Source organism: Phyllobates terribilis, unplaced genomic scaffold, assembly GCF_046119375.1.
Source record: "Phyllobates terribilis strain yellow unplaced genomic scaffold, ASM4611937v1 Scaffold_2947__1_contigs__length_97535, whole genome shotgun sequence".
NCBI lineage: Eukaryota > Metazoa > Chordata > Amphibia > Anura > Dendrobatidae > Phyllobates > Phyllobates terribilis.
This window is the reverse complement of record NW_027365701.1, coordinates 35559-97536: the sequence shown is the minus strand read 5'-3', so window position 1 is coordinate 97536 and position 61978 is coordinate 35559. Positions and strand designations below refer to the sequence as shown.

General features: G+C 37.6%; 1 pseudogene; it reads right to left on the bottom strand.

Annotated features, from left to right (window-relative positions):
• Nucleotides 1–18691: 18691 nt before the first annotated feature.
• On the bottom strand, nucleotides 18692–29765 carry LOC141247367 (uncharacterized; annotated as a pseudogene).
• Nucleotides 29766–61978: the final 32213 nt, after the last annotated feature.

Here is a 61978-nt window from a genome sequence, read left to right as displayed (position 1 = left end):
AAATTTGTCATGAGTTCAAAAAAACATAAACGTAATTTCAAATTCACTCCCCAACACAGCCTAAGATGATACTTCAACTATTTTTAAGAAATGGATGTATCTGCTTTTACCAAGCTGTGAAGTTTAAAAAAGGGATAAATTACTCCTCCGTTGTTGAGAAACAAATTTAAAAGGCAAAGCTTACATAGGTAGCTTTCTAATTGCTAACGCACACATATTCTCGAGCACCAGGTTACTGCCAATACCCCGTTATGGCAGTGAAGAGCAATAGTATTGCCAAATTGCAAAAGAAGAGCCATGAGAATATGAAGCTTGATGCAGTTTGATTGAATTTGTCTACACAAATCAACTAGCTATAAAGACAATTTGTCTCGCACTAAGGATAACGGCGTCACTTAATCGCGCAATGAAATAAAAACTACCAACACTATCAAATTTCTTGTGAAAAATATCAAAAATAAAATTGCCAAAAGAGATAAAACTCATATGTCTAAAAACTATAATAAAGCAAATTATAATAAAGTGTTAGAAATAATATGGTTGTGTCCGATTCACGGATCCATGCCCAAGAACTATTAAGCGAATAGAATGAAAAGGAGAAATGATAAGGTCAAGCATTCTTATTGGCCTAAAATGAAAATATGCGGGACCACTAAACGCCACTATAAATAAAGAATGAAAAGAGTGTATGAGACTTTTGACTTTTCACATTTCTTTTACAGTAATGAACCTTGTGCATTTTTCAGTATTGTGTCAGACGATTTATTCCTCTTTGGGATAAATCAAGGTTCGTCAGTCATTCCTCTTCCTCTTGAAAAAAGACTCATTTTCTCCCTCATTTCCCCATATTTAAAATTTTACCCCTTAGACTGGTCATTTGCCTGACTTGAGTGTCGGAGTGCCAAATCCAGAGGACGAACTCCTCTAGACTTGGTTGCGCATGTACGCAAAATTCGAAGACATCATGAGGAACGAACCTACCTCAGCTCATCATAATTTTCATACACGTTCATTGTGATAATTAGAAGAAGAACATTCCATTCAATCTAGAGAATCCTGAAGAGTCAAGTCAAGTCTTTCGCAAGGAGTGTTGCTTCGTGTCGAGTTATGATAGGAGCTTATTATATGGTGTTAACTAGCGACTATTAGCTTAGGATTAGTGGTGTTTAGGTGCTTATTGAGTGGTATTAGCGGAATCAGGTATGATGTTCACTTATGGATTTGCGGGATGCTCATAAGCTTTGTTTGTGGTTTTATTATGGCGATCCTGTTTGTACTCACCTTTAGTGCAATTGGGACGGAGCTAGAGAGAAGACTACCACACCTACACCCATGGAGAAGCTGAGAGGCGAAGCCGAGCTGCCTCGGAAGCTTATAGAAGACCGAAGACCGAAGACCAGTCCGAGAGGAGGTGTCACGACGAGAAAGAGCCACGAAGAAGATGTCTCGACCGAGACCCAGATGTCCCGATCGAGATTCAGCCTCGACATGAAAGTCTCGACCGAGACCTAAATGTCTCGATCGAGGTTTGGCTTCGACATAAAAGTCTCGACCGCGACTTGGTGGTAGCGATGGAGAGCTGCGCCGATTCTGAGTGACTGGGACAAAGTCTCGACCGAGACCACGCTGACGGACCCGGCCCAATTGCAGATCCAGTCCGATTTTCTATCAGTTTTTCCCTATTTTATCTTTTATTTCCAGTTATTTTATTTCTTAGAGGATAGATACTATATAAACCTTTAGTTTTTAGGTTAGAATTATCTTTTGCCACTTTCACAAATTAGTTCTTAGAGATTCAGCAGCCAAGAAGAAAGCTCCCACCTTTGTGCCATCTTCTACCTTCATCCTTGGTTAGTTCATCCATTATTATGTATTGCTTTCTCTTGGCTATGTCTGGCTAAGTTCTTATTAGTTCACTCTTAGGTTGAGGCCATTATTCTAGGAATTGTTTGTGATAATTCTATTGTTTATGTTCTAATTATAATTTCAGCATTGTGTTATATTCTCTTGTGTTTATTGTCATTGATTGATATTGATTTTATCTAGGTTGAAAACTAGGTTGATTATTATTCATTCATATCGCTAGGCTTGATAATTTGATTTGAAAAGTCTTGTCCTTTAGGTAGCAATCAGAATTAGCATAAACTATTTGCGAGTGCTTATTTTGTAGATATTATAAACATGTGTCGAGTATCGGCGATTTGCCAATGGTATTGCATAGGCCTACTTATCTTTGATCTTTATGCTGTTGCGCTTTTGAACCTTAGGATTACTTTGGTTATTGCTTACAACAAGGGTTTCTAGGACTATTTGGACTAGTTGCTATTTATGAACAAAGAGTAGGACAACTAGATTATTTATTTAAAGAACATGACTTTTATAGAATTTGATGATCAACTTTCCATAAGAATAATGCGCTGACGCTAAAAGAGTGAGCTTTCCATCGTTATAGTTTACAAAATCCAACATTCTACGTTTTATTATTTGCTAGTTAGTTTTACAATCATAAACCCCCCTAGTTACTACTTGTTAACACAATTGAAATAAGCTATCGTTGTGGATCCCTTGGGATTCGACTCCGACTTACCACTTCACTAGTGGATTATTTAGTTGGATTATCTTTGATAGGACCAACGACCGTTTAACGTCTGTCAAATTTTGGCGCCGTTGCCGGGGAGCCAATTGTTATAGTTTGTTTCTCTTTGTGTTATCTTGGTGTGGACCTATCTTATGGTCCACACCCGCGCTACTAATTCAGATTTACTTGATTTTATTCCAGAGATAGAGCGGACGCACTTGCGGAATCTGCGACAATCCCTGCAGAATCTAGTAATTGAATCAATGGTGGCCAGAACATTGCGAGAGCTTACAGACCCTGATATCACGCAACAACATCTAGGAGTGACGCTGCCTGCCCTGAATGCCGGCGTCACGTTCGAACTAAAGACCGGATTCATCAATTTGCTACTGAAATTTCATGGCTTGGTTGGGAGGACCCGATCATGCATCTTAGTGAGTTCCACGACATCTGCAGCTGCAGCAAGCCGAGTAACGTCACTGATGAGCAAATCAAGATGAGAGCTTTTGGTCTCACGCTGAAAGACACCGCGCGTCAGTGGTATTACTTGCTACCCACCGGGAGTATCGACACATGGGAGAAGCTTCACAAAGCCTTCCTCAATAAGTACTTCCCGTCCAAGAAGGCGGTTGCGTTGAAAAGAGCGATAGCAATGGTGGAACAGCAGGACGTTGAGACGCTGTATGGCTACGTAGAAAGGTTCGCGAGACTGTGTGCGAGCTGCCCGTTTCACGGGTTTGAGGAGAAGGATTTGGTGACCCACCTCTATAATGGGTTGCTAGACAATGAGAGGAGATTAGTAGATGCTGCGTGTAATGGGAGTGTGCTGAATTTGACTCCCGCCAAAGCTATAGCATGATTGAATGAGATCGCGGAAGGAACGAGAAGCTTCGGGAGAACGTACACGAGAAAATGAGCTAATGTTGTGAGCTCCGGAGAGCCCGAGTGGAAAAGCGAGATAGCGGAACTAAAGAGTATGATCAAGAACATCGCCATCGGAAATTATAAGCCTGCGAGAGTATGTGGGATTTGTGAGGACGAGAGTCATCCTACCGACATGTGCCCGCAGATCCAGAACCAGACCATCGCTGAAGTACACGCCGTAGATGGGGAGACTCGTCTGGGGCGCAGAATAGGCCGTATCAATACAACAACCAATACCGTGCGCCATACCCACCAAAAGCCGACGAACCATCGTTGAAGGAGATGCTCGAGTCCTTGACCAAACACTTTACAACCCATGTCCAAACGACGGAGTTTAGCATAAGGAGTTTAGAAAAACAGGCTGCTCAAATAGCGGAAGCGGTCAATAACCTTCAACATCAAAGCTCGGGGAAGTTTCCATCATAAGCCGTAGTAGCACCAAGAGAGAATGTGAGTGTAATCTCGACGCTAGGAGAGCAAAGGGTCGTTGAAAAGAACGAGGAGGAAGAGGCTGCAGAGATGTCTCGACCGAGACTTTAGCCCTGAGGAGAAATCTCGATCGCGACTCCAAACTCTCGATCGAGAAGGCGGTGATCCAGAATTCGAAAATTTTTCCGAAAAATGTCTCGACCGCGACTCTTTGTCTCGACCGCGACTCCCAGAAGATGATGTTCGGGATTACAATGAGATCTTTAAGAGGTTCGGGAAATATAAGGGTAACAGTTATCTACTCCAACTCATAAAAAATGTACCCTGTTATGCTACGCGGTTAAAGGAGATGTGCATTACAAAGACGAATGAGAAGCTGCAAGGAAGACAGAAGGTACAAGTCAGCGGAAGGGTCTCTGCGGCCATACAACCAAGGATAGGTACCAAGCGCGCAGACCCATGAATGGTAAGTATCCCTTGTACCATAGGTAAAACTCGAATTGATAGAGCTATGTTGGACTTAGGAGCTTCCATTAATGTTTTGCCTTACTCAGTGTACGAATCATTAGGTTTAGGACGTATGAGTAAGATAGGGATTGTGCTTCAGTTAGCTGACGGGTCTACAATTTACCTGCAAGGGTTAGTCGAAGATGTGTTGGTTAGGGTACAAGACCTCGTATTCCCTACAGATTTTTATGTGCTAGATGATACTCATTATACGCCGGCTGTGCCTGTCCTTTTAGGTAGACCTTTTATGCGGACAGCCAAAATTAAGCTAGATCTAGATACTGGGGCGCTTATGCTCGAGTTTGATGGGGATGTTGTTAACTTTAATATATTTGGGACTGCGACACAACCTCTGGATGATAGCTCAACATTTTGCATAAATGATGTTATTAAAATTCCCGAGCTAGGATCAAATGTTGTTTTGGGCAGTGGCCCCACCTCGCTAACCACACAGGAAAAGAAACCTGCTAAAGCTGTTGTGCAGGCTACCAAGAAAGCAAAAGCAAAAGCAAAGGCTAAAGCCAAACATCAGAGTGGGGAGAGCAAAAAGGAAAAGAAGCCCAAGCAAGTATGGTGGCAAAAGAGGAAAATGGTCTAAGGTTCAAACCTTTCCATCCATGGTTTAAAAAGTTATTATTAGATGATGCGATCCAGAAAGGATTGAAAAACAATGAATGAGACATCGTACGTCGTGCCGCGACGATAACTAAGGCGCTGATCGGCAGGCAACCCGAGGGATTTTTACTAACGTTAATCCCATTAGTTTGTTTTGTTTTTAGGAAAACCCGCGGAGCCAGCAGGAAGGAAGCCATTGAAGAAGTAAAACCGACACAACTTCCCGAAACTGCCCATGTCGCGATCGCGACCACCAAATCACGATCGAGATATCGTCCCCGTAGAGTTTTCGCGATCACGGCCACCAAATCTCGACCGCGACACGACACTACCTTCGACGACGATGATGGTAGATCGGGGTGTTTTCTTCTTCTTCCCTTTTTAGGTGTCCTCTTTGGCTGCATTGAGGACAATGCGCGATTCAAGTGTGGGGAGAGGAGTTGACTTGTTATGTGTTTTTCGCTAATGTCTTGTTATTCTGTTGTTGTACCGGATTTATCCTTTCTTGAACTATTGCATTATTTTTGTTTTTAAAAAAATCGAAAAAATTATTTGAAAAAGAAACAAAAAAATAAAAAAAATACGAAAAAAATAAAAGAATAAAAACCAGGGAAGCAAAAATGGAATAAAAAGAAAAAGGTTGGTGCCTGAAAAAAAATAAAAAAAATGAATAGAAAGAAAAGTTCCTACCACTTAGAATTTGGTGAAAACCCGAAAGAGCGCCGGATTTACTTTGTTTTGTGATTGATTTTATTGATTGCATATCTATTGGCGCAGGAGACATAAGAAGGGAGTTGAAGGATGTCTCGGGTTCTAGGATTCACCAAGGAGGGATAAGGAGTTAGTTTTGTCCTTTTATCTCTCTACTTATGAGCTTATTGTTATCCACACTTTGCATGCTTACCATTCCATTAGTTTATTAGTTTCGCTACATATTATCGGCGGTTGTGTTAGATTCTAGGATTAGATGTCTATTTCTTGGAGTTTGATGCATATTGTTGTGGTTGTACTATGCAGAATTTTTAAATTAGGATTGGTGGTTGTGATTTGTGGATTGATTATATTATCTAGTGGTTTAGGACATTACTCGAAGAGGAGGAATAAGAAGTGTATAAGCGAGTGAGAGACTCGATTCTATCCTTATTATGTCATATATATGTACCCTTACCCTTAGAGGAGATTAGGAATTCCACATGTGCTTTAACGCACACCACTTGGTTTGATTATTACTATTGTATTGGAGTGGTGAATGAAGTGGAGAAATAAGGAGGATTTTGGGTAGGACATCTCGGAGACATAAGGAGATAGATCGGAGTAGGTTAGTGCTCGATACACTTGGAGTTTGAAGTATAGTCGCTAGCTGACTTTCTCTACATTTACTGTAGACCTTTGTGCTTTTTAGGAGGAGTGAGTTTTATTTTTCTTACTCGAGGACGAGGAAGGTTTAAGTGTGGGGAGGTTTGATAGGAGCTTATTATATGGTGTTAACTAGCGACTATTAGCTTAGGATTAGTGGTGTTTATGTGCTTATTGAGTGGTATTCCCGGAATCAGGTATGATATGGATTTGCGGGATGCGCATAAGCGTTGTTTTGTGGTTTTATTATGGAGATCCTGTTTGTACTCACCTTTAGTGCATTTGGGACGGAGCTAGAGAGAAGACTACCACACCTACACCCATGGAGAAGTTGAGAGGCGAAGTCGAGCTGCCTCGGAAGCTTATAGAAGACCGAAGACCGAAGACCAGTCCGAGAGGAGGTGTCACGACGAGAAAGAGCCACGAAGAAGATGTCTTGACCGAGACCCAGATGTCTCGATTGAGATTCAGCCTCGACATGAAAGTCTCAACCGAGACCCAAATGTATCGATCGAGGTTTGGCTTCGACATAAAAGTCTCGACCGCGACTTGGAGGTAGCGATCGAGAGCTGCGCCGATTCTGAGTGACTGGGACAAAGTCTCGACCGAGACTCACACGTCTCGACCGAGACCACGGTGACGGACCCGGCCCAATTGCAGATCCAGTCCGATTTTCTATCAGTTTTCCCTATTTTATCTTTTATTTTCAGTTATTTTATTTCTTAGAGGATAGATATTATATAAACCTTTAGTTTTTAGGTTAGAATTATCTTTTGCCACTTTCACAAATTAGTTCTTAGAGATTCAACAACCAAGAAGAAAGCTCCCACCTTTGTGCCATCTTCTACCTTCATCCTTGGTTAGTTCATCCATTATTATGTATTGCTTTCTCTTGGCTATGTCTGGCTAAGTTCCTATTAGTTCACTCGGAGGTTGAGGCCATTATTCTAGGGAGTGTTTGTGAGAATTCTATTGTTTATGATCTAATTATAATTTCAGCATTGTTTTATATTCTCTTGTGTTTATTGCCATTGATTGATATTGATTTTATCTAGTTTGCAAACTAGGTTGATTATTATTCATTCATATCTCTAGGCTTGATAATTCGATTTGAAAAGTCTTGTCCTTTAGGTAGCAATCAGAATTAGCATGGATTATTTGCGAGTGCTTATTTTGTAGAGATTATAAACCTGTGTCGAGTATCGGCGATTTGCCAATGGTATTGTATAGGCCTAACTTATCTTTGATCTTTATGCTGTTGCGCTTTTGAACCTTAGGATTTCTTTGGTTATTGCTTACAACAAGGGTTTCTAGGACTATTTGGACTAGTTGCTATTTACGAACAAAGAGTAGGACAACTAGATTATTTATTTAAAGAACATAACTTTTATAGAATTCGATGATCAACTTTCCATAAGAATAATGCGCTGACGCTAAAAGAGTGAGCTTTCCATCGTTATATTTTACAAAATCCAACATTCTACGTTTTATTATTTGCTAGTTAGTTTTACAATCATAAACCCCCCTAGTTACTACTAGTTAACACAATTGAAATAAGCTATCGTTGTGGCTCCATTGGGATTCGACTCCGACTTACCACTTCACTAGTGGATTATTTAGTTGGATTATCTTTGATAGGACCAACGACCGTTTAACGCATGTCAAGTTAGGTTTCAACACTGGCTCCGACTGCGGTTTCTTCCTCACGAAGTTAGGTCGCCCAGGAAAAAATAAGACGGTGAGAGTGCTAGCAACACAGAAAACAATGCAAAGGGCACAGGTGTCGAGACTCTCGAAGCAGACACACGGATGAGTCACACGCCACATCATTGTGAAACCGCGTGTGGATCATTCGAGACCAGGTAGAAGAATACAACAATTACGTTGAATGGAGAATTATGATCGATCAAGAGCAAGAAATTGAGTACGAGTAGTGTCAGCAAGAGGATAGACACCGTCATGAAGACAAAGATAGATGCCGTCAAGAGGACGAGGATAGACGTCGTCAGGAAGACGAGGACAATTTCAGTCGAGAGGAAGAGAGCAAACTTCTTCGCGATATTTAAGATGAGGCGGAAAGAAGGCGCAGTCAACCACCTCTCCTTCCCTCGTAATGTCCCACTCACGAGAAGTATGTGGGAGCACGGCGAGAATTACTCTATTCCATACCACCTCACGAAGTGCATCCCCGAGAACACTTTAACGATCCTCAGGCATTCCATTCAAGATTCACACATCCCACACATGACCCGATATATGCTCACGGACATATTCAGGCCTACAACTTCCCACTTCGCGATCCGTACGTGCCACAACCTGCTGGAGGCTTGTATCCTATCCAACCTAGCTCGTCACATGTCATCAAGTAAGTACGGCATCAGCCTCTCGAGGTGCGAGAACTTGCTGATCATATCACAAATGCTCCACTTTGAGAGGACTTCAAGTATTCTAGTACAAAAGATTACATAGGTATGGTAGACCCAAAAGAGCATGTTACCCGGAATCGTTACGTGATGCTTGTGCGCAAAAACGATGAGCAACTATGTGCAAGGGTTTCCCAAACACACTCTTTGGAGCGGCCCTAGGATGGATGTTGGGATTGCCAAAGCGCATTATCCAGATTTTTGACGATGTCAAGGATCACTTCCTCGGGTATTTTAGCATCTCGAAGAACTAAAAAGTCACAATGTTGCAAATCCAAGGGGTCACACAAGGACCAAATGAACCTCTCGATACGTATGTTAAGAGATTAACCACCGTAGCGCTTGAGGTATATGACTTCACTTTGGAGGCCACAAGACAAGCATTTTTCGGAGGTTTGCATGACAACTCTGAGTTCATGGATCGTTTGGGGTAAAAAATGAGCTATCTGGATTATGAGGGAATGTTAACAAGGCTTATGGTCAGATCGAGTTTGACAGAATCATAGGGAAGGGAGCCACACTAGGAAACAAATCCCAGGGTCAGAATAGCAATGGCGAAAAGGGAAACCAATCGTAGGGACCCAAGAAGCAACACAAGCAGAAAGGACCAAGACCAAGGACCCAAAACTCGCAAGCACATGCCTTCCAGATACAAGGGAACCTACGAAGGCCAAACCAACTTCCTAGTTCAGATCATGATTACTCATGTAGAAGGAAATAGGAGGCGTAATCACAAGCATGTCGTGTAAAGGCTAACAGAAAACAAGATGGTGTAACATGCACAACACTGACTCTCACGACATTTCCGAATGTAGGAATGTTCATCATGAAGCCAAACACCGGGATCAAAGAATCATGGAGTTATGACGCATCATTGGGCGAATGCCTAGGTAGAAAACGTTCATCCTCAACAAGCCCAAGTTTTCCTAGCCGATGGGTTTGCACGGACCATTACATGATGACATCAACCAAGAATGCGAAGTCGAAGAGACCAAAGGTGAGCAACTAATGTCCACCCTCCCCAAGGAAGACCAATGATGTTAATCGCCGAAGTAACCCACAAGCCCTATCGGTTGCAGTTTGGCAATGTGGATATAGTTGAGTGGGACAAAAAAAGGCCAACCTACTTTTCATGCACATACATCTCGGGACCAAGGTGGTGAAGCGAGTCATGGTGGGCACAAGAAGTGTAACATACATACATTACTGGGATGCCTATCAGAAACTACGGCTCAACCAGACTAAGCTAAGACCTACAAAGTGTAACCTCGTAGGTTTTAAGGGTGATTCTGTCAAGGCACTTAGGGTAATTAACCTCGACATGATTCTTGGAGATGAAGGAGGCCTGAGAAAGAGATGTGCAGTTGATTTCATGGTTATCCTGATCACCATGTCCTACAATGCCATCCTGGGAAGGGATTCGCTAACCTTGTTTGAAGCAGTGGTTTCAATCAACCACTTTTTCTTCAAGTTTCCAACCCAAAGTGGCACGGGAATCACCCGGGGTAACCAAGAAGAGGGTGAAGCCTGTTACATTTAGGCCGAGAAAAATGAAAAGAAAGTGGTTCACATGAACCATATCTATCTCTCGGGTTCCCTGCACATCGTAGACTAGGCTAATCTGGATCCTCGAGAGGCCTCCCGACCTTTGACATACGAGGCCAGGGCCCCATCCTGCACTATTGAAGTCGCAAAGAAATCCATCACACCATTCGACAAGGAAGAAAAGAAGTTGTATGTGGGACAGGGGCTACACCTAGAAGTGACATTAAAAAATAAAAAAACTGCTCTCTACCTCACGAGATTTGTTTGCCTGGAACCCCAAAGTCCTTAAGGGGATTCCCTTCGAGGTGATAACCCACTTTATAGCCATCGACCTGGAAGCAAGGCTGAGACGTCAAAAGAAATCAAAACAAACATGGCCTTAGAGCGAGGTTACGGTGAACGAGCTCGAAAAATTACATAAAGGCAGGATTTGTACAACCTGTTCAGTATCCGACCTGGCTCGCAAACATAGTAATTGTACCAAATAAAGACACTTGGGCGGATGTATGTGGACTTCATAGATCTAAATAAATCATGACCTAAAGACAATTATCCACTTCTATCCATTGACCATCTCGTCGACTCGACAGTGGGATATGAAGACCTTAATTTTCTGGATGCCTACTCGGGATACAACCAATTGGAAATTAACCCAATAGACACCTGCCACTCTACCTTTATAACTGACAAATGCACCTTTTTCTATAATTTCATGCCATTAAGGTTGAAGAATGCGGGGGCCACTTTCCAGAGATTAGTGGACAAAGTATTCAGCGGAAAAATTGGCAGGATAGTTGAAGGTTATGTCGAAGACATAGTCGTCAAGAGAAAATAGAAGAATTATTATCCATAACACCTTCACGAGGTGTTTAATGCCGTGCAAAGGTATGGCATGAGTTTAAACCCAGAAAAGTGTGTTTTTGGGGTCACCAAAGGAAAATTCCCCGGGTTCCAAATCAGTTCAAGGCGCATTGAAGTCAATCCATCCAAATTCCAAGATGTGCTTGACTTTAAGGTACCGAGGACAACAAACGAGGTACAAGGTTCATGGAGTCAGTTAATTACTTAGGCAAATTCTGCACTAAGCTGATTAAGCACAACTTTCCATTCTTTGCAATTTTGAAGAAACTAAAAGAATTCCAGTGGATGTATGAGTGTGAAACAGAGTTCACGAGTCTGAAGGAGCACCTGACAAAGCTACCATTCCTCTTGTCACCACTCCTGGGAGAAGTGTTGCATCCGGTTCACGAGCTATTAGTATCGTATTGGTTCGAGAACAGTATACTTTGTTAGCCAGGCCCTACTCCTAGATGAAACCCGGTAATCGTCCATTCAGAAGACGGTCTACACCCTCATCATGGTTGCGCGACGACTAAGGACATATTCCTGTGTGCACACGATCCAGGTGCTCTCTGACCTACCTCTTCACGGACTATTACATCGACCAACTTTGTCGGGAAGGGTTATGAAATGGGTGATTGAGCTCTCAGAATTTAATCAAGTACCGTCCGAGACCATCAATCAAGGCACATACACTCGCAGACTTCATTGTCAAAACGAGTTTCCGGGACTCGGGAGATGTTTCGCCATGCAAAAAGCAACAGTGGAGTCTGCATGTAGATGAAGCTGTGAATGTGGAAATTTATGGTGCAGAGGTAGTCTTGATCTCCCTCGAGGGTGATATACACGAGAACACACTCACACTAAACTCTGCAGCCACAAACAATGAATCAGAGTATGGAGCACTGATTATTGTGCTTGATATAGCTCTTCCGAGTTCGGTCAAAGAAATAAAATGCTTTTGCGACGGAATTTGTGGTCTAGCAGGTGCAAGGAGTGCACGAGACAGAAATAGGGAACCTCCCAGCATATCACGCCCGGATGATCTCCTTCAAGTCCATGTTCAAACACTTATTGATCTCCACCGTACCAAGGGAAAAAATTAACAAGCCGATGGGCTCGCTAAAATGGCATCACGATCTCAGCTGATTAGCACCAAAGTAGAAAAGACATTACGACCCATCTGGGTCTAAACTTTAGAAGAAATAGCAATATGTAAACAACTAGGGACTATGACCATTGAAACCCCGATAGATGACTAGAAAGCTCCCATTCTAAGATACCTCACACATGAGGACATCCCTGAAGATCCTTGCAAATGTAAAAGGTTACAGGTTTAAGCATCCCAATTCTTCACATGTCAAGGGGAGCTATACAAAAGGGGTATAATGACCCGAGAATTGCGCTATTGTATCGTGATGAGGGACAAAGAATGCTAATAGATCTCCATGCTGGGCTATGCGGAACTCACGCCAGGTGGAGATCGCTCGTGTACAAGGCACTCAGGAACGAACATTTGTGGTTATCCATGCACGAGGATGCCATGCAGCTCGCAAGGACATGCAAGGTTTGGCCGGTGTACGCACCAGCAATGCACCAACCTAGGGCCGAGATGAAGATCATGACAGGGCCTTGCCCATTTGCGATGTGGGGGCTAGACCCGTTAGACCCCTTCTCTTTGAACGCACCAGGATAGCTCGAGTTCAAAATCGTAGCCGTCGATTATTTCCAAAGTGGATCGAGGCAGTCCCCTTCACGAAGACCATGGTACAAGCAGTACAGAAGTTCTTATATAGAACATCATTTTCCGTTTTATCCCTCGAGAGATCATAAATGACAGAGGACCGCAATTTAACACTCCCAAGATCGTAAGTTGGTGCGACGATATAGACATAAAACTCAAAGCGCACCTGTTTCTCACCCACACCGCAACGGACAAGTGGAGTCTGCAAAAAAGAGAATTGTTACAGACCTAAAAAAGCGGCTAGATGGTGCCCGAGGAAGGTGGGTTGAGCAATTGCCATTAGTACTATGTCCCAACCGAACCACAACCAAGCGGGCGACAGGTGAAACCCCCTTCACGCTCGCATATGGTGTCGAGCCAGTAGTTCCAAATATGCATCTTTTCCCCAACCATCGTATCATACAATTTGACAAGGAGGAGAACGAGGAAAAAATAGCTCTCGAGCTACAACTTCGAGAAAAAGCTTGGGATATGGCCATTAAAGCGGCTAACCACAAGGACGCAGTGACCAAGTATTACAATAAGAAAGTCAAACGAAGGGGATTTATGAAAGGGGATCTCGTGTTGCGGAGAAAAGAAAGGGGCAAGCTCGTCCTCAACTGGTAAGGACCCTATGTCGTCGACACAGAAGTTGCCCCTGGAGTATACAGGCTAAAAGATTATGCAGGTAACCATACCGCAAACACATGGAACATGATGCACTTGCGCAAGTACTACCCCTAGGAGGGGAAGGTCTTGCCCCAGGTATGCATGAATTCATATATAATTCTCAGTCATAGCAAGCTTCCAATTCATTCTCAAACTAATTACCTAAAATATCGCCACTGAGGCATAATTTACTAACATTTTATATGTGACTATAGGCGAGACTTAACAATCATGTTTATGCAAGCCCAAGCACACAAATAAAGAGGATGAGTGGTGATAAGAGCTTATTATATGGTGTTAACTAGCGACTATTAGCTTAGGATTAGTGGTGTTTAGGTGCTTATTGAGTGTATTCCCGGAATCCGGTATGGTGTTCATTTATGGATTTGGGGGATGCTCGTAAGCGGTATTTTGTGGTTTTATTATGGAGATCCTGTTTGTGCTCACTTTTAGTGCATTCGGGAAGAAGCTAGAGAGAAGGATACCACGCCTAAACCTATGGAGAAGCCGAGAGGCGAAGCCGAGCTGCCTCGTAGCTTGTAGAAGACCGAAGACCAGCTCGAGAGAGGACGTCACGGCCGAGAGAAGGTGTCGTGACCGAGATCCAGCCCCAGAGAAGAAGTCACGACCGAGACTACATGTCGCGATCGAGACTTAGCCTCAGTTGACTTGTCTCGACCGAGACCATCCTGTCGCGATCGCGACTTTCCACGACCTGAGAACTGAGGCCACATCGCAATCACGACCTACATGTCTCGATCGCGACACGGAGACGGACCGGCCCAAATTGCATATTTTATCCGAGATTTTGATTATTTTATTTCCCTTTTATTAGATACTATATAAACCCTTAGAAATTAGGTTAGATTATTATTCATTCAACCTTTGATTTTTTTTCAACTTCATCCTTAGAAACTCAGCAGCCAAGAAGAAAGCTTCCACCTTTGTTCCACTTTCATCATCCTCCCTGGTTCTTTTTTATCATTATTATGTATTGTTTTCGATTGGCTATGTCTGGCTAAGATCCTTATAGTTCACTCTTAGGTTGAATCCATTATTCTAGGAAAAGTTTGTGAAAATTCTTATGTTTATGTTTTAAGTTTAATTTCAGGATTGTTTTATGATCTCTTGTGCTTTATTGACTATCGATTGATCTTGATTTTATCTAGGTTGCAAACTAGGTTGATTATTATCCATCATATTGCTAGGCTTGATAATTCGATTTCAAAAGTCTTGTCTTTTAGGTAGCAAATCAGAATTTGCATAGACTATTTGCAAGTGCTTATTTTGTAGAGATTATAAACCTGTGTCGAGTATCGGCTATTTGCCAATGGTATTGCACATGCCTACTTATCTTTGATCTTTATGTTTTTGCGCTTTTGAACCTTAGGATTTCTTTGGTTATTGCTTACAATAAGGGTTTCTAGGACTATTTGGACTAGTTACTATTTACGAACAAAGAGTAGGACAACCGAATTAGATAATTAAGAATATAGGATTAATAGAATTCGATGATCAAAATTCCATAAGAATAATGCACTGATGCTAAAGGGGTGAGCTTTCCATCATTATTGTTTACAAACTCAACATTATTTGCTTTATTATTCCTATTTTAGAAGTACAATAAAAAAAATCCTAGTTACTACTAGGTAACACAATAGAAATAAACTATCGTTGTGGCTCTCTTGGGATTCGACCTCTTCTTACCGCTTTACTAGTGGATTTATTAAGTTGGGTATCTTTGATAGGAACAGCAACCGTTTTACGCCTGTCAAGTGGGACGGTTGCCCTCACTCATATCACGAAGGTAATATACCTATGCTTCTAGAGAATAAGCAAATCCTTTGAAAAGGAGTATGCAAATCTAACCCGTCGCGTCATAAAATTGCTGTAGTAGGACTCATACCAAATAAATCAGATGTAAGTCTTGGCTGAGATGTCGAGCATCCACGACCTTATCACGCTAGCCTTCATCAAGTGGAAGAGATGCATGAAAATCCCTCTTTTGCCAAGGCATGACCTTATCGCGTAAGCCTCTGTCGAGGGGCCGAGCTGCATGAAAGTCCTCCATTTGTCGAGGCACGATCTTATCATGTAAGCATCTGTCAAGTGGCATAGTTTCATGAAAAGCCCTCCATTTATCAAGGCATGAGCTTCCTTTGTCGAGTGGTAGAGCTACATGAAAAGCCCTATGTTTGTCAAGGCACGCCCTTATTGTGCAAGCCTTTGTCGAGTAGCAGAGTTGCATGAAAAGCCCTCCATTTGTCGAGGCACGATCATATCGCATATGCCTTTGTCGATTAGCAGAACTGCATGAAAAGCTCTTTGTTTCTCAAGGCACCACAAAACCAATTCAAAGAGAGAGGTAGGAATCTTGACCCTTGCTCCACTTTATGCCAGTATTGGCCACTAAGTGACACAAACTAAAATGGACAACCCTCAGTTTGCCACAAGATGAATTACCTTATCTTTGCCGCACCATAGAAATTCAGTCCCTAAGGCCAAGATGTATGTTTGGCCTAAGGTACGTAACACCCATGAAAGTGTAGCGCTAGCAAAGCATTGGTCGAACTTTTTAATAAAAGGTCACTTACCCATGATCTAGCGAAACAACAAGGAGTTTCAACTCTTAAATAAGCAAGAAAGAATCTCGTGAAAGCCCCATCACTAAGACGTTAAGAGAGCCTGGGTAAGTGTCAGTACAGACATACTAAATATATATTTGCCGATACAAATTGCCTTACTTAAATACCAAAAAGTTATCACAGGGCTTTCGAGTGAGACACATAAAAAGGCAAGTCACGAATCAACAGAAGCCAAGAAAATACAACAGAAACAAGGCCGTGCCAAAAGTCTTTCATGTAACAAAGAGTGTAAATCTCAAACATAGTTGCGAGATTGGTTTTTTAAGTTGCAAGATTAGTTTTTCCCCCGACCTGAAAAGGCTTGTAGTGCACACTCAACGATACTTTATCTACTCTATCTACTATACCTTCCTTGATTAGTTTTCTCATGATCCAATATACATTCTTCGATTGAGAAAACACGAAGTCCCACGCAACCCTTCCTCATGCTTTGCATTTTCCACTACATCATTAGAATGAGTAGTTAAAAAGGAAAGGGGTAGGAAAGGGGAGGATCACAAAGAAATAGTAAAAAGAAAAAAACACACACGTTATAATCACAGAGATAAGAAGTCAAAGAAAATATATTACAAACGGATGCTCATGAGGAGCTCAAACCAAAGTCTAACAATGTGCAGAAAAACACAGTGGATATATAGAACTAAGGAAACGGATGCTAGCCAACCTTTCTTGTTTGCAAACCACCTTTATTTGTCTAGACACACGGCCCTCTAGGGATCTAGCCCTCGGAGCCAGGGGTGACCGGACTCTCGCGAGGAACGTCTTTCATCGACCAAGCCTCAAGAGGATCATCCCCGTCAAGAGTATAGGACCCCGCAGTGGCGCTTCATACGTCGGAGGCTCGATAGAGTACCCTAGAAAGTAATTCATGTCGAATTTGAGGTTCGGAAGACCCTGTCGAGCAGCCTGGACCTTCTCCATCTCAAGGATGGTAATAAGCTGGTATGAAGAATGGATGTTAAATCGACCAGCATTGCGATGACCCCCGCATACTCAACAACTGAACTTTGTCGAGCCTTGTCAACGACAATGTCCAGTTCAACCTATGACTTCTCAAGCACTTTCTCAAGGGCCTATTTGATGGTGGTCGTTTGATCCGCTTGCACTGAATTTTGTGCCTCGAGAGCTCGATCAACCCTCTACTTCTCTTGAAGGTACTTCTTCTTCAAGTCCTCCACGTCGCAAGTATAGAGCTCCTCTTTCTCGGCCACAATCTTGGAAAAATCATCCTTGATCTTCTTGAATCCATGATCCTTGTCATCTTGAATCATCAGCACCTGGTCACGAAGACCAGCCAAAGATTTCCTTGCCTCCTTGAAGTTGGTAGCCAGTTCAGCCAAGAGAATTTGTGCCTCTTGCTCGTAGTTAGCACCGACATCATGAATCAACTACATGGCCTGAAGAAAAGCAGACAATTAGTAAAAACAAAGTATAATAAGAAAAAAAGAAGGAAAATTAAGAAGAACTTACTACCGCAAGTAGTTGCGATCCTAGAGTCTCCTCCAAAGAAATAGATTTATCGAGATAGGGGGTGGTTCGATAGGAGTTCACGGCTGCTCATCACCTAAGTAGATAGCTCAGGAGTCACGAGCCACCCACCCTTGGACTTGATCGAGCCATGCCGTTGACTCAAATTCTCTTGGTTGAGTTGAGGCACTAGAATGGGCTCAAAGGCTATCAAGATCCCTTTAGCCTTGCCATGAGAGGTCGGCTTCTTTTTGACCTTCTTGCCAGGAGGCGAAGAGCTCAACTAGGGGGGGTTGAGCGCTTAGGTCCCCGAGAGTCAATGTCAGCCTCACGATTAAGCACATCTTCAACCAGATCGACTATATGCACCATAACGGTAATAGGATCAACATCCACACCTCCACCTTAGTTCGCGATTCGCAGCGCAGTAGGAGCGGGAAGAATCAACACATCATCATCCTCGTAAAGAAAGGTGAAAGCGTTCAACCCTGCACAAAGACGATTAAAAAGATCAGCAAGGCAAAACCCTAGCCAAGATAACAATATAGAAAGAAAAGATAAAAGCAATAAGACTCTACTAGTTGGGAGGGGCTGACTCAAACCCTTCTTGACCAAATCTTTTTGGTCAAATACTCATTGAACTTAAACCCCCCTTTTCTTTTGTAGTTACAATAAATCTCGCGAGTCACCACGAGCTTCTCGTCTTAATAAAGTGACTCCACGTGCTTGTCTGAATAAATCTCGTGGGGGCTTGATTAAAAACGAAGTAGTCAACTACCCCACCTCGTTTGTAGGTATCAAATATTCTGGAACAAATCGAGATGAGCAAGTGACGAAAGCCCATTTATAGGCCTTGACATTGTAAAACCTTGAAAAGGTGCGCCTTGGGTTTGTACCCGATCTCCTAGCAAAGAAGTTGGAACGCTGTCGCGTGGCGCCAGATGTTCTGATGGATTTGTGTAGGGCTCGATTAAATCTCGTCTAGGAGATCCTTCATGAATTGAGGGATAGAGAGCCTAAAACCACCCCTCATCGCATGACAAATCATCAAGAATAAGTTCCCATAATCGTCTATATACTCTCCCGAGATTGAAGGTAGCGCGATAGTCGTCCCCTCGGAAAAAGGAAATTCTAGGCTAGCTCCTCCAACTTCTTGGGAGAAAAATTCGAATTGCACTTCTTAATAGTTCTTCCCATCAAGTAGCAAGGATCCTCTTCTGCTCGATGTTTCAAAATAGGCATGGGGAGGGGGGGGGGGGGGGGGGGGGGGGGGTGTACAAGGCTCCTTAAGCTCCACTTGCAAAGGAGGATTGTCGATGTTAACACCGGATCCCTACTCAATCCCGCCCCTCCCTCGTGAGTCAATCTGAAGAGATCAGTCAAGGAAGAAGAAGATTCATCAATATCTACTTCGTAATTCCTCATAGACGAGGTACTATTAGCTGCATCAACAAGCACAAAATGAAGTTAATTCTTGGGACGTGATAATATTGCCGTGGAGAAAAGAAGAATCATAGATCCTCAAAAGAAGAAATATCATCGAGAAGGAAAACTTCGCGAGAGCCCGGAAAACTAAGAGGAACGAAAGAGAGAAGGTGAAGATTTCGAGCCTTGACACACAAGGAAGGGGAGGGGTAAAAGGGTCAAAACCCACAGAAGACGCCGAATATGTCATTTATGGTGTTCCTGACAAGCGATTGACGTGGTAGAGCCCACTGTTTTGCACTTTTTCCAAGGATGTTTATTCGGAGGACTATCTAAGAAAAAAGGAAAGGGAAATAAAATGGAAAGTATATGAATAAGGGGAAAGAAAGTAGAAATTCACCAGTAATGATGATTGTGAAGAATGTGTTGAAAAATCAAGGAAAGACAACAACGAGAGAAACGTAAAGCGACCCCAAATATTCATCCTATTCTATAATACCAAGAAAGAAAAAAGAAAGAACTATCAAGCAAAGCTAAACTCAACAGGAACAAACGAGAAGTAGGGAAAAAGAGAGCAAACCTGCAACCATTTTGCGAGGAACGAAGGGAAAATGCGCGTGCAATGGTCAGAGACCATATTAAACACCACTATAAATAGAGAATGAAAAAGAGACTTTTGACTTTTTACATTCGTTTTTAAAGTACTGAACTCTATGCATTTTTTGAGTTACGGATTGAACCCGTAAAACTAATTTTGATTTTTGGGAATATTAAACTGATTTTGTAAAAATATAATCACTTTTTAAAATCAAAGTGCATAATTACAAGAAGCGAATCATTTTATTTACAAGAAATTTTGTGTTTCTCGCTTGAGGATACCTTACTTGTACATCCTTTATTATATGCTTCGTGGATGAAGTAAAATTACACAATAATTAATTAGTTTATACTGATAGTACAAACTCCGTGTATATATGAAGTAGGAGCGGAGTGACATCCTCTTTGAAAATGGATTTTAGTGTTAATCCGGTATAAAATAAGTAAAATAAATAAATAAAACCAGTAGAATCGAAGGTTTGCCCAAATCCATTCTGAAAATTCTCTAAGGTTTGCCAAATCAGTTTCTGTACGCCCACCTTGAAGCCTCATATTCCTTGTCAATTGAAGAACTTTACAATGTGCCCACAAGTATGATGAATTCAAGGTTGCTGAAACAATATCTTGTCTTGTTCCTTTAGTAATGGACTGGAAGAATCTGTCTAAAATCTCCACCAAACACAATCACCTTACCACCAAATGGAAGATCGGAGCTATTTGGATTAGAATTTCTAAGGACATCTCTTAAACTCCGATCTAATGCCTCGAAACAGTGCTTGTTTGTCATCGGAGCTTCATCCCATATGATATGCTCAGCTTGGCTAATAGCTCTGCCATTGGTGTTCTCGGTTGATGTTGCACATTGAGTTATCGTATATATTAAGCGGTATAGAAAACCTCGAATGTGCAGTTCTGCCGCCCGGAAGTAGAAGAGAAGCAATGCCACTTGATGCAACTGTTAGAACAACGCCACCCTTGCATCTTATAGCAGCTGAAAGTGATCTCCAGATAAATGGTTTTCCCGGTACCACCGTATCCATATAGGAAGAATACACCCCCCTGACCTCTTGATACAGCATTCATGATATCATCGTAAACTCCATGTTGCTCATCAGTGAAGGTAGAAATAAGCCTCATATTTTCTTGTCTTAGTACTTCTCTATCATAACGGAGTTCTTCTTGGATGAGCTTGTTCATACCTTCAGCTATCATAATATCATCTGGGAGAGGCATTGGTTCAAACCTACGAAGAGTGCTTCCGTTACGATGTAACAACTTTTCTATCTCAGCAAGCGCACAATTTTTCAGTTGCTCTTCGCTCAACTGTAGAGCTGGACAGAAAGATAGAAAAGTTACTTATAAATATTCACCTAATCAGTGACAGTATTAAAGATACAAATGGTCTAATTTCAGGTAACGCATTCATCTTGCACTTTACTGAAGCAATACTTATAAATAATTCAGCAAGAGTATACATTAACAAAATAAATTCATAAACCTTACATTCAAAGCGAGCAAGACTTCATCGAGCGAATCATACTTATTTTAAACTTTCCATTTAACATTGTCTAAACCATTGATATATACACATACATAGAAATAAATAGATAGATTTTCTTAACTATACCATGAGTAAACCCATTCAATCCATATATTGTTCAACAAATAATTGAAAGGTGATTTATAAATTACTGTATTTATAATGGCTAGACTATATTCAAGATTTTAATACACATAAAAATAAACTATATTCAAGAATGTCGTTTTTCTGTAAATCATATTTGAATATTGTTCTAGGACATTTATCTTCCTACCATATAATGATAAAAAAAATCATTATAAGAAAGTATTATGGTTACTAATATTTAAGTGTACACTAATATGAAATTGTCTAATTTAGAAAGAAAATTAAATAGTTGTATTTACCTCTGTTTGCAGTATCATTCTCTGTCTATTTAGAATATCATCAGACATAGCCTTCCATGTATTTTCCCATACAAATTCGGGTCTTGTTAAGCTACCAGCATGAAGCCAACATAACAAAAAGATTACGAAGATACTGAGCAGTGCACAAAAGCTGGCCTCAAGTATACCGTTAATATATTCCTTTTCATCATCAAGCAATCCCATGGCATAGCAAGCATCTTTAAAAGAGGGGTGGAAGAACACCATTAACTGTCCTTATATCCTCATAACATGTTGGACCTCTCACATGGTTCAGTAAGATCCTAAGGTAGTAGGCCTCACCAACACCAGGAGGTACATGATGTATCCGACCTATTGTCTTCTTGCCAGATCCTCATAAACTCCATTCTTTATTTGCCCTGTTCCAAGAATAATCCATAGGAAACTCATGAAAACATAATTGTCTCCCCTCTTCATTATTTTTATTGAAATCCATCCATGCCTGAAATTTCGTAGTAATATTGCCAGCCTTTTCAAACACCGAATCAATAGGATCATCATCACCAAAAAGACATGGATGTTCATCCGGAAGATGAAAAGAGAGCCTCTCAACAGCAATAGTTCGGTAGTGCATTGGAAAGCCATATATCCGCCAAGCTGCTTCACAAGGAGAAACATGCCTGAAAATATAACAAAAAATTGAAATAATTATTGGTTAATAAATTTGGAACGGAAGCTCTTATGAATTGTAGAATAGAATACAAAAATTACCTACAGTTATAATACTCTTTAATTTCATCAACATCACTTCCAGTTTTTTGGAATATATTGCCATAGTTGCCATATCATTTCCGTTGGTTATGTATTTGAACAAATACTTTATAGACCTCGCTTGATTACACCATTCAAGATTGGCATGAGCTCCAAACTTTAGCATAAGTGTTGGATTATATGGAACTACATATCTATTGTCCAAGTGATGTCCATTCTTTTCTACAGTGATGCCATTTTCGCGTTGTCTGTATATTGGATATCCATCTTCATCGACAGTAGTGTTATCTTGATATGCTTTAGGAAAATGTTTTAGACATTTTCCGTTATCCCATACACACATTTTTAGGGTTCATAGTACCACAAGGGCCATGCATCATTGATTCAGAACAACTTTATGCAATACAGGATGCGTCACATGATCTGGGATTTCAGCAGATATTAATTTGTCAATATCATCAGCAGTATTTATTTTGTCGTCTGGATGGAGGAATAGAACAATGTGAGCATGTGGAAATCCTCTCTCTTGGAATTCAATTGTATAGATCACTGCAACAATTTAACAAATTCACACAAAAGAAACATAATTAGTCGTAGTAATAGATGTTGAAACTGCATTAAAATTCAGCTATTTATTATTCGTAGTAATAGTTAAGCAAAAGTTCAATATACAGAAAAAGTTCAGCAAAGGTTTATTGTATACAACAAAAGTTCATGATTATTAGCAGCAAAAATTTAGTAAAATCCATTATTTCGATGTATGTTTTAAAAAAGATATTGATAAATTTGGTAAAATTATAACGTGGATGGGGTACTGTATATATGAAGCTACCACATCAGCAACACAAACAATTAAATCAACACATAAATACCATATAAACTGATTATTAAAGTTCTTTAATCTAGTCTATGCAATTTGAACATAGATAAAAATTAGCAACAACGCATAGATGATGAGATAAAATATGTTGGATAACAGAACATATGCATAAAGTATTCACATGAAATATTTTGAATCAGAATTAATAAAATTACCTGTTTTTACTTCTCCAAATATTTGTCCTGATTTGAGTTCATCTATCAACTGATCGAGCTTGATTTTGAATACTCTGGCGATAATGTCTGGCCTATCCTCGGGTACAAGATTTCTTTTGCCCACAGATCTGGTAATCTCATGCCACTTAGGAATGCAAGTGAAAGTAAGAAATAAGTCAGGATGTCCATACACCCTACAAATTGCCATTGCATCTCGATACAACTCAATCATGTTCCTTTTGCTTCCAGTAAAAGAAGAAGGTAAATGAACACGCTTTCCGGTGGAAGATGTAGCATTATTTCCTTCCTGAACAGCCTGAGCAATACCCTTGTAGTTTTCAGATCGAAACTTTGTCTGGTTATTCCGAAGGTAATTAAGCCTAGTTGCTTCTATCATTGTGAAAGCATCTACCAAAACTGTTGGAATAACTTCATACAAGACATAATTAAAGACTCTTCTACTAGTCTTTCTTGGATTCTGAATGCAAAAAATTCTCTCATAGTGCACTTAAGTCTCTTTCTGGAAGAGTAGTCACGCTTATCACTGAGCTCAATGTCTATCCTAAATCCGTCCTCACCATATGGAAACAACAACGGGTATTGCAAAGGAAGGTACAATGGGTGAATCTCATTTATGTGTTGCAAGACATGATCTTTTTTTTTCAATGACAATGTCCCTCAGGTCCGTGTGTGTCTCCATATCATCTAAAATTAGAGCTGCCACTTCTGAAGTAGTAGGGAGATTGTACCTTCTTGCATCTGTTTCTCTGGAATATATTAGTTTCATTCTCAGATTTGAATCAGAATTCTCAGATATTCTATCTCTAGCCATTCTATATGACTTTGCAACTGGATTGTACTCATCTATCATACGTTTTAGATCACGTACAATGGTGATATCAACGGGGTCCTTTTCATTTGACCTGCATTTGAGTAATTTAAATAAAATTAGTTTAAATATTGGGATAAGCTGGAAAAATACTTGAAAAAATATAAGGATAAACATACTAATTCAACACTGAAAGTAAGAAATACTATAATCAATGGAGAAAAATAACTAGCCTATGAGAAAGGATCCGATTTTGTTCTTCGTTCCTGGTATCATAGATATATAGCTGAGAAAATTTAGGACTAAAACCATCACTTGGCATCAAAGTACCTATACAGTGACAATTTTGACCATTGAGTCTGGAATGAGTATGGTCCATGACCTTTATTTGGGATATTCCTTCCACCCATTGATGTAAATGAAAACATCATATTATATTTTCTAATATTTTTGATGAATCCATTGCTTCGACGATCTTTTCTATAAGGGAGCAACTCTAGGGAAAATTTAGTAAGGGCAATTCAACCTTCCTTGATTACAGCATATACTGAATGTCGGCTCTCTTGAAGTTTTATATTTTTCTGACCTCTCCTCATACCACAACAATGCCCCACAATGTTGACACATATATGACGGATCTCCAATATCAAGATATTCTACATATGTGGTATATAGATTATTTTAGTTCAATTTTAAGGTGTATGTCAATAAAATGAAAATTGTATTGTGTTTACATAAAAACACATACCTATTTTAGGACTTAATTCGGGACAACTTTTTTTTTGTATTGCGGATTTTCTTTTTGATCTATTTTCTGCATAAAACTTTGCCTTTTCTTCCTGCACACATAAAATAAGACATAGTGAGTCTTCATATTGGAACATTCATAATAGATATGACAAATCAGTTGAACAATGATTTTATTAAATTCTTACAGCGAAAGAGTTCTCTTTATCCCACAAGTATTGATATTTTTTTGTCACATTGGAATGATGATATTATACCCTTTCCTGAACTGGAATTTGGGAAGATTGTGGTTGGAGATCCAGCTGTCATGGAAGAAGATCCTACTGGAATTTTTATAACTTTCAGCTTAGATATTCTCAATAGAGTTCAAAACAATTAAACATGTAATATATACAAAATTAACCAAGCTATATAGTTTATAATACTAAATGTTATTACCATTTGTTAAATCACTAAATGGGATTCTTTGTTGTGTCACCGTCCATCCAGTGAATTGCATAGGCTCTATATCTAACGGAAAGAAAAATTATTAAATCCAACAATGATATAGAATTAAAAATATTAATGTAAAAATGCCTTAATTTAAGCTATACGTACTCTGAGATACGGGTCTCATGAATAATCCTTTGTTAATGAGGGTGTTTGGAGAGATTGCAATTGGAGTCTTTGATGGGATTGATGAATTGCTTGTTTGGTTTTCTGTGTAAGTGATTCATTTACAAGCTATTGTAAGTGAGGATAATATCAAAAAAAAGATGAAATAAAACATCAAATACCTATATTTTTTAAGAACCTCCTTTTTGTTACTTGACTGTCCGCTGCATTATAGAACAATATGAATTATAAACTTATAAAATAATAACGAATGATAACAACTACAATAAACATTATCATACTTGAGTAGTCAATACCTCATTGTTATGGTTGAATCACCTATATTATTTGTTTATGTTTGTTCAGGCTGGTGTGTGGTTGATCTGCAGTTGTCCAAATTTCTCTTAGCAGTACGAGTTTTTGAAATGATAGAGATAATCAGCCTGGCCAGGCAAGACATTGCATCTTTATCAGAATTCAAAAAGCTACGGACAATTCTCTTGCCGTGCTGTGCCCGTGTTATAACATGGAAAACTGATAGACATAAAAATCACCAATTTGGTTTGACTTCATGTATCCATTATGAAATTTCTTACCCTAATTGATGGAAACTCTCTCACTAAATGCAGACTTGTCAACTCAATAAAGCTTCACACAAGTAGAAAGGTCATGCACAACAGCACCGAAATACTTGAACTTAAAACAAACAATTCCTGCAAGCAATGGAACACCCATTAAAATTTCACAGGAACTTAGAGGTGTGCCCATGTTATAACATGGAAAACTGATACACATTAAAATCACCAATTTGGTTTGACTTCATGTATACATTAGGAAATTTCTTACCAGAATTGTTGAAAGCTCTCTCACTAAATGCATAATTGTTAACTCGTTCAAGCTTCACACAAGCAGAAAGGTCATGCACATCAACACCTAAATCCTTGAACTTAAAGAAAACAATTCCTGCAAACAATTCCTACATAGGTTGAAGTATAGGAGTTGTACTATACAGAATATTAAATTTAACAATTCTGAATTTGTAGTGATGATTGAATACCAATCAATCCATCATTATTCACTTGACCTAAAAATTCAGAAAATCCAGATAAATAACCACAACATATTTCACCAATTTTCCAGCAATCAACAATTTTGAATTAGTCTCCTTATTAAAATGGAGTTCATTGTACTACGACTGTCGACATGAGCTATAGATCAATCTCTAAGGCCTTATAATTACATAATAAACACATTAAGATCATATAATGGCAGAAAAAATATTCTGTATAGCATAATAATTTGTAATGTGTTTATTAAGATCTGTTTGTGAATTACTAATAGCATAATAATCTGTATAGCAGATCAACTCAGTAATGTGTTTATTAAAATCATATAATCTGTTTAGAAAAAATACCTAATTTAGAGTCTTGTTGACTGGAAGATCTCTCACTAAATGAAGACTTGTCAACTCAATAAAGCTTCACACAAGCAGAAAGGTCATGCAAAGCAGCACCGAAATACTTGAACTTAAAACAAACAATTCCTGCAAGCAATGGAACACCCATTAAGTTTTCACAGGAGCTGAGAGGTGTGCCCATGTTATAACATGGAACATAACCTGTATAGCAGATCAACACAGTAATCTGTTTATTAAAATCATATAATCTGTTTAGAAAAAAATACCTGATTTAGAGTCTTATTGACTGGTGTAGGACGGCATTCCACCCATATAAATGCATTGAAAAATTCTCTATCTCCTCATTGTCTTGGTCCAATCTTCAGAGATGCTGGTGATTGATTGATGATTTGATCTGCTATATAGAACATGCAGACAATAATTATATAGAAGTAGATAATAAATCTGTTAAGATTTAATTAATATAAAAAAATCTGTTCAGATTTACAACTAACATTCCTATTAATATTTTGTCATATTTTTTTAACAAAGTGAAAGGTTTACTTGTTTTGAGAGATTTTAGGTCAGAGATTCTGCTTAAAAAGATACAAAATGATTCTATAAAAAATCTGTTCAGAGGGATTTTAGGCCACAATTGTTTCTCTTACTTTTCTAGTTTTTCTAATTATCAGCGGAAATAATATCTAAGTCGGAAACAAAAATGAACAAAATAAACAATTTAAAGCTGAAAATTAGTTCTGAAGGATTTTTCAATTTTTATATGATATCAGGGTAATAACAATTTTTATATGATATCAGGGTATTAAAAAAAAATTTCAGTGAAGTTTCATCAACCTCAAATTTTAATACCTCCCAGCACCTGCTCAATAGATAAACATACTAATTCGACATATTAATACCTCCCAGACCAAAACCAGTTCTTTCAGAGGGTTAAGAACTCCAAAGATGGCTATTCTGTCATTGCTGAGTATTTTGTTAAGGGAATTACAGCAAGACTGTACCTGTAGAAAATTCAGCACCTGAAGGGGCTATTTTGAGACCCTTTTTGTAAGTGTTTTGTGTGTATTTGATTGCTCAACTTCTTCATTTTTTTCTTCTTCAGATCAGTAGTATTGTTGATGATGTACATGTATTTGGATATGTTGTGTTTTTGCAGCAGTTTGAGTTTTGTTGCTTTCTGGGCTGACATTTGTGTTTAGATCAGTAGTATTATTGATGATGTACATGTATTCTGGTCATATATGACCAAGTAAGGGTTGACCTTCGAATTTATCTGACATTTTTTCCCTTGTAATTCATATTAGTCCAGATCAGTGCAATCAAGATACCATCTTCTTAAGCATTAAGCATTGATTACTGAAAAAGGGTTAAATTAAGAAGTTACAGGGATTTTAACATCAAGTTTATCGATTCCATATCTGGCAGTAATTCTAATTCTCAAAGTTCAAGACCAAACTCCTGAAAACAGACCTTCTAAACCATCTTCAATAGAAGGACTATAAATTCAGCAAGACTGTACCTGTAGAAAATTCAGCACCTGAAGGGGCTATTTGAGACCCTTTTTGTAAGTGTTTTGTGTGTATTTGATTGCTCAACTTCTTCATTTTTTTCTTCTTCAGATCAGTAGTACTGTTGATGATGTACATGTATTTAAACTTGGTGTGTTTTTTCAGCAGTTTGAGTTTTGTTGCTTTCTGGGCTTACATTTGTGTTTAGATCAGTAGTATTGTTGATGATGTATATGTATTATGGTCATATATGATCAAGTAAGGGTTGACTTAGAATTTATCAGACTTTTTTCCCCTTGTAATTCCTATTAGTCCAGATCAGTGCAATCAATATACCATCTTCTTAAGCATTAAACATTGATTACTGAAAATGGGTTATATTAAAAACTTACAGGTACTATCACTTCAGTTACACGAAATTTCTCTGCTGAAAACAGACCTTCTGAACCATCTGCAATATAAGGACTATAAACATTTACTATCACTTCAGTTACATGAAATTTCTCTGTTGTATCATAGAATTCTGTATCTCCCTCATTTCTAGCATCATCATCATCATCATGCTTTCTTTCCGGATCATCAAATCTGCCTGTTTTTGTCAATTCGGTGTCTATAAGTATCACATATAAAAAAACAGATGTCATCTGATTGGAGCCAAAAAAAAGGCCTAAATTTCTATAAACTATCAATTGTACAACCACAAATGTTCATTTATGTACTGATATTTCAAACCTGGTTTTGATGAAGAAAAGACAAATCAAGTTTTATGCATTCACCTCTTTGTCCAAATGGCTTGTTGTTACCTAACGTATATCGCTTCTCTTCTTCGTAGTATTCATCTATGTACATTATACCCTTTCCCTTGTAAACATCTAGAGGTTTGTAGTCCCTAACAGCAGCAACAAATTGATGAGTCCTTTTAATGTCAATCCCAGAACAACAGATTATATTGGGCTTAAAACATAAGACACGTACAGCAGGAGGAGCTGCAAGTTCAAATTCATGGTAATTACCAAGTTATATAAAGCCATCCAACATACTCCTTGACAAAAATGGACAAATTTCAAGGTACTTGCACTACACATAGACACGTACAGCAGGAGGAGCTGCAAGTTCAACTTCATGGTAATTACCAAGTTATATAAAGCCATCCAATGTACTCCTTGTCCACAATAGTTCGACTAATTGCTTCTCTGTTGTTGTTCTTGTTGAGCATGTCCCTATTTCGGTCCATATATGGCTTTCTGGCAATTAAGTATAAGCCCTTCAAAGTTCAATACAAAAACAGTGCCGAACAACATAAAAAACCTATAAAGGTACTTATGAATTTTTTTTTCATCAAAGAATAAAAAAGTTGCGTCACTGAAAATTGCAAGATAATTTATTATAAATAATTGAAACTTGTCCTTACATTCAACTTAAAGAAGCTAAAAAGGATGAAATTGTTTTTCATCAAAAGAATAATAAGGGAAAATGCATCTTGTAGATAAAAATCAAAAAGCAAAGTTAACGTGAACAACAACAAATCAGATATCCTCCTTTTCAATCTTCATTGATTTTTTCTTTGAGGAAGACTCATTATACTTATCTTCAGTTGGTTTGTTATCTTCACCCGGTTCATCACTAATAACCTCAAAGTTACGTTTATTTGGTGTCGCGCAATCAGTGGAGCAAACAGAACTTTCATTTTCTTCCCCTCGAGCATCAGACTCCGTGTCCTATTAATATTGCATTTCATTGATTAATATAAAATGTTAACATAATTATAATTATTTTGGTTGAAAGTTGTAAAATTTAGCATGCTAACTAAAATACCTTTGAATTAGCTAATAGACTCGTGAATTTTTCATTAAGCTCCAAGTCATCTGACATGTTCTTCACTGTATATGGGCACGTTTTGTACCTGCTTTCCAGATTCATTTTGGAAATTTCTACTTGAAACAGAAATTCTTTGTTTAAGAATATATTGAAGTCCTCTGGAAATGTATCTGATTTTTGTATATGCTGGATATTGAATATTACAATAAAGTAAGTTAGATTCAACATAATTTTTTATATATATAACATTACATATAATAATTAAGTATACCTGATCAAGAACTGTAAAAGGTGTTTTTTTAACAAACTCTCTGACAAATCCATCGAATAATGTAAACACCAGCGTGTTAATGCCATCATCACATACAATAATCCGAAGTAGGTACCTAAAGTAAGGTGTAGAAAAATTATCATTATTGTAAAAGAAAATCAGAAATATAACATATTAATCCGAAGTCGAACTACCTAATATCTGGAATTGTGACATTGTGTCCACAATTTCTACAGTAGTAATTGTCACCGTCTTGTTCAACCTTACATACACAATCCCTGCAAGCTCTATAGTACCAAGTGCTCCTTTGCTCGATGTCAACCACAGTTGCAACAACAACCCCTTTTACTTTTTCCTAAAAACATAGTCAGTCATGAACAACGAACACAAGATATATAAATATGCCTCAATTTATGAAATGCAGTGTGAACCTTAAGGCAGAATTACCTCAGCGCATTCTCTTATTTCATACAAAGATCTTTTAGAATTGGGATCGAAATATATTTCTTCTTTAGATTTGGGAACAACAGTAGAAACATGAGTTATGGAGCGCATCTGAGATCCAAAATCCTCTCGGATTGAACTAATATACGACATTTAAAATATACAATTAGAACACGTAGAAGAACATAATAGATAAAAAAATATATAATCATAAATATATAACTATAATACCTTTTCTCAAAAAAATCTTTGATTTCGGGCAGATTTTAATCAAAGTGAATCTTAGACCCAACCCAAGCGTTGTTAACACCCCAGCCTGGGAATAATATTTAAGCAAAAAATAAAATAATAAGTAAATGATTAATAATAAAATATATTACATCATGAAGTTGGATACTATACCTCTAAAAAGTTTTACTCTGAAAAATTGTAAAATAACAACGACCCGGTCATCCTTGCAAGAATTAATATGATTCGACATCATTTCCGCGTACTTGTCCCATAAGGTACATTTGAGAATTTTCTTGCTGAATTATAGAATAAATGAATATTAGGAATAAATTATATTATAATTGAATGTGATATTAATTAACATGAAGTTATTATGTAATATAATTTTTTAATGTTCAACACTGTTATATTTTCAGCAAGTGATCGATATAAGGCTGTAAATTGAATGTTCAAAAAATGATATAATTTAAATGAAAAAAGTTCAGTAAAAGTTCACTATTTATTACGATCCAGAATTCAGTTCAGTAAAAGAGGTTCGTAAAAGGTTAGTAAAATGTAAATTCAGTTCAGTAAAAGAGGATCGTAAAGGTTCAGTATTCGATATGGTCCAGAATTCAGCTGTTTAAAAGTTCAGTTCACTATCCATTACGATAAAACGTTCCTTTGTTTAAAACAGTTTGTGAATTACCAATAGCATAATAATTTTTAAGTAAAACTTCTGCTGTTTAAATGTGTGTGTGAAATACAAAAACAATACTCAGTAAGACTGCAGTTTCAGTAGAAGTTCAGTAAATGTTAATTGTAAAGTAATAGACATTCACCGAAAACAGCATACTATCAAAGCACGATTAATGCAATTACTGCGAGAACATAAAGTAATCATGGTAGAATAACGAAAAATTAAGGAAAGTGTGAATTATATGGGATAAGAAGTCTAACTCTTTATCTGCTAATTTTATCTCCAATTTCAGTTTTTGCTTGTTACTTTCCTGGGATACATTGATCAAATCTCTGTATTCAACTACCTCACCAACAATATCTTGAAAAAAATCATTACAAAAAGTCAGTTTTTATAATCAAATATATTACAGAATAATGGATATTCACATTTGTGTTTGAATTTGAAAATAAATCGTACCGACACAAGTCTGAGCTTTAATCAACCCGGTTGATATGGGTTTGAATTCTGAGGATTCAATTCCCAATAGTGATATAGAATCATCAATGCATGATTTAAGTTTTGTATTCTGTAAGATTTTTATCTTATATTCATGTTGGCAAATTCTCCATGTATTAGTATTCCGCTCAACACCAAATTCCGAAAGAATAACCACTTCATACTCCTTTAACTTATCTGAAAATCTGTTGAGAAAAAAATGGTGGCATGGATGCTTCAATCCTTGAATTCTTTAGAGAGAGAAAAATCCTTAGTATTAGATCAATTTTTTTAATATAAAATGTTATATAGAATAAAGGTTCTAAATCTTTTTGTAATTGTACCTTTTCATCGACCAGGATTATTTGAACATCTTCTCTACCCTTAAAGTTATTTTGCTTCCATAGGCCGATGACTCTCACCTTTAGTTTCAAATTCCCCTTGCCAATAGTAACATCATCCACAAGCTTATACATCTGCAAGGATATAATCAAAGTATACAAAATAATAAGTAAGAATTACGAACTTGGGAGTCTTAACTAAAACAAAGAAGAAGAAAATTATAATTACTATCTGTTGATCAGTCGTTGTTTGTGAGAGTGTAGAGAAGAAAGATAGAAAGAATGAAAACAAATATCGGCTCAAGAAATTTATAGAAGTAGAGGATAGATATCTTTATAGCAGATATTAGTTTTGTTTAGATTTAACTGATATAATAAATAAATCTAGTTTAGATTTAATTGATATAATTATACAATCGGTTAAAGATGTTTAGAAAAAGATCTGTTTAGTAGATGATTCAGAAAATCTGTTTAGAAAATATTCTGTTTAGATCTAATTGATGTAATTTAAAAATCTGTCTAGATTTAATTGATATGCTTGACAAAAAATAGAAAGATAGAAAGAAAGATGGAAAGAATAAAAAAAATCTGTTCAAGAAATTTATAGAAGTAGAGTATACAGAAGTTTATAGCAGATATTAGTTTTGTTAAGATATAAACGAAGTTTTTATGGAGTTTATACAGAAGTTTATACAGAAGTTTATAGCAGAAAGAAAGATGGAAAGAATTAAAAAAATTTGTTCAAGAAATTTATAGAAGTAGAGGATACAAAAGTTTATAGCAGATATTAGTTTTGTTAAGATATAAACAGAAGTTTTTATGGAGTTTATACAGAAGTTTATACAGAAGTTTATAGCAGAAAGAAAGATAGAAAGAATTAAAAAAATCTGTTCAAGAAATTTATAGAAGTAGAGGATACAGAAGTTTATAGCAGAGATTAGTTTTGTTAAGATATAATTGATATAATAAAAAATTATGTTTAGATTTATCATATAAAAGATTTGTTTAATTTATTTAATAAGCAATATGTTTAGAATAAAATCTTTTTAGATTTAATTGATATGTTATAAAATCTAGTTTAGATTTAATTGATGTAATCTAAAAATCTGGTTAGAAAAAGATTTTTAGAAAAATCTGTTTAGTCGATGAATCAAAAAATCCGTTTAGAAAAAAATTTGTTTAGATCTAATTGATTCGACCAATGAAAATCTGTTTAGAAAAAAAATCTATAAATGGGAAGTCACAAAATCTTGACAAAATCTATAAATTTGTCAAGATGTTACATATCCAATCACAAACAAATACAAACTACAACAGATTTGGAAATCATTAAAAATGGGAAGTCTTTAAATGGAAGAGAAAATAAGAAAAGCTTGCAGTGAACTGGAAGTAAGATTCAGACCAACTACAAAATTGGTTTTCTGATAATCTGAAGAATTGTTTAAGGGACTAAAAAATGAATTTTAACTAAGACCACAGATCAAAATTATCCAAAAACGCTCACACTCTTTTTTCTCTATTAAATGAATTTCATTGTACTACGACCGTTGACATGAGCTATAGTTCAAATACAATGAATAGGTCATAAACCAATTTTTCTCTATTTGTTGTTGATTGTTTATTGTTTTATAGTTCATCATCAATGTAAAGGAAGAATCCCTGTAACTTTTAGAGATATAATTGAAGTCTGAATGTCTAACTTCATTTATGTTCAAACCTTCACTTGGTATCCACATGTAAGCGCCCAAGGTTAGCGCCACCAATAGTCTTGTCACTGATATAAATCACAGTCATCTTCGAAGCTTGTTCATAATGTGGAATCGGAATTCCTAGGGATTAATCATTCCATAGGCATTCAGATTCCACAATACGAAGAAGCTCCACCATTGGGTCGAAGAAGCATCCATAGTTGCCCCCCAGGATTCTGGATTGAACAGTTTTTGAGAATTTGCAGGTTCATCCATGGCCTTGCTGATGAAGAAACAAAGAGTTGGTGAGAACTGGGATAAGTTCAGAGACTCAAACAGTTGCCACAAATTCAGAAATACGAACCAAAAATCATCTAAAAATACAGGGAATACATGGAAGACTCACTTGTGTGATTGTATAATCAAATAGCACGGATAATTTTATAGAGTTCACATAATAACTCAGTCATCATTTAGAATCATCCAACAACTTATTTGTGAGGACGATGCCCACGAAAAGGAGAACCCCAAAATTAAGCTCCATAAGAAGCCAATGAACTGCAAAAATCATCTAATTCTATGTTAAAGAGCAGTTACACGACCAAACATCATTCAAACGCTGAACAAAACGGATTGGAGAATCATACTGAGCAAATGAGTAAACATACTTACTGTCTACAGAGGTTGAGTTTGCCCACTGAGAATTGCTCAAGCTGGATGAGAGCTTCTTTGCTTCCCTTACAATTACTGCAACACAGTGGCTTGGGAAAAGTGACGGTCTGCAAGTTAAGCTCGTCTAGTGGGACAGGTGGCGTGTCCTGGATGGTTGATGTTGATTGTTTATTGTTTTATAGTTCATCATCAATGTAAAGGAAGAATCCCTGTAACTTTTAGAGATCGATCCAACAACATCAACCCAAACCTCATTCAAACGCTGAACAAACGGATTGGAGAATCATACTGAGCAATTGAGTAACCATTTTAAAAAAGAAGATCTGCAATAGAAGGACCTTACAATTGAGTAACCATTTTAAAACAGAAGATCTGCAATAGAAGGACCTTATGAACCGTCTACAATAGAAGGACCTCATGAACGATCTGCCAATGAACTGCAAAAATCATCACTTCAGTTAAGCTCGACCTTCTGAACCATCTGCAATAGAAGGACTATAAACCAACCGACCCAACTTCAAAGAATAAAGGCAGACCTTAAGAAAATTCTCCCGCTTGGAGAATCATACTGAGCAATTGAGTAACCATTTTAAAACAGAAGATCTGCAATAGAAGGACCTTACAATTGAGTAACCATTTTAAAACAGAAGATCTGCAATAGAAGGACCTTATGAACCGTCTGCAATAGAAGGACCTCATGAACGATCTGCCAATGAACTGCAAAAATCATCACTTCAGTTAAGCTCGACCTTCTGAACCATCTGCAATAGAAGGACTATAAACCAACCGACCCAACTTCAAAGAATTAAAGGCAGACCTTAAGAAAAATTCTCCCGCTTCCAAATGAATCCACATCAATGAGATCGAAGAAATGGCTCTACCGGTAGCATTTTGTCAACACTCGATTCGCATCAAATTGAGTCAAATTCATTGGTCGAATATAAGCTCCATAAGAACTCCTGCCAATTTGTAATCGTAGCGTTCCCAATGTGAAAATTAGAGAGGAAGGGAGGTGAGGGTACTGTAGCGCCGTTTGCCTATTTGAAAATTAGAGAGGGAGGCGATGATTATGTAGATGTTGATTTGGTTTTTAAAAAGCTGATTTTATGGAAAAGGAAGATTTAGTTTTCAAATATTAGTTAAAATTTTAATGGTTTCAATAATTTAAAATAATAAAAAAATTAGGAGAAGAGAGAGAATAGTAGAACGAATAGAAAATTGACACGTATAATAAAGGTAGGGCCAGAATGATTGTGAAAGTTTCAAATGGGAACTTTAATATATAGATGATATACTTTATTTATTAAATATTATTCGTTTGAATAATCTGGGTTTACCGTCAAAGTTGAACGGAAACCCTTTTATAAGCTGCGTAAAAAAAGTATGAATTCGCCGACAAGTTTAACTATTTCCCTAATTTACTGTATCGTGTTTCTAAACGTGGCTAATAGTCAGCCTTGCATAACGTTTGAGGTCCCATGCATGATGCATGGATAATAAATTTGCACAATTAATCCAAGAACAAGAAAGAACACTAATGATTTTCTAGTACTTTTTTTTCTAACTCGGGTGAATATGCGAAATGAAAGACGCGATCCAGAAAACAAAACAAAATGAAAGTTTTGTATTTTTCGGGTTTGAATCATGAGTCCTGACGTAGGAATTAAGGCTTGCGGCATGTACTGAAGAGAAGTCGGTGCGTCGGAAGATTTGATAGGATTCGAGTAAATGATAGGTTCAAGCATATCCACGAGCGTATAAGAACGATTATAACTTTCTCAAGTGTCATTCCCACGAGGATAAAGTAGTACCTTTGCAACTAAACTGGTAAGCTAAGTCGTAAGAAGAGTTTTGATGATTAAACTACGAAAATGAAGAATGCAAATATGAGAAAGTTCTATATATGAGAAATATCTAGATTAATGATCACTACAATAACTCTTTGGTAGATTATATGATGTGTTTTTCAAAAAATAGCATGGATCGTTTGACGGTAAGCAATCAAATATTTTTACTAATTTATTTCACACAATAGTAGACGTACCAAAACTCCAACTAAGAACCGCTGTCGTGCAAAGCTAATCAAGTTTATACTCTTTAGACACTTAGATACTAGAACTAGACCGGGTTAGCATCTACTTTCGTGCTCCGTTAAGTCCAACCTAATCTAGATTTTTATGATTACTTAGATCTCCACAAGAACAAACACATTTATTCTGGTTCAATTCTAGGTAGGTACAATAATAAAAATCTCCTTTCAGTCTCACACAATTTCCAATTGAATCTATAGGTATCTCCTTTCACACTCAATCTAGTAGAATTCTAATTGATTATTTCAATTCCAATAAAAGCCCTAGAACCGAATCAAACAAGAATCCATGCTATCAAAGACAAACACAAGATGCAAATCTAACAATTTATTTTTGGGATCACCCCAACCCTAGAAATATGGATTTAACTATGCGTAATGGGAGAAACAGTAAAAAATATAATAAGAATGGAGAGAATCACAAAACTAGATTAGAATAAGAGAAATACTTGTTTGAATCCAGAATAACAAACTCCAATATTGTAGAAACCTTCAAAGTCTCCAAAAACACAACTAGGGTTCTTCAAGGAGCCAAAGAGAGCCTCAAAAAGTCTAAAACAAAGTATTTATACCGAAGAAAAGAGTTTTAAAATAGCTAACTCGGAGACGCGTTTGTGCGAAAAACGCGGGGCTGTGCAGAAGTCGCACAGTCAAATCTCGTAAGATCACCGTGACCACATGTTGTGGGTAAAATGCACAGACAACCGCACATGCCGCAGCAAAACGCACGGCTGTGCAAGTAATGCACAAACAAACTACTCATAATCTACCAGAAAGCGCACATCCGACTTTCATACCTCGCTTTCTTGACTGTATTCTTCACAAGTCGCATTTTATGTCTTCAAACAATTTCCAAGCTTCCAACATTGATCCAAAGGGCCCTAATACTCTGCAAAAGACATGAAACACACATATTCTCGTGTGGACATCCATAACAAGTAAAACCATTCAACTAGCTAGAAATGCAACACCAAATTTTATGAAATCATCTCCAAAATACCATAATTGCATATTCTAAACATATAATAAATTGGATGTCATCAGTCAATTTGACGTATAAAGTCAGAATGAATATTATTTTACATTTTTGAGTAGGGAATCGAGTAACAAAGAACAACTTTGCTGTATGGTTTGGAGTATTTTGGACGGGCAAGTTCATTTAAGCCGAATACAATATTTTAATATTTTCTATAATTTTTATTTTAATTTTGATTTGTATAATATTCATGTTAGGATTCCTTTTAGTTTTAAAACATTTTAGAAATATAGACATCATTCTTATCTTATTATTCATAATAAAAACCAAAAGCCTTCTTTTTCTGGTGGATTCCAAAGCTTTATGTAACGGTTTATTACTTTTTGATAAGCATAAAGTTTCTATGCATAATCAAAGTAATTCGAACTAGCAAACTATAGTAATATAGAGCACAAGTACGAGTCGAATCCCAAGAGAGTAAGGTAATCTATTTTGCAACAAATCAGTGATAAACTTTAGTTACGAAAGGGGTTTTTTGTTTGCAATGCGTAACAACTAAATTGATTATGAATGGGTTCAAGAGAGATAAAGGCGTTTCACTTATTACATATCCACACAACAAATATTCAGGTTGATGATAGAAATCTATTAACCCTAAGATTAATAAATGCAATTGTTATCCCAATCACTGTTCTGATAAAGTTATTCGTCCAACTAGTCCTAATAACCTTTATTGAAATATAACCTAGAAAGTATCAAGATTCAATAAATCAATAGCAATACGCTCATGAATAGATAGGTGCATGCAATACCATCGATAACAAGTCGGATACTCGACACACATTCAGTTATCCACAGAATAGGCAATCACAATAACTTCATGCAAATCATGCTTGCTATATAAGGATATGATATTCAACTCGAAAAATCAAACCCTAGCAATATGAAGAATATGATAAGCATAGGAGACCAATCTAGATAACTAAACACAAATCAATAAGATTTAAGCACGAGAGAACTTGAAACAACCAAATTAGAGATGACACTTTGAAATCGGAACCGACAGAACTGAACGGAACCGCTGGTTCTAGGAACCGTACCGGAACCGGGACCAGTACCTTCGGAACCTACCATACCGGTTCCGGTCCCAGTTCCAATATATCGGAACCTTGGAACTGGAGGTTCCAGTTCGTGGATACGTGATTCCAGTATTTTTAAAAAATAGGTTTAAAAAAAGATTAAGGTTAATAAGTTATATAATATAAAAATTACATTTAGGTTTTAAGGTTATTTAAATAAAATAAGTTCCAACATTTATTTGAAAAAAATTAAGTTTAAGGTTAGTAATTAAAAAAATAACTTAAACTAACTTAACGAACTATTTAAGATTTGAAGTATTGAAGTTTAAACTAATCTAATTAAGTTCGAACTTAAAACTAACTTAACTTAACGAAGTATTGAATATGTGGAAGTTTAAAGATGTAATTTAAGTTATTTTTTAAAGGGTTTAAATCTAACTTAAATTTAAGTCTTGTTTAAAAATTACATCTAATCTAATCTTATCTTAATCTTAATCTTATTTTAATATACTATAAAATTGGCATTGTTTAACATCATTAATACCCCCTTATTGTTTGGCATCATTAACCTCTAGAATTCTTATTACTCGGTCCAATTTGTTCGGCCCAATTTGGTTAGTCCAATAGCCCAATCCCTCCTCCTTAGCCTATAAATAGAGACATTCTCCATTGTGCAAGAATATCTTCCTCTCTTCATCTTTCTTCCTCTCTCTCTTCCTCTCTTTTAGAAGTATGCTCTATAGTTTCACACATACGGAATCCTCTATATCAGAAACTCGATTTTCTTCTTAGATCTAAATCGATTTGAGAAGTATGCCCTCAAATTCAACTTGGGTTTTGTTTAAATTTCCCCAGTTACCCTTGTTTTTTTAATCATCTTTTGGAAATAAGTGTGAAAGAAAAACTAAAATCTCTCACATAAAATGAAAATTGCGTTAGCCTTCTACTCAATTAGGAAAGATAAATAGTCAAATTAAGTAAATTAAGCTTCACGTCCTTTTGAATTAAAAGAGTCCACATAATTCACTTCTTATCCTTTATTACTATTAAATAAAAATCCTTTCTTATTCTGAAACCGCATTGAACCTTTGCTCTTTCTATGTTCCGACCCTTCTTTGCACAAGTCAAAGCATCACCTCCATGCTCTATAAATAAATAAAATGAACACACACATACGGTCCTATAAGAGATCCCATCACCATGAATTTATACATCATATCATATCATATCATTATCCTTATAAAGTTGAGTTTTTTTAAGCATATTTCTCAATATACCCTTATTTTCATTATTGATCATTTTTTAAATAAATGCGAAAGAAAAACGAAAAACTCTCAAATAAAACAGAAGTTGTATTAACCCTCTACTTGATTATGGAAGATAAATAGTCAAATTAATTAAATTTAACTTCATGTCTCTTTGAATTCCAAGACTCCACGTAATTCATTTCATATCCTTTAGTACAATTAAATATTCTCATTCTCAAAACTGCCTTAAACTTTTTCTCTTTTTATGTTCCGACCCTTCTTTGCAGAAGTCAAACCATAACCTCTATCACTCTATAAATACAGAAATGAATGCACGCATGCAGTCCCATAAGAGCGGCCATCACCATGAATCTATACATACAATAAAATTGAGTGGTTTTTGATTGAGAAAAGATGATCAATATCAAAGCGAAGTCAAACTTAATGTCAATTGATTCCTATAAATTTTTATTCTTCCGCATGTTTTCTTCCATCTTTTCTATTACCTTCAATTCTTAATATGTATATATAGTTTGTTGTCATTTTACGATGTTAGTTAATATAGTGGATGAAATGGAATTTAAACTTTAAAAAATAGGCTCAAATAATAACAACGAAAGATTACATATCTAATAAAAAACAATGTAATGTACATTAATCCATGGAGTATCACACATGGTCACACAAGTTACGTAATAAAAAAAGCTTCAATTGCAAGTATGTGCTTGACCGACAATGCACATTGTATGTTAAAGCAACAAATTATTCTATTAATTTCTAAGGAGAATGTCGCCTCAATATATGTTTTCACCTATACAAAGATCCAACAACCTAAAAACAAGCCCGTGCAAAGCACACAACTCTTCAATAAAAGTAATTTTTCTTAAAAAAAAGAAAGACACAATAGCCCGTGCGTCATGCCATCACTAGTATACTATAAAGTTAAGTTAGTGGTTCATTTATTACCTAAAAGTCAAATTATGTTTCCATTATGTCCATCTAATAACTCAAATCTCACATATTTACCGGTTATACTCTCTCATTTAACACATGTTTTACCTATTATACCGGTCCACAAATCTAATATAGCCAAATATATAGTCGTTCTTCTCATGGGAATTATCTCTTACACCCATAAATATTTTTCAATATTTAGTGAGATAAATTCACACATGTCATCATTCATTCCGTGGTTACAGTCATTCGACTTCGTCCCGTATTTATTCTAGCATTACAGAACTTAATGACTTTCTCCCGCATTTAATCTGACATTACAGAACTTAACAACTTTCTCACTCAATGGATAATTCAATCTATAAATACCTATAAAATGGTTGTTCGATGGCTAGAACAGATGGTTAATCCAAGAGCTCGATTCAGCTGATCATGTAATAACCTCGATCTTTTGTTAATTCTTACTTGTTGTTGAATTTGCATTCTTGTATTCAATAGATTAGTGTTTTCTATGCTTCTAATGCTTTTAAAGGTGGTAAATTTTCAATTTCATTGTGCTACAATATAAATAGCGTTTGTGTATTATATATATAGACGTTTATATTAATTCATATATCCTTAGTGCGAGAACAACATCCGTTATTTTAATCTAAAATATATTCTAATCCAATTCTAATAGAGATCAATTAGCACAACCAAAAATAACCAAACTCTATTTAACTTTGTTAAAAACTTATGAAACACATTAAAATTCAAGATCTTGTTATAATGTATGTATACAAAAATTCAGAAAATAATGTAAAATGAACTAACTATACAAATATATTACAAAGTTTAGTTAAAAAAATAATACAATGTCTTAAAAATATATACGAAAATACTGTGCCTACCTAAAATTTTACGATCTTGGGTAAAACTTACGATTAATGATTATTTTCGTATAAAGTATAAACCGGTAGAAATTATATGACTAAATACATAGAATAAGAGAAAACAAAAACTTTATACAATGTTATTTTTAAAATACATTACCTATAAAAACAACTATTGGTTTTTTTCTTCGTTTTTTGTGTGTTCTATTATTTTATTGAGTCTTTTCATCTTTATGTAACGTCACACCTAATGGAGATTACAAAATCATAAATGGCTAGAAATTCATTGTTAATAATTAAATAGGAGTAAAATCGAAACCCTTTAATGTCCAAATCATGATCCTAATACATAAACTTTCATACCTAACTCTTTTTTTCAAATCTCTTCAATTTCTAGGACCCTATATTAACCTTAGAAGTGCACTTCCCAATCTCTATCACCTCCCATACATACTACATGTACAATTTGGACATAGTTTAGATTATTCCATAATAATTAAAGAAATAAGTTTCTTTCCCAGTGGAACTCCAAGAAGTAAGTTCATCAAACTAAACTAATATATTGTACTTTATTTTTCATTTTTTCAAAAATAAAGTACAAAAATAGATATAGATGTAGATATACTTCATTTTTTCCGAAAGGAACTCCGAGAAACGCCTATCTGGAGGAAGATGTATCCCTACCTACTGAAGAATATGATTGCATTTGGATAAGATCTTATTATTGTCTTCTAAAGTTTATAGACATTTCTATTATGATTTAAGCCTAAAGATAGATTTTTTAGTGGATATTGTTGTGGGCAAAATACATGATGATTTCAAATTTTAGATAAAGCTTATTAGGTTATGAACGGTCCAGTAATAATACTATAATTATGATAGTAGAAACACATTAAAATTCAAGATCATGTGTACATTACATATAAGATTTCGGGTCTCAAACAAGAGCCCGTGCATTGTCGTCCTAGTACTTTCTACAATGAGTTAGAAAATACAAATCAATTGCACCCCTTCAAAAAACTTTTAAAATAATTCGTGCTCCCAAGTTACACAACCAAAAAGAGTATATATACAAATCCAAATTTAAAGAAGAAACCAATCATTATATAGATAAAGATAGTCATAATAAACGAGTTCTTATAATAATAATACTTATTATTACTATTATAATAATAATGCTTATTATTATTGTTATCATTATTATTACTTTATTATTATTATTATAATGCTTATTATTCATAATATAATAATAATTATTATTATAATAAAAATACTTATTAGTTTCAGTGTTTTTAAGTATTACTTTTTTCCAAAGTCAACTAGCAAAAATTCAATTTTTCCTTTTTATCTTTTTTTCATCTCTTCACCTTCAACATTCCACACTTTTAATTCCCCTATAAAATATAACTGCTCCAACATGGATTAATTATATGTTTATATAATCTCTTATGATATATTTAAGCTAAAAAATAAACATACTATAAAAATGAATAAAGACTAAAAATAATCTATGTATAGTGTATCATTACTTATTATATTGAAAAAATTACTATTTATAGTGAGTGATTTACACATTGGAGAATTTACATTAATCATTCGAAATATAGAGTAACAATGATTTTAAAAAATATATTAAATTACTCATAAGATACACAAAAAATATTAATATTAGTTAAAGAGTTAATATCTATTAACAAGATTAAATAATCATGAAACTAATACATATAAAATAGAGTTTTTTATAGTTAATTTCCTATAATTAAACTAATTTTTATTTATTTATCCTTAATCCCTCTCCATCAATTGCTCCTCTAGTGACCTTTATAATTATGGAGGTCTTCACGATATGAATACTACTTTATTGTGAAACATACCATCTTTCCTAATTATAATATGTAATTGAAAGCCCATGAATATTGTGAACAAAATGAAATTGGATTGGAGCTACTAGAGGGGAGGGAAATTCGATTTATATAGACCGAGTGACAACTTTGATTGGACAAGGAAATTTTCTATATAAATCAGAATCAATTCAGTAAATTTTTCAATTGCTTCTTCCCAAGAAAGTATTGAATTAATATTTAATTTATAATAATGGACTAAATAATAAGATGTAATAATTAAATATGCATTGTACTACATATGATATCCTATCAAACTAAAAATAACATCCAAGATAAGAATATTTTAGATTTCAATATACACAATAAAATTGATACCAGAATAATCCATACAGTTCATTCAGTAAAGAATAAAAAACATCTCAACGACAATACCATGTACCCATAAATAGTTACATATTATAGACAACCAATCGCCTTACGTTTGTTGATTTAATGAAATGGAGTTTTATCTCATTGGATCATTTTTAATCACTTTATACATTATATTTCATCTACATGATTCATTCAAACTTTCATAGACAAACAAGGAAAAACACTTCAAATATATATATCTAAATCATATTCTTTTCATACAAGATATAACCTAAAAAGTAAAGTTCGTGCGGAGCACGAGCGCGAACAACCTAGTTAAGTTTAAACTTAAGATATCTTTAACTTAATGAAGTTTATAGTTTTGTTAAGTTATTTTTTAAATGGTTTAAAAAACAACTAACTTGAAATTAATTTTAAGTCTTGTTTAATAAATTGAATCTAATCATCATAATACTTATAAAGTTGATTTTTTGAAGCATTAATTATCTCAAAACTCAACCTGATTTTTGTTTAAAGTTTTCAATTTATCCATATATACCTTACTCCATGATTGATGATGTTTTCACTTCCGCAATTCTTAATATCCAGAACCTTTAGACTCCCTGGATTAATGCACCATATTTATTACAATAATAGAAAAGACAAAATCTAAATCCTAATTATACTCCTAATTCTACTTACAATTTTCATTTCACCTCTACTATCCATCTTACAAAATTAATTTTCTCTTTTTTTTTCGTGAGTGTCTCATTATCTTAATAAAAAAATGACTAGCAAAACTCAACTACATTGTATACCTAATACTAAGTTTTCTTATATTTAATGCACCTTAATTATCTTTAATAATAAGAGACAAATAAAACTCAAAACATAAGAATAATTTTATTACTTAGCCAACTGATGCTTAGTTTGCCCTTGTAATTTTGAATGTCAATCCCTTCACCTACCTTTAAATTAATATAATTTTAATTCCCCGCTAAATTAAATCAATTCATCTTAATTTCCTTCTCTTCACTTGTGTAACCGTTACAATGACTCATCATCTTTCGGTTAAACAAATCGAGCTTGGTCCTTCAACTCCCAAGAATTTGTCAACTACTCTATATAGAAGAGCAGAGCTACAATAATCTCCTCTAAATACAATACGAAATTACCTCCTTCATTGCAGAATTGATTTCGACTCTTATGTGTCTTTGTTGACAAAGGGAGGAGTAGAAAATATGTTTTGATGAGTGTTGTAAAAGATTGTAAACATTGTGTACTATAAGTCATGGATGACCATAACAAGGCTTCAGATCTATTTCTTCTGTTGAATACTTGAATTTAAATCTATAGTACATCGTGGTCACAATCTATATACTTATATTATATTATTTTATTATTTCTTTTTCTGAAAATACTAGAAGTTCTTGAAGGAGTCTATTATCAGATGCTTTTAATTTGTGAAAAAGTGGAAAGACCGACAATTTGATCCGAGCGACAGATTTGAGGTATTTTTTTTTCTGCCAAGTGTATCGGATATTCTCTATATAAAATGCATTATTATAGTTAGTCATTTATATCCTATATTTATTTGACTAAACATTGGATATTATCTAGAGGTAAGACCTCATAATTAAGGAGAAAATATTGCAATATAAGAGTGATCTCTTTGCTTACCCATCAGAATTGATGGAGAGAACTGAATGGCTTTACATACAGATGCTTATATCACCTACTATTGAGCCTGAAAAACGTTTCAATTTTAAAAACTCAAGAATGCATGTTGAATGGATGAATTAGACAAATCATGGCATGAGTAAGGTAGTCAAATTTCAATGCCCCTGACGAGGGCTGTTGCGGGCCCTTATCAAAGTAATCCTTTTCTTACTTCTCTACAGGTGTAGAGTGACAAGTTGGAATCGAATCCCACAAGGAGTCTATGTATCCGATCTTGTCTTTGCAAAACAATTAACTTAATAATAAAGAAAGGGAGAAAAAAGGGAAACATGATTGATTGTTTGATTGAGAAAACTAATAAAAGAAAGCGCTTTGTTCTCCTAAGCATCTACCTACGAATTTATGAGTTTGAACATTGATTTCCTATTACAAATTGGGTTCAATCTCTTTATATTATATGCTATGTTTGTCCTAATCCATGTATTAGAGTTGCTAAATAGGTCAACTAGTCCTAATAGCATCTTACCTACCAATCTAGCCCTGAAACTATCAAGACTATATCCTAGGCAACATTAACTTCATGAATAGATAGGAAGGTATATTGCCCTTGGCGCCTATACCTCATTAATCTTCACATCCTACAAGTCAAACTAGTCCAAGTAGATATTTGTGCCACTAAGTAGGCAAGGTTCTCCAACTCGGATAAACCAGACCCTGGCTATATGAAGGAAACATGTAAACCTAGGTAGCTAAGCCAGATAAATAGATTGCAAGCAATATATATGACAAACAAGATATTAAAACAAAGCAATAGCATATTATTAGAACCAAAGGACGAAAACCTACAAACCCATTACCTCCGCAGGATTTCGCCCGAAGAATAAAGCATAAGAGATTACTCCCTCTTCATACTAACAAAGCTATTCTATTATTCTCTGGAAAATGTGACACTAGGGAGGAGGCAAAGCTCCCCCTATAAATAAGAAAGCAAAACCCTAAAATAATGTATGTGGAAAACCAGGCCCGAAACTATACAAAATCTAGGTAAAGGAGCCCATTTAAGCCCATGAATTCGCCTTCCCGCGGAACTGGAATGAACAAGGGCACGGGTGCGCTTCTATCGGCATAATCGCGCCGCCTCAGTATGTCATGCACCGGCGCGTTTTGTGAGGCGCGGTCGTGCCACTGGAAGATTGCCTTGGCTTGGCCGCGCGAGCTCCGGCGCGGTCACGCCCTGGGCAATTCGCCCCCTTTGCTTCTCTTCTTGGCCCGTGCTCGTTCTCCTCCTTCCGCGTCTTCTCCTTGTGCATTTAATCCTCGTATTAGAAACTTTGCTCCATAAGTTCGGGATTATGGCCACATGCTCCATTTGTGGCCTCTTTTACCTATGGTTGATGCTAATATCCACTCCTTATGATGTACGAAATGCCGCCAATCACCCCCCTTCAAAATTTTTAAGAGCACCACTACACCAGACCATCTATGACCGTTAGCACGGGCTACTTCAAAGGAACTTCTCCTTATATTCTCTTATACAATAAAATTTCTTCTATTTTAGTTTAAACCTATATGATATGTGATATATGTTTAGTAATTTTCACATCATTGTTTACTTTATGAGGAATTGAGCATTGTATATTTTTCAGTAACCGTCTATAAATCATTTTTTTTATCGAGATCTTAGTAATCATCAATGAAGTTTCTTATTTGTTTTTCTGTTGCTAGGGTCAGATTACATTGATTATAAGCTATATCTTTGCCAAATGAGTTCTCTTTAATTAAAAAAAAAATTATAATCTTAAGTTGAGGTTTAATCATTCAATTTCATGGGAATTAGTCTTCAATCTTCTATTTTTAAAATCTCAAATTATATATATATTATAATTAAATTACACAAACTATATTTCTAATATATTTAATGCCATCATTTAAAAAATAGTATTTTGCTATTTTTTGATGAATAGAAGCCAAATAAAGAAACATATCTAATAAAATAGGATATTTTTTTATTTTTTATTATCAACGAATAGTTTATCCTTCACACAAAATCTAGTAACTCGAACATTTCGCACGAGCCATGTCAGCCTAGTTAAGTCTAAACTTTAGATAGTTTAAATAACTTAACTTAATGAAGTTTATAGTTGTACCTTAAGTTTTATTTTTAAGTGTTTACAAAACAACTAACTTAAATTTAAGTCTTGTTTAATAACTTAAATTTAAGTTTACGTTTTGTTAATAAATTTCTTTTAATTAAGTTTACACCTAACTAACTTAACTTAATGAAGTTTATACTTTATAGTTTTAAGTTAAGTCATTTTTTAAGGGTGTTAAAAAACTAATTATGTTTTAACTTAAGTTAGTTCAGTTAAACTTTGAATTAACTTAAATGTTTTTAAAACTCCTTTGAAATAATTGGGTCTGACCAACCTCACCTCTTACGTGTTATGAGAATTCAGATTGGAAAGAAAACACTTTATTCTGGAGTACGAACGAGTTTCCATGTTGTACTTCTCCTTGAAGGAAAAAAATTGGGGGCTTGCACTTAAAATTTACTTATTAAGTTGCCTACGTATAGAGGAATCAAAGCCCACGTAGTTCTCTTAACTTTTAACGGTTGAACCCGCTACCTATGCGCCACCGTTGGAAGAATCGTAGCGTATTGATGTAATATCTCCAACCCATTCATTGATGTCGTAGTTGAAATTGTTGTTGTTAGTTTGTGACCGTATTTCGTCCTTCTTCTAATCACAAATGCACACTTGCGCCTCTAATGAATTCGGAGCCAATCGACTTCTCTTATCATTTAAGATGTGACATCCTTGACTAAAGGCTTGTTCAACACCACCGCTGACGCGGGGATGGCAAGTACTTGAGCAACTATCTTGTACATGATCGGAAATCTGATAGGCAGCGTTTAGTACAACATAGGACGTGGTCGTTAGCATTTATATCAAGGGATTTGGCACTTCTATAGTGCATATTACCGTGATCCAGACCAAGCGAAGTCAAGGCACTAAATACGACGATTATGGACATCCGAAGAAAAGACAACCAAAGGGTACAAGCTAGAGTTGCACATGTCAGTGACGCGACCGCGTCGAGAGCCGCGCGACCACATCCCAACACTGCGTGACCACGCCATCCCACAAGGCGAAAAGTCCAAGTCTCGGCCCAAGGCGCGACCGCACCGACACATGCGCGTTGCCCGTGTCAGGCTGAGAAACCACCGAAACCCTACTTCTCCTTGTTTTTGCACTTGGACTTTAGGCTTCCTTTATTTGTAGAGTTTGGGATAGGGTTAATTAGGTTAAGCTTTTGTCATTAGTTAATAAATATAGGAGCCTTTGCCTCCATCTATTATCTCATATCTTACACATTTCATTTTACGTAGTTCTTAGCAATGAGCCAGTAGTAGTTATCCTGTACTTTGTGTGATTGTTTGAAGCCATTAGGCTGATTTAATGTGAGGTTTCTAATCCTTTGGTTCTGAATAATAATATATCTCAATTGATTTATCCTCTTACTTATTATTATCATTTAATTGAATTTGCATTCTAGATTGATCACCTTGGTTGTTTAGTTCAATTTCATATAGCTAGGTTTAGATTTATCCTAATTGAGGAATCTAACAATTAGAGTAGCAAAACAACCACCTGGACTAGTTGGACTTGTAGCTATGTGGAGGATAATCATGTGCTAGTAGCCAAGTGGCGCTGCACAATCCTATCTATTCTTGTGCTTAATGCTGCCTAGGAATTAATCTTAATGGTTTTAGGGCTCGATTTGTAGGCAAGGACTATTATTGCTAGTTGGCTTAATTAGCTACAAAGGAACAAGGATTAGGGAAATTAGAAGATATATAGGCAGCAGAGCAAGAGAGAGAACCCGAATAGAGAAACCTAGGACCATTGAATCAACCTATTATGTGAATACCAATCATACAAAGTGTTTTTGCCACTTTAATCTTCAAACAATCATTAGTCATTAGTTTTACTAATTTTCGCCTTTCTTACGTTTCGAGTTGATTAATTTAATATCGTATAAATTGATCCATTTCGGTTCCTTGTGGGATTCGACCCATACTTACTACTTTACTTTAGTAGAGTAGTAGTTGGGAAAATATTACTTTTCCAGAGGGCCTAACGACATCTCTGTCAAATTGGCGCCGTTGCCCGGGAACCAAATTTCTTTTCTTGTGATATTGGTTTAATTGACTTTGGTCTTGACTAGTGTATGGTTAGCAACCGTTCTACTAATCGTTCACTTTTTGAGCTCACCCCAGAGATCAAGAGGACCGTTCGAAGGATCATAAGAGAGATGATAGTGGAGAGAATGAACAACCATAAGGACCATCTGACCCCTAAGCAGGTTAAGGAAAATCAACAACTATTGATGGAGAAATTGTTAGAGGCATATGCTCAGCAGAATAACCTCACCGGAAACAGGACGCTGCGGAGCGCACCACTCCTAACCTGACGCAGCAGCCTCAAGCGGTGATCCTACCACCACCTGCCCAAGGAGTCACTTTCGAACTCAAGTTCAGAGTGATAAACTTGCTTCATACTTTCCACGGTATGCCCGGAGATGACCCCATCATGAACCTGAACCAGTTTCATGACATATACATGACCATGAAGCCGATCAATGTGTCGGAAGAGAAAATCAAGATGAGGGCGTTCGGTTTCACGCTGAAGGACACTACTAGAACTTGGTATTACCACCTCCCCACAAGCACGATAGACATCTGGGGGAAGTTACACCGGGAGTTCCTGAACCGCTACTTTCCGGTGAAGAAGGCAAACACGCTAAAGAGGGAGATTGCGCAAGTAGAGAAAAGAGACGAGCAGTCACTGTACGACTACCTAGAGAGATTCAACGAGCTTTGTGCTAGCTTCCCTTTTCATGGATATGAACACCAGGACTTGGTGTTGTTTCTAACCTAGGGGCTTCTTAGTAATGAGAGGATGATGATCGACGCTGTGTGCGGAGGGAGCATTCTCAACATGACCCCAGAAGATGCGATGGAGAAATTGCAAAGTATGGCTAAGAGTACGAGAAGTTTTGGAAAGACCTACACAAAGAGGGCGGTAAACTCCGGGAGTTCGAGCACATAGGGATCAGGCTTTGCAGGAGAGTTTTCCAAGATAAAGAAAATGCTCGCGAGTCTATTCCACAAGAGCGGGCAGCAGGCCGCGCGACTTTGTGGTATTTGTGCTAGTACAGGTCATCATTTGTATCAACGTCCCGAGCTGCGGGACGACACAATCGCGGAGGTAAATACGATAGGAGGATACGGACCTTTTCAACCATGGGAAAATTAGCAACAAAAATTCCAACCTAGATATAGAGATCAGCAGGACCAACAAAGATGGAGGCCCCACGATCAGCAGTAGAACTTAGGAGTCCGTACCATGGAGATGATCAAGGATTTGCCCAAGAACCTCGCCACCCTCGCGTAAAACGCCCAGAACACCGATGCTAGACTCATGAACTTAGAAGTACAAATAGGGAAAATCGCGCATGCGGTCTCAACACTTGCTCAAAATAATTCAAATTCACTACCATCGCAAACTATGGTGAAACCGAACCAAAATCCAGCGAGCCAGAATCTTAAGAATGTCATCACGATGACAATGAGGAGTGGGAGGAATTCAGAGAAGAAATCAGGCCAAGATGAAGACATAGAGGGACATAGGGGGCAAATCATTAGAGGCGCGCCCGCGTCAAGATCCGCGTGCCCGCGCCTACGACTCTGTAGACCAGGCGCAATAGCGCCCCATAAAGTGCGACCGTGTGCCCATTACTGAGAGCTCCCGTGACCGCACCTCCACCCTGCGTGACCGCACGTTTACGGAAGAGGTTTCTGAAGACTCGGCGCTACCGCGCCCCATACAGCGCGATCGCGCGTCGGTTACTAAGAGCTTGCGTGACCGCGCCCACTTTACTGCTGAAACGGAGAAGCCTGCGATACTGCAGGCTGACAAGACAATCCCGATGGAGGAAGAATAGGAGCTAGACGACCCGAGAGGTTACTTTAAGCTCCGACAAAGGAATTATTTTTGTCCAAACTTCCCTCTACTCTATTTGGAGAAACCACCGGCCCCATTCTTAGAAGCGTTAAGAGATACCAGGAGGCCGGCCTTTGAAAAGGAGTTGTTTGAGATCTTCAACAAGTGTGCTGTGAATATCCCACTGCTGAAGTTGGTCCGAAGCATAGCGAGGTACGCAAAGTTTCTCAAGGAACTTTTCACAGTCAAGAGGAGATAGAAGATGAAGGGGACCAACAAGGTAACAGCTGGAGAAAGTGTATCTTCCATCTACCAGAAGCGCATGCCCACCAAGTTTACTGATCCTGGTATGGTGACTGTCCCTTGCCGCATTGTCAATACTGATTTTGATCGTTCTATGTAGGAGCTGCCATAGATGTCTTTCCATATTACCTTTGCATGAAATTACGACTTGGGCCTTTGAATGAAGCAGATATTTTAGTCCAATTAGTTGATGGGTCGACTATTCGTCCTAGGGAGGTAGTGAAAACATGCTAGTTAAGGTAGATAGGTTAGTCTTTCCTACGAATTTCTATGTGCTAGATATGGAGAATGATAGGGAAGGTGCACCTATACTTGTAGGAAGACCATTTATGAGGACAACTGGTACTAAGGTAGACTTAGGGAATGGTACATTGTCGCTAGAGTTTGATGGAGATGTTCTTAGTTTTGATATTGGTACCGATGAGGAGTCGGGTGATGATACAGCTAGTGTGTTTGCTATAAAGGTAGTTGATCCTGAAAGGGATGTGGACATGTTAGAGTTGGATTTGGCCGATGGCCTCACATGCTAATGTTAGAGGGAGACAACCCTCCTTATCTTCTCCCTATTATGTAGGTACTCAGAGTGACGTCTGCGTTACCTCCAGGGCATTATGTAGAGACAAAGAGAGGGTACAACAAGGAGCTCACGAAGAAGAAGAAAGGAATAAGATAGTACTGGATTCGAAAGGATGAGTTGGCCCGTAGGTTTGTCGGAGCAGGTTGAGATGAGAGAAAGGCGTCGAGCCAACGGCGTTAAATAAAGGCACTGTCCGGGAGGCAACCGTCGAAGAGGTAATTTTCTTTCTCCACTTAGGTTATATTTGTCCCTATCTCACAATGAGGACATTGTGTAGTTTATGTGTGGGGAAGGGGATTTACTTCACCTATCCTTGCATTTTTGAGTCAGTTTTCCCATTATTTTTGAATTTTTAGAGTCGGTATTCTCAGTCTTCCCCTTGTTTGTTACTATGTGAATTTCTATAAGGATGCGTGATCTTTGAATCTTTTTACTATGCTTTAGATGTTAATATTTCAAGTATGTATGATGAGGATATGTTGGATTAAGTAGAGGAATTTGGCTTGAGCATGTGGATTATGACTAGGACGCATTAGAACCATATTAAGATTGCATGTTCACTATCTCTTCTCTTGTTTGCCATTATGTCCTAATAAATTGTGTCCGTCCTTTTTGCATCATGAAAGAAAAAGAAATAAAAAGGTAGTGAACTCCAAGTGAAATAAGCCGGAAAAGCACACAATCTCCGGGGTCTGAAAGATCAACTTGGGTTTGATCCTCCATAGCTTAATAAGCAAAGAGTCTCATTAGTAGTCTGGACCATAAAACGGACAGGCTCAATACCTATATAACAAATTGGCCAGGACCATAAATGGATGGACCCAATACCCAAAAGTGAAAATAAAGTGCAAAATGTATGAATAGGATGAAAAGGATCAATTAACAGTGCATGTGATATGACTTAAGTAGAGTTGTGGTTGCTGTTTGCTTTTGATGGTATGGGAACTTGTTCAGAATTATCATAAGTATAAAGCATGTTAGGACAAGTCTTAGTCGCCTATTTGATCTTTCATTATTCATATTTATATGTGTTTGACGACATCTCGTACACCATAAGGAGTGAGAATTAGCATCAACTATGGGCGTAATGGATCACAATGGGAGCATAACGCCGTAATATGGACTCCGTAGAGCAAAGAGAACAATCACGAGGATTACGTGCATAAGGGAGAAGACGCGGAAGGCAAGGAGCGAACACAGGTGAAGAAGAGGAGAAAAAGGGCACTTTGCCTCAAGGCACGCCTGTGCCTAGCTCGCGCAACAAGCTAGGACGAGCCACACAAGGGTGCGACCGCACCACCACCTATGCGACCGCGCACCACCTCCTGAGGGTGGCACGATCGCACCGACACATGCGCGCCCGCGCCTTCACCTCTTCTGCGCCGCGAGAATCCCTATCTCCGAGACTTTAAGTGGGCTTTGTACCTTAGTTTTACATGTATTTCGGGTTGGGCTTCCATATAACACATTTTAGGGTTCTGATTTAGGGTTAGCTTACTCATTTCTTGTAAATAGGGAGAGATTTGCCTCTCTCTAAACACACATTATCTCATTTTCAGAATTACATTAGGTTATTAGCAATGAGCCAGGAGTAGTCTCCTTTGACTTTGTATGGTTGGTTCGTGCCTCTGGGCTGATTCAATGTGAGGTTCTTATCCTTGGTTCTTAATATAATTATGTCTCTATTGATTTAATCTCTTGCGCGTAATATCTATTGAATGAATGCACTTTCTAGATTGATCAGCTAGGTTGTTAGTTTGATTTTAATATTGCTAGGGCCTGATTTATCCTAGTTGGAGAACCTTGACTGCTTAGTAGTACGAATCTCTACTTGGACTAGTTGGACTCGTAGGATAGGGAGATTAATGAGCTATAGGCGCCAAGAGCAATATTCCTTCCTTTTTATTCATGAACTTAATGCTGTCTAGAAGTTAGTCTTGATAGTTTCAAGGCTAGGTTGGTAGACAAGAAGTTGTTAGGACTAGTTGACCTAATTAGTAATACTAGTACATGGATTAGGACACTTTAGAAGACATAAAGGAATTAGGAATAGAGATAGAACCCGAATAGAAGGAACCTAGGACCATTGAATCAGGCTAAAAGGTTAGACCAACCATATGAAGTGTTTTTCCCAATTAATCAAAACAACAAAATCAGTTTTTCACAATCCCCCCCAATTAGTTACTTTTCATTATTTAGTCGTTCTAATACCTTAAGAATTGAATACCTTCGGTTCCCTGTGGGATTCGACCCCTACTTGCCACTCTACTCTAGTAGAGGAGTAAAAGGGATTACTTTGACCAGACTGCCTAACGACCGGTCTGTCAAATTGGCGCCGTTGCCGGGGAATCGATTTTTCTTTTCTTACGGTATTAGCTTGATTAAATGAGGGTCTGACTAGTGCATGGTCAATACCCGCACTACTAATTCTTTTCTTGCTGAGCTTATCCCTGAGATCGAACCTATTGTTAGAAGAGAGAGCCACTGAAACGATGCAGCAGAGAGACCTTCCTGTCAACAATGAGGCATTGACACAAGAACTGGAGGATCTGGAGGCCAATCGATTGCTCATGAATCAATTTCTTGAAGCATACGCGCAGGAGCGCACTACTCCCTAACTTGACGCAGAAGCCTCAAGGGGTGATTCTACCACCACTCGCGCCATGGGTGACCTTCGAACTCAAGTCTGGAGTGATCAACTAGCTCCCCACCTTCGATGCGATTCCCAGATAAGACCTATTATGCATCTCAATCAATTCCACGACATTTGTATGACGATGAAGCCAGGCAACGTGTCGGAGGAACAAATCAAAATGAGGGCATTCGGTTTTACCTTGAAGGATACGGCGAGAGAATGGTAGTACCACCTCCATAAGGGCACTATTGATAGATGGGAGAAGTTGCACTGAGAGTTTCTCAACCGGTAATTTCCGTTAAAGAAGGTGAACACTATGAAGAGGGAGATTGCGCAGGTGGAACAAAAAGGAAGGAGAGTCGTTATACGACTACTTAGAAAGGTTCAAAGGCTATGCGCTCGTTTCCCTTTCCATGGCTATGAACATCAAGATTTGGTGTTGTTTCTCACTCAATGGTTTCTGTCTAATGAGAGAAGGATTGTATAAGCAACATGTGGAGGAAGTGTTCTTAATATGACCCCGGAGGACGTGATGTACAAGTTGTAAGATATGGCTGAGAGCACGAGGAGCTTCATGAGGACTTACACCACAAGGGCTTTCAACACCGTGAACTAAAGCGTAGAAGGATCAAGCTTGTCTCTGGAGTTAGCCGAAATCAAGAAGATGCTCGCAAAGTTGGTACCTACAGGAGAGCCGCGCCCCACGCGACTTTGTGGTATTTGTGCAAGTACTGCTCACCATTCAAAGGCATGTCCCGAGGTTAGAGATGATACAATCCTAGAGGTGAACATGATGGGAGGATATGGACCTCCTCGTCCATGGGAGAATCAATAGAATTTTCAAACACGTTACCAGCAGGACCAACAAAGGTGGAGACATCGTGAGCAGCAGCAGAATCAAGGAGCTCCAACGATGGAGATGATTAAGGATTTGGAAAGGACCATCTCCACACTCGCTTCACTGCCCAGAATAGCGACTCAAGGCTAAATAAAATGGAGGTTAAAATGGGGCAGATAACGCAAACAGTCTCAACGTTAGTGCAAAACAACTCCAATTCGCTACTGGCCCAGACGGTGGTGAACCGTAACCAGAACGTGGCAAGAACGAGTCAGAACTTGAAAAATGTTAGAGCAATGGCGCTGAGAAGTGGTAAAAACACTGAGAAGAAGTCAAGACCAGAGGAATTAGGAAGTACAAGACCCAACAGAGGCGCGCCCATGCACGGAAATGCGCGACCACGGGCCCCTTACAGAAGCCGATGCGGATCGTGCATAGACCAGCGCGCTCGCGCCCCATACTCTGGAGGGCCGCACGACTGCACCACCTTGGCGCGCGAACGCGTGCTGACGAACCCTGATTTCGGAAACTAGACGTGACCGCGCCCTACCAAGCGCGACCGCATCCTGCCCAATGAGATAGATGCGCGACCGTGTCTAGCTGAGAGCATCCATGCCCTACCGTCTGCAGAGCATGACGAGGCCGAGAAGGAAAAAGGAGAGAAAGAAGGTCTAATGGAGGAGGAAGAATTAAACGATCCAAGAGGTGACTTCAAGCTTCGCCAGAGCAACTACATTCGCCCGAACTTCCCTCCACTGGGTTCAAAGAAGCCTCCGGCCCCATTCCCAGAAGCACTAAAGGATACTAGAAAGCCAGCGGACGACAAAGAACTGTTCGGAATTTTCAATAAATTTGTCGTGAATATCCCCCTACTCAAGCTGGTGCAAAGTGTTTCGCGGTACGCGACGTTCCTCAATGATCTTTGCACAGTAAAAAGCATTCAAAAGAAGAAGGAAACGAGCAGAGTAGCGGCCGGAGAAAGAGTATCCTCTATCTACCAACAGCGCATGCCTCACATGTTCAACGATCCAGGTGTGGTCACTGTCCCTTGCCAAATTGGCAACACTAATTTCGATCGTGCTATGTTAGATCTAGGGGCCGCTATAAATGTCTTCCCATACTATCTATGCCAGCAATTAGGACTTGGACCTCTAAATGAAACAAATATTTTAGTCCAATTAGCTAATGGGTCGATTGTTCGCCCAAGGGGAGTTGTAGAGAATGTGCTGGTTAAGGTAGATAGGCTTTTATTCCCTACAGACTTTTATGTGATGGACATGGAAAATGATAGAGATGGTGTACCTATACTATTAGGAAGAACATTTATGAGAACAACCGACACTAAAGTAGACCTAGGGAGAGGGACTTTATCTTTGGAGTTTGATGGGGATGTAGTGAGCTTAGACATAGGTAGTGATGAGGGGTCTGGAGATGAGGCTGCAAGTGTTTTTGCAATTAAGGTAATGGATCCCGAGAAGGATTTTGATAGGCTAGAGTTAGCATTGGCCGGTGGGACCCCTATGCTAATATTAGAAGGAGCAATCCCTCTTTTTCTTCCACCAATATTTCAGGTACCCAAAGTAACGTCTGAGTTACTGCCGGGACGCTATGTGGTGAAGAAGAAGGGATACGCCAAGGGGCCAACAAAAGAGAGAGAAGGAATGAAACAATACTAGATAAGGAAGGACGAGCTGGCCAAGAGATTGGTCGAAGCAGGATGAGAGAGAGGTACTTCGAGCCAACGACGTTAAACAAAGGCGCTGACCGGGAGGCAACCCGACAAAGAGGTAATTTATCTCTTTCTTACTCGAGTTATATGTGTCATTGTTTCACAATGAGTACATTTTGTAGTTTAAGTGTGGGGGGAGGGGATTAGCCTCGCATATCCCTGCATTTAAAATTTTGAGTCAGTTTCCCCCTTTGTTTTTTAATTTTAAGAGTCGATATCCATAGTTTTTTCCCATTATTTGTGACGTTGTGAACTCTACAAAGATGCACGATCTTTAAATTTTCGTACTCTGCCTTATATGTTCATAATTTGAGTGTATATGGTGAGGATATGATGGATTAGGTAGAGGACTTAGGCTTGAGCATGTGGATTATGATTTGGACGCACTAGAACTTTATTAAAGATTGCATAAACACCGCCTTTTTTGTTTCACTTTATGTCATAATAAATTGTTCCCGTCCTTTTACATGAAAAATAAAAACAAAAAGTATAAAGGTAGTGAGATCGTAGCAAAAGAAAATAGGAAGAGAACGCGATGCCCGATGTGTGAAAAATAACTGAGGGATCGATCATCCATGATCTATTAAGCAAAAGAGTCTCATAGTAGCCTGGACCATAAAATGGACAGGACAATAAAGTTGGTCTGGACCATTAAATGGCCGGACCCTGCGCCCTAAATGTAAAGGTGTAAACAAAATGTACTAGGATAAAAGGGAGAAAGGAAAAATGCATTTGGTATTCTTTGAAAGAAAGTGTGGTTGATGGTTGTTTTCGACAATATTGGAACTTGTCCAGAATTATCATAAGTAGGAAGCATGTTAGGACGAGCTATAGTCATTTATTTAATCTTTCCTTATTCACATTCATATGTCACTTGAATAGAGATCTTTTCGGCATAGTTTGGAGATTTAGGTGATTGCATCTGCGTAGGGGTTAGCATAGTTCAAACATTGGGGGATACTTGGTACCATCGTAGTGTCAAGCTAGTTTAAATAAATTACTTTAAAGTTGTGTCGAGAGTCGGAATCTACGTCCGTTACGCTGTGATGCTAGGTACCATGAGCTAGAAGTTGATCGATGACCATTCGGATCGTACCACCGTACTCGCTAAGCCCACCAAGAGTCACTACAGTTTACTCGAGGACGAGAAATAATTCAAGTGTGGGGGTATGATTGGCAGAATCTCGTACACCATAAGAATTGGTAATTAACATCAACTATGGGCGTAATAGGCCACAATCGGAGCGTAATGCCGTAATCTGGACTCCGTAGAGCAAAGAGAACAATCACGAGGATTACGTGCATAAGGGAGAAGACGCGGAAGGCAAGGAGCGAACACAAGTGAGAAGAGGAGAAAAAGGGCACTTTTCCCTGGGGCGAGCCTACACCTAGCTCATGCAGCAATCTAGGACGAGCCACACAAGGGCGCGACCGCGCCACCACCGACATGACCACACCTTCACCTCTGCTGCGCCATGAGAAGCCCTAGTTCCGAGACTTTAAGTGGGCTTTGTACCTTAGTTTTACATGTATTTCGGGCTGGGCTTCCATATAACACATTTTAGGGTTCTCATTTAGGGTTAGCTTACTCATTTCTTATAAACAGGAAGAGCTTTGACTCTCCTTAAACACACATTATCTCATTTTCAGAATTATATTAGGTTATTAGCAATGAGACATGAGTAGTCTCCTTTGACTTTGTATGGTTGGTTGGCGCCTCTGGGCTGATTCAATGTGAGGTTCTTATCCTTGGTTCTTAATATAATACATCTCTATTGCTTTAATCTCTTGCGCGTAATATCTTTTGAATTGAATGCACTTTCTAGATTGATCACCTAGGTTGTTAGTTCGATTTAATATTGCTAGCGCCTTGTTTATCCTAGTTGAAGAACCTTGCCTGCTTAGTAGTACGAATCTCTACTTGGACTAGTTGAACTCGTAGGATAGGGAGATTAATGAGGTATAGGCGCCAAGGACAATATACCTTCCTAATTAGCAATATTAGTACATGCATTAGCGAAATTTAGAAAAAATAAAGGAATTAGGAATAGAGATAGAACCCGAATAGAAGGAACCTAGGACCATTGAATCAGGCTAGAAGGTTAGACCAACCATATGAAGTGTTTTTCCCAATTAACCAAAACAAAAAAATCAGTTTTCACAATCCCCCAATTAGTTACTTTTCATTAGTTAGTCATTCTAATACCTTAAGAATCGAATACCTTCGGTTCCATGTGGGATTCTTCCTTTACTTGCCACTCTACTCTAGTAGAGGAGTAAAAGGGATTACTTTGACCAAACTGCCTAATGACCGGTCTGTCAATATGTCACTTGGATAGAGACATCTTTAGTATAGTTCGGAGATTTAGGTGATACTTGATACCATTGATACCATTGTTGGGTAGTTAGAGTCTAGTTAGTTTTCCTTGTTTTTGTAGTTTTTATTATTACAGTCGGAGTCTACACCCATGGCTTTTCTGACTATAGGTACATAGAGCTAGAGTGTGGAGCCGACGACCACAACTGTCAAATAGTCCATATCCACTAAGTTCGATGTGGAGTTAGTAGCAACTTACTCGAGGACGAGCAAGGTTCAAGTGTGGGGGTGTTTGATAGGAAGCGTTTAATACAACATAATACATGATCGTAAGCATCTATATCAAGGGATTTGACACGTCTATAGCACATATTATCGTGATCCTGACCAAGCAAAGTCAAGGCACTATACACGAGGATTACGGGCATCCGAAGGAAAGATAACCAAATGGTACAAGCTGGAGCCGCACACGTCAATGACGCGACCGCGACGAGAGTCGCGTTAAAGCGCTAGACGCGCGACCGCGCCCCAACACCGCTCTACCGCGTCCCAAATCCACATGGAAAAAAGTCCAAGTCTCGGTCCAAGGTGCGACTGCGCCGACACATGCGCGACCGTTCCCGTGTCAGGTTGAGAAACCACATAAACCCTCCTTCTCCTTGTTGTTGCGCTCGGGCTTTGGGCTTCCTTCATTTGTAGAGTTTGGGCTAGAGTTAATTAGGTTAAGATGTTGTCATTAGTTAATAAATTGAGGAGGATTTTCCTCCATCTATTATATCATCTATTATACATTTCATTTTACGTAGTTCTTAGCAATGAGCCAGGAGTAGTTAAATTGTACTTTGTGTGATTGGCTGAAGCCATTAGGCTGATTCAATGTGAATTGACTTTGCATTATAGATTGATCACCTAGATGTTTTAGTTCAATTTCATATAGCTAGGTTTAGGTTTATCCTAGTTGGAGAATCTTACCATTAGAGTAGCAAAACAACTACCTAGACTAGTTGGACTTGTAGATGTGTGGAGGATAATGATGTGTTAGTAGCCAAGTGACACTGCACATTTCTATCTATTCTTGTGCTTAATACTGCCTAGGAATTAGTCTTAATGGTTTAGGGATGGATTTGTAGATAAGATCTATTAGGGCTACTTGACTTAATTAATTATAAAGGAACAAGGATTAGGCAAATTAGAAGATATATAGGCAATAGAGAAAGAGAGAGAACCCAAATAGAGAAATCTAGGACCATTGAATCAACCTATTAGGTGAATACCAATCATACAATGTGTTTTTCCCATTTTAATCTTC